This window comes from Dreissena polymorpha, chromosome 12 (assembly GCF_020536995.1).
Source record: "Dreissena polymorpha isolate Duluth1 chromosome 12, UMN_Dpol_1.0, whole genome shotgun sequence".
Taxonomy (NCBI): domain Eukaryota; kingdom Metazoa; phylum Mollusca; class Bivalvia; order Myida; family Dreissenidae; genus Dreissena; species Dreissena polymorpha.
Window position 1 is genome coordinate 62658437 of NC_068366.1, and position 72089 is coordinate 62730525.

General features: G+C 33.5%; 3 protein-coding genes across 5 annotated transcripts; all 3 read right to left on the reverse strand.

Moving 5' to 3' along the window:
* Positions 1-10120: 10120 nt before the first annotated feature.
* Positions 10121-24824, reverse strand: LOC127852665 (protocadherin Fat 3-like). Its single transcript, XM_052386615.1, has 20 exons — positions 24707-24824; positions 24108-24146; positions 22887-23002; positions 22207-22383; positions 21503-21646; positions 21162-21323; positions 20578-20789; positions 20216-20336; positions 19613-19683; positions 17972-18056; positions 16741-16872; positions 15924-16101; positions 15599-15690; positions 15252-15322; positions 14451-14507; positions 13773-13952; positions 13103-13183; positions 12415-12924; positions 11488-11552; positions 10121-11053 (listed from the first exon to the last, which is right to left on the reverse strand). The coding sequence occupies exons 1-12, from the start codon at positions 24822-24824 to the stop codon at positions 16012-16014; spliced, it is 1467 nt and encodes a 488-aa protein (XP_052242575.1). The 3' UTR covers positions 10121-11053; positions 11488-11552; positions 12415-12924; positions 13103-13183; positions 13773-13952; positions 14451-14507; positions 15252-15322; positions 15599-15690; positions 15924-16011.
* Positions 24647-33655, reverse strand: LOC127853083 (uncharacterized). 2 transcript variants are annotated; one of them, XM_052387277.1, is made up of 10 exons: positions 33627-33655; positions 32849-32915; positions 32244-32306; positions 31671-31783; positions 31297-31347; positions 30682-30768; positions 30311-30433; positions 28816-28905; positions 25092-25209; positions 24647-24791 (listed from the first exon to the last, which is right to left on the reverse strand). In XM_052387277.1, exons 1-8 carry the CDS (start codon positions 33639-33641, stop codon positions 28888-28890), a joined length of 537 nt encoding a protein of 178 aa, XP_052243237.1. In that variant the 5' UTR covers positions 33642-33655; the 3' UTR covers positions 24647-24791; positions 25092-25209; positions 28816-28887. The 2 variants fall into 2 exon arrangements, with proteins under 2 accessions (XP_052243237.1, XP_052243238.1); XM_052387278.1 differs by lacking the exon at positions 28816-28905.
* A 21656-nt stretch (positions 33656-55311) lies between these two features.
* Positions 55312-60052, reverse strand: LOC127853082 (uncharacterized). 2 transcript variants are annotated; one of them, XM_052387276.1, is made up of 4 exons: positions 59917-60052; positions 58402-58489; positions 58104-58190; positions 55312-57690 (listed from the first exon to the last, which is right to left on the reverse strand). In XM_052387276.1, exons 2-4 carry the CDS (start codon positions 58421-58423, stop codon positions 57308-57310), a joined length of 492 nt encoding a protein of 163 aa, XP_052243236.1. In that variant the 5' UTR covers positions 58424-58489; positions 59917-60052; the 3' UTR covers positions 55312-57307. The 2 variants fall into 2 exon arrangements, with proteins under 2 accessions (XP_052243236.1, XP_052243235.1); XM_052387275.1 differs by lacking the exon at positions 59917-60052 and having other exon boundaries at positions 58402-58558.
* Positions 60053-72089: the final 12037 nt, after the last annotated feature.

Genomic DNA, 72089 nt, shown 5'->3' on the forward strand with positions numbered 1-72089 from the left:
TCAAACAAGGAATAAGAGGAAAAGTATTTGAAGTTATAAGAAATATGTATGCAAATATAAAATCATGCGTCTCATCAAATGGCGATAAATCCCCTATGTTCTACAGCCCGTGTGGTGTTCGCCATGGTGAAAAATTATCCCCCATACTGTTCTCAATGTACTTAAACGATCTGGAAGACTACCTAAAACTACACAGTTCAGGAATTAAAATGGAAGTTCTTTCTAGAGATACCACATACTTTTTGCAGTTGCTCGTCCTGCTATATGCAGATGACACAATAATATTTGGCCAGACCGAATCGGATTTTAATAATAGCCTTAGACTTTTTTTATGACTATTGCCAATAATGGAAATTGAATATAAACTACTCTAAGACTAAAGTTATAGTCTTTGGAACAAATAAACCAAACAAATACAGGTTCTTAATTAACAACCAAATCATTGAAACTGTAAAAGAATATCAATATTTAGGAGTCGTTCTTACTTCCTCTGGAAGTTTCCTGAATTGTAAAAGACATTTAATAGCACAAGCCAATAAAGCGATGTTTAGTTTATTGTCACAAATTAACATTTTAGACCTTCCCATTGATTTACAAATAAAATTATTTGACCATACAATCCTGCGAATCTTAACATACGGATGTGAAATTTGGGGGTACGAAAACCTAGATATTATTGAAAAATTTCACTGTAACTTTCTTCGAAGGATAACCAAAACAAAAGTGTCTACCCCAAAATACTGTCTTTATGCTGAATTGGGTCGATATCCGCTAGATATCGTAATAAAAACGAGAATGATAAAATATTGGAATAAAATTGTCTTGGAAAAAAGTGATACACTATCCCATCTTATATACAAATATACACTTAACTCTTAATTAAATTTTAAATGGACAGAAAGTATCAACAATATTTTGAATTCCACTGGTCTCTCGTATGTTTGGTTGCAGCAAGAAAATATTATTTCTAAAACCATCCATAATAATGTTAGGAAAGTCTTAATTGATCAATTCATTCAAAACTGGCGGTCACAATAAGAAGTATCCTCCAAAGGTCAAATGTATGCGCGTTTTAAAGAAAACACACAGATAGAAAAATATATGTTAATTTTACCTGAGTCCTTCAGACTAAGCATGCTGCACTTCCGAACGGGAAATCATCGACTCCCAGTAGAGACCGGTCGTTTCGCTAAACCGTTTATTCCTCACGAAAACCGTAAATGTACTCTCTGCAACAAAAATGATATCGGTGACGAGATGCATTACCTTCTAAAATGCCCGTTTTTTAACGCGAAAAGAGCTAAATACATCCCCCGTAAATATCGGGTACATCCAAATGTTATCAAATTCAAAAATCTTATGTGTGTAACCAGTCCTTGTATATTACGAAATTTGGCACAATTTATGAAATCCATAATACAATTTTTCAAGCGCTAAAAATAAAATACTGCTTAATGTTATATATACCAACAACGTATTACTCTTAACGAGTATAAATAGTTTTTAAGTTATAATTTTCTGATTCTTAGAAAAAATATTTTGTCTCCGTACTAAACCTAATATATGCATGAACAAAGCCATGCAAGTCATATCCATACATCAACATGTTAACTCAATTAATGAGCAAATTATAACAAGAAATATATTTAAAAAAGATAAACGGCGTTGATAGTTCAATGAATGAGGTCAATGATAGCGAATGTCTTTTTCTGTGCAGTTCTTAGCTGCATCACACGCAGTAAGGGATGTTACGCGGAGTTTTCGCGGCTTATTTTACATTATTACATATTGCTGGTCATAAACCTTTAGATACAAAACAGAAAACCAAAGAAGAATGGAAGTTAAACTAAAACATATGAGTCAACCGGCATCATGCGAAGTATCCGTATTTATAGGCGCGTCCTTCGAACAAACCTGTTTTAGTGGTTTGTCGGTCATTACTATTTGATTCGATTATTAACAGTTTCGAGAATCATCGCGCTGATGCTTAATACAATAGTCAATATGGTGGAATAATTATTGTTAAATTAATCTAAAATAATATTTATCATTGTATTGTTGAAAACACATTAATAATCTATTATTGTAATATCTTAATTATATTGCTGAATATCTTCATTTAACATATTTATATTCTAAAGAAAATTCCAGGTCACCTAGTTCACGGATAGAGTCTTTATTATATAACGATTATTTTACTGGCTGCGAACTCCGGTGATGAACTGTATATAAACTCTGACTTTCAAACACTGGCCGCGAATTGACCCGAAACCTCGCGGGTTGAAATGCAATGCATTAAAGTGAGGCCTCGCTTCCACTGCTCTTTATACTTTTACATGTTAACATGTTGACATGAATATGGAAGTAAGTTCTAAATATGAGAACATAGCCTTTATTATAAACGCTTTTGCGCTGGTAATGCTCTGAAAATAAAAGGTGCACGCACAAACTATATTTATGTCGAGAATTGATTGTAAAACTGTTCTTTCTATTGAGCCTTTTCATTAGAGATAAAATTGTTTCATGCAGTATCACAGTGTTACAAAGACGCGGATATGTTTCCAATGTTTTGGTGTTATACTCAAATCAGCCAATGGAATAAATGAAGTGTATTCATTCGTACCTAGCCGCGGGAAATTTTATTTGAATATTATTGGACACTTACAAAGGTCAGGTCAGGTGAAAAGCTGGCTTAATACAGCACGCCGAAAAATGTACTTACTTTTGCACGGCCCATTATGGCACACGTTGCCGGTTTTTAATCCTTCACTAAATTGCAAACACAGTGCGTGTATCAAAATGCTGTACACGATACGTATAGTCGAACACTCAAAATACTCCTGTCACCTTATCAATGGAATTCCTCACTTACTATCGACCAATTAAAAGCTTACATCCCTCATTGCATGTGGGCCCACTGAAGGGTATATACTTCTTAAAACACGATCCTTGTATTGCGCAATACTTAACCATGATGCACATCGGTGTTTTAAATACATTATAGTATACTTTAATATGAAATATTACTTCCCGCATTAAATGAAACCAAAACCTACATAATGTAACCCCTTGGCTACCATCCTATAACTTTCTTTCGATGGAAGAGTGCCAGAATGGGGTGAGCTATATTTAAAATTACTCCCATGCAGTATAGTGCATAAAATAGTAAAGGACCCGCGTTTCCCTGATCGTAAAATGATATATATCTAGTACCTCATCGTTGGTCTCTTACCGATCGTGCGCGCTTGGTTTAAATGAATATATTATTCTACAATAAAAAAATGTCATACCATATGATTCGTGTAATAACCTGAAATTAAAGTTTTGCTTATAATACATTTCTGTGTAGGCAATAAATAATATGCTATCATGTAGGCAACAACTAAATATAATCGATATGTAAGTGACTTCTTATACATAGTGCTTGGATGGCTCACCTACGGATCTTCTTTTTTGTAGTTCCTTAACATATTAAGTTCTTTAGTTATTGATGTTGCATTTCTAAATTATTACTTTGTTGTTGTTGTTGTTCTGTCTTTATTTTGTGATGCTATTTACCATTTTCTTTTTTCTCTAACCATTACGAAATATTGCTGATGAATAACTGACGTTAATGCAATTTTATTAACCTTTATGCATAATGTCTTCGTTGTCTTAGATTCTTAACTTTGTCCCCTTTTTGTAACCACAAAGTCTTGTAGTATTTTCACTAGGCTATTGCTTATTTGTGACGTCTAGTTTTGTCCAGTTTTTTTTGTATACTACCTTCACATTCGTTAACTGTAAAATGATATCCTTCTATAATCGCTTTTAACAGCTGAGTAGCTGATTAAACACCAAAGATCACCTTCCCCACAACACCATTTCTTATAGTTTTTTCTCTGACGGATTTCCCAATGTTTCATGAAACTGTAATTACACAATATATGTATATGCTCACCTGTTGTCACGATACATGTATGTTCATTGTATTATGTGACCTGTGAAACATAATAAAGATTTGTTCTGTTCTGTTCTGTTCTATAAGCATCACAATCAATGGCACTATTATTAATACCTTATGCAATATAATCATAATGATTACCAATACTAGCATTCCAATCGCCTGCAACAAGTGCTTTACCATACTGTTCATAATAAAACACACGTTGTACTAAACATCAAAAAGGTCGCTATCGACAATATTAGCAATAGGTGAATCGTCAGACCATAAATAAAGCCCACATTAACAAATATCGGACTTTTAAGAGAAAAGTGTTTTGTCAATTTTAAGCTAACCAATAGTATTAATTTTTTTTTTTACAAAATACCTTCGAACAATTTTTCATAGATGTAAATAACAATGCCTCCACTATTTCGGTTAGCGTTTCTGTGTCTGATCCAGGAATTCGCTCGAGTTTAGAAAAAACACCAATCCCTCGATACAAACATCGCTGGTTCATTATATCAACCTATGAGCTTGATTTATATGTTAATAAAAGGGTCAGTTTTATTTGTAGATAAGTGGGTTTTTCCCAAAAGATTTCTTTTCCAGGATACATAACTATATATATATGCGTTTCAAGGCTCATTGTGTGGCTTAAGTGACTTAAACATCTACAGTCATAAGTAACGCTGCCATTAATACATAATTGCTATCACACATTGAGTGATATTCATGTGAAATTAAATTATCCAATTACCATGAACGACTACGATTACCGATTTATTTACAACTCTCAGTGCATACTAGGTATTCCAGCATGCTATACATTGCTATCTGTAAGTTGTACACAAATGAATACAAACTCATGAAATTATTCTCGTGCATGAAAAAGGACGAGTATAAAAACAGTATAATATGTGCTTCATTCACTTTATGTACATTTTTATAAGCATGACGCAAGTTATTTATTGCGCGATGTTTACAAAAATGACGGAATCTTATCGGAAGTGCATACAAATTAAACTTCAAAATATGAAAAGGCTGTATCGCTAAAAATGTAAGGTGAAGGCGACATTATTTTGATGCTTGTGTTAAAATTTAGATCTGATGTCAAAAAGATACAATTATGTTGGTCTGGTTACCACTCGACCATTGAGCAAATAAATGTTTATCACATTAAGCAGTGCTGTTGTGTAGTGCGTTGGATTTCAATAACAGTCTCTTGTTTTGTTGATAAATCATGGGCCAGTGTGATATTTGAGCGCCTGAAAACAGTTTAAGTCTCCGAATTAACAAGACGGAGATTACAATTTGTTTGTTGGTGTTTGTTTTCGTCAGATTTTGTTCTTCTGTGTCTTTGTGTTTATCTAAAATGGTCGAATGTCTTCAAAAACCAACCTCGAAGTGATGATAAAACTGATATCCTTTTGTTAAATTGTAGTTTAACTTGTAAAATATGTGAATAAAATAAAAGGGAGATATAGCCAATTAAGCGCCTACTAAGATCTGTTTGTTTTCCCATAGAGTAAATAAAAACCGCACATATGTATAAGTCTCATATTACGCCAAATAGTTTAACGAAGGGTTTCACAGTAGTGACTTTTCGCGTAAGTCTATAATGTATACTAAGTATTGTGTACACACGCAGTAGTTATAAAGGCAATGAGTTGCCATGTTGTATTAAAAAATAGACCGAACGCGAAGGAGGACCTGATACGTTAAATTATATTTCAATAAATCTTTTTATATATTTTCAAATATTAAAAAATCAAAATTCGTATCATCAAACTTAACTAGTTTTAAACACAGGCTTAGTTATTTGCTTCCCTTTGTTAGGCGTTCTTGATTATAATTAAAAACTTGTGTCGAGCGGTACGATTATTTTAAAACGTATATACTTTATTTGTTTGACAAACAACATTTCAAAGCTTCAACGTCGTTTTCAATGGCAAAAAATCCTTTCGTTGTAAATCCATGTGATGCGCTATATTTGATAATTAGCTTAACTGTAAGTTATAAATACGAATATGTTTTCAAGAGTACTTCCATTTCACTAATTTCGTAAATATTGCGTATTGTCGCTGATAAGACAAAATTTTGGAGCAACATTTTGGCGGTTAAACATACAATAACAAATGATGGTCATAATCACGTATGCACCATTGCAAATAACAACAACAGTTGCTTCTTAGAAAGCAAATGCAAAGAAATTATTTGAGATAAAATCAATGTTACAATATGTGGATACAAGGTATTTGCTTACACATATTTACGTTAGCACATTCGTTCGTTGGACATTGTCTGGTTGCAGCAAATGGTGGTATTTTGGTGGGATTTTCTTAACATTCCGATCTACAAAATATAGCTTAGCTTTTCTGAGATAGAATGAGCAGTTACAATTGCCATTTTCTATCGGTGTGTCCGCTAAGCTGACACGCTTAATTCCGAGGTACACATTATTGTTTAATGCGTTGTGTTATTTTTCTTCGCCAAATAGTCCGATGGTGTCAATGGGGATGTGTGTAACTAGGACAATCGGTAGCAAGAAAGATTAGTTGGAGGCATGAGTTTATGTAATATCCAAAGCCGAAACGTGATCCCGACACGCACCTTTTTGTAAGTATAATTACCGATATTTAACGTCCAACAACTTCAGAATATGGTCAAACTTATTGTGTTTGTCAAACTTTCCATTCTAAAGAAAAATAAACGTATTATAAGCAAAGGTATATACAATTATTATCATCTCAGTAAATAAAAAAATTGAGCCGTATTTATCTTTCCGAAAAACCAGTTTTGAATCAATATTTTTGGGGTAGATTTCGATACCCGCTCAATTCAGTGACTTTGTTGAAATGCCCTTTATAGATGGCTTATATCATATTATTGCGTTTTCATTTTATATAAATGATAAATACCTTTTTTATCAGTGTCACTGTGAATAAATAACAACTAAAAATGATCACCGAAATAAGCAGTTATCATGGAGCAAATGTTTTGTCAGAGATAAAACATGTGAATCCGTTTTACCAAAAAGTCCAGTTTGTTAGATGTGAACCCCTTTCTTGCAAAAAATAAACAATTTACAGTAAGTCCGCTGGTTTCTAGAGTCTTTTCTTCAACAACCCATTATTGTTTTGGAAGTCTATTTCGTGCACCGTTTTATTAGAGAGACAAGTACATGTATGCTGAGTTTTTTTACTTTACATTATATTATGTTATCATCAATATGTATCCACCATTCATAGTGTCAAAACAACGAAATCTGATGCAGAAGAAATATTCCGAATTTGTATAATAAAATATTAATAATAAAATGTATCGTTCAAACCTTCAAAACGATATTTAATTAAATGAGTATACAGAAGTGTGATGCGCCCAATCGAATATGGCGCGGATACAGCGACTTTATGGTACATGAAGTTAATATTACACTTTAATGAGTATAAATAGGGTATACTATTAAAATAAATCAATCAGTTGATAATATATTAAAAGCCATACAATGAGATACACAATCGATGTTTTACAGTACACAATAAATTTCAATGAGTTGATGAGTGGAGTATATTAATGTATGACAATAATGTCGAATAATTGTTACTTTGTCTCATTCAACTGAAATGATGCATTTGTTGAACTAACTCTATATCACATAATTATAATAAATCACATACTCTTGTTTGCGTTTCACCTATGCTTTACAAATCCTTGTCGGTTATTTTTAAGAAATTAAAATAACTAATTACATCTAAAAAAAAATAATAAAATATAGATGCATCAATTTGGAAAGCGTGGTCAGGGTAACCACTTTTACTGTGAACGGTCAGTCATGCTTACTCGTTATGACGTCATATGGAAAACGCGAACTTGTACAGATCATAAAAACAATTTAAAAAGTAATCTTCTGCGTCAGTGTAAGATACTTGATTTTGTTTTCGAAAACATCAATATAAATTGAACTATAATTATTAATAATGTCATCAAAAACTATATTTGAAATAAAAATAAGCACATATTACCTTTAATATGAAAATGTTTTAACAGACGTCATAAATGTAATTCGTTGGATCGAAATGTCGCTCAGATTGTAATGTTAGTGTCTTTGGGCGAATGGACAATCGGGACACTGCTGGACATGCATCCTCCATAAGCTAACCTCGTCATCACGGACGATATCTTTATAGCCACAGTGGAAACATCGCACGCGGTCCGGAGGTCCTTCAACATACACATAAAGAGGACATATATTTTTACTTGTATATCCGCGCTTAAAATGTCAATGTTCGTACGACCCTTCCTTGCGACCGTAAGTTCTGAGTTCGATTCCCATTCGAGCCTTATCGAGATATTGCAAAAGACACATTGAGCTGGTTCCTTAATAGGCAAATAAAAGCGTTTTTACATTAACACATAGGGCTTTCGATATGAACCACGAACGAAGTCATCGACTCGTGCATTCTTATCAAGACCGACAGTGTAATAATTCGGATTGACTTACACAGTGAAAAGTGAACATTAAGTACATAAGTAAACATTATTTGTTCTGCATTTTCAAAAATGATCATGTAAACAAGATATAAACTCTATCTATAAGATTATTATGTTTCATTTAATTTCTTGCTGGATCAAAAATATTTAAATATAAGTATCATGGTGCATAAGTATTATAACTTATCTGGTCTCTACCGCGATGTTTGAATGACAATAGCTTAATAACCCCTACCAACCAAGTTATGAAAAAAGAAAAAGAACTTTAAATGTAAACAAGTATGCTTTCAACAGTTAAGATTGGTAACATACTTCATTTAAACCATAGTAGTAGTAGTAGTTGTAGTAGTAAAAGAAGTTGTAGTAGTTGTTCTTGTTTTTGTAGAAGTAGGAAGAGTAGGCGGAGGAGGAGGAGAAAGAGGAGTACTAGTAGTAGTAGTAGTAGTAGTAGTAGTAGTAGTACTAGTAGTAGAAGAAGTAGTATTAGTAGTGGTTATATTAGAAGTAGTGGTAAAAGTAGAAGTACTAGTAGTAGTAGAAGTAGTAGTAGTAGTAGTAGTAGTAGTAGTAGTAGTAGTAGTAGTAGTAGTAGTAGTAGTAGTAGTAATAGTAGTAGTAGTAGTAGTAGTAGTAGTAGTAGTAGTAGTAGTAGAATAAGTAGTAGTTGTAGTAGAAGTAGTAGTAGTAGTAGTAGTAGTAGCTGTTGTTGTTGTAGTAGTAGTAGTTGCAGTAGCAGTAGTAGCAGTAGTAATATAAGTAGTAGTAATACATGTATGTACTTTTGACTAAATTTTTAATCATTACATGGCAATGACGGGACGTAATTCAATAAAGGGCGGAAGTGTGTAACCAGGTTGAATTTCCAATAATTCTATCAGAGTAGTAGATTATCTACCTTTGATCACTGTGACCAAATGTCATAGTTTTATCAAAAAATCATTTATACCAGAACAAACTTATGCGGCTAAAAGTTTGTTTCGAGGTCGGCGGTTGAGCACTTTAACGTAAGGAAGTTGTTCACCATAATATAAAAAACAGACAGCGATTTGATCTAAAAAAATCCCGACTTCATGGTGCTACTTTCTGGACTCTCTAGTTCTGTTGTGTCTCTAGCGTCTGTAATGTCTGTATATCAAGAAAATAGTGAATACAAAAATGTTCCTGTACACATTTTGCTAACCAAATATCTTCGTATATGGTATTCGCACGGAGACACAATGAGCTTCTGCCGACAAATTACCTGCGTCATCTGCGAATGTGTCTACTACCGTCGTTGTTATTAAAAGATGCGATTTTTTTACCGTTTGTTTTAGTTATTCAACACATGAAAAAGAATTGACCAACCAAAAACACTTCGTATCAGATCAATGCTCTTTTTGTAAAGACGATTCGTAAATATGTTCTTTTAATATATATATACTGACATGTGTGTTATCTATTTAAAGCATTATTTTCACCAGATAAAAGACAACAAAAATAATTATTATTCTAAGAATGAATCTTCCAAATTGTGATAGAGGGTACTAATTGTTCATATACTGGTAAAAAAAGTAATTTAAACCAGGTTTAAAACGAAAGCGAGAGCATTGTTTATTAAACACGAAAACACATAAAAGTTGTATTCTTATCTCTTAAGCTCCTATATTCGTTTTCATGTTCTCATAATATTGCTGCTCAGAACACTACGTAAATGTAGTTTTAAAATACCATCATGTGAATGTTTATTTAGAAAACGAGACAATACTATTAATAACAATAATTTAAGATGTAAAACTGATGCGCATGAATTAACAAGGTCAATGAAATGGAAATTCGTATAACCGTTATCACGATAATTTTTATACAAAACTAACGATATATATCTAGCTGATGTGACGAGTACTTTTCATCTGTGTTTGTGTTTATTTAACAAACATGTGCAATTTGAACACTACATGTTAATTTATAAAATAACAGCACACCACACACTAAATTGTGAAGAGTAGACATATCATGGACTGTTGCTATATTATATAAAGACTTTTGTGAGAAAATTTATATTATCATGATAAACACTCGATATGAAACATGTAGATACAAATATATTGACTGCTAAAGACTCGTTGTAAACAAAACAATGCCTTAATGCCTCCAATCCAAATAGGTAAATCTAAATAACTAAATATTTCATTAAATAGTAACAACTGTTTAAATATGGTCGGTGAATTAAATGCTATGATAACACGAAATCATGATACTGCTGAACATGTATCTGTCAACAAACTGTTCCGTAAAAAACTGCATCAACATCGCATATACTTATCTACACATGTGATTATATCTAAAAGTGTGTTGATACTTCTGAAGCAAAGTACTCTTGGCTGTTGTTGTCATATGTAATGTCCTGCGAAGGGAACCCAATTTCATCTACTTCTGTGTCAGGACTTGGTAATCGTCAAATCATTACGTGTTCATATGCTCCTTCATAAACGTCTGTCAAAAGCTTTGTGCGATGGGAGTGGAGTCTGTGGAGTGGTTTTGCTCGTACCTAACTGATAGGACGCAGTCTGTGCATGTTAATGCCGCTAAATCGGATTTCGAATCGGTTGTGTGTGGTGTCCCCCAATGGAGTATACTGGGTCCACTCTTGTTTTTGACCTACATTAATGATATGAAAACAAGCATATCATCCAATTGTAAACTAATACTCTATGCTGATGATAGTGCAATTTTGTATTCACATAAAGATCCTAGTATCATTAGTCAAGTTTTATGCAGAGAGTTCGAGTCCTGTAGTAAGTGGTTAATAGACAATAAGCTATCCCTCCATCTAGGCAAAACAGAGTGTATTCTTTTTGGTTCGAAACGTAAACTCACTAAGGTGGACAATTTTATTATACAATGTAATGATCATGTTATAAAATCTCAGTCGCATGTAAAATAGCTTGGTTCGATTTTGGATGCTGATTTGTCTGGTATTTCTATTGTAAATCATATCGTCAAGAAGGTTAACTCTAGACTTAAAATTTTATAAAGACAAAGTGCTTTCTTAAATTAAAGTCTTAGAATAAGTTTATGTAATTCTTTAATACAATGCCATTTAGATTATGCATCCTCTTCGTGGTATTGTGGGCTCACGAAACAGCTCAAGCACAAGCTACAAATAGTCCAAAATAAAATGGTTCGTTTTATTAGCAATTCCCATAAGAGAACATCACTTGGTGTATCGAATTTTGAAGATCTTGGTTTATTGAACATTGAGCAAAGATACAAGCAACTTCGACTTAACCATATCCATAAGATTTTGTACAATAAATGTCCGAGCTATATGAAAGACAATTTTGTCAAATGTATAGATGTCCATCAATATGGGAATAGATCAAGATTAAATTTTTATGTACCTCAAGTTGATGGCTTTACTAGTTCCTAATTTTACTACAACGGTATTAAGGATTGGAATTCATTACCTGATAATATAAAGTCCATCAAATCGAAATTTACAATTAAGAAACTTGTTAAGAAACATCTATTAAATGAAATGAAAGAAGACGAGAATTCCATGTATTTTTACTTTTAGATTTGTTTTATTTTATGAAATTGCTTGTTTTTTATGCTAATTTGTATGTGTCTGTGTATTATCATGTCAACGTTTGAAAGTCTTACTTTTTAATATGTAAAAGAAATAATTAAAAGATCATGTCGTTTTTATCTTAAGAACTGATACAAACTATATATTTATAGTCACTTATAAGACCTGTTTAACAAAATCCAGGGACCCCGTTGGAAATAAGCGTATTCATGTTTACATGTCTAGGCTTTACGGGTTATCCTGTGTATACATCATGTTGTTATATAGGTTAGATCTGTGATAAAAGGCACCATTTACACTTGAAGTTACACTGTTAACTATATCGTAGTATTTGTATTTGTACTTAACATGTTACGATATTGTAATGCATTGATTATATTGAACTGTAAAATGCTTGACATGTATACACAAATAAAACTAACTAACTAACTAAGTCTTTCGTCGGGTTGTATTTATTATGCATTTCGTTGTTTTCTAACTCATCTCCTTTGATAGATAGTTGGCCCTTTTCATCGTAACCATTCTCATTCGATTCCATATTTGACGTATCGTCACCCTCTCGAATGTATTTCGCTTCATCCGTTACCTTCAGTGGCTCGCTAAAACACACATTTTTTTTGGTATCGTAGTCAGGGTTAGGTTCTTCAAGCAAAGGCTCAGCAATGCAATCAGATTGCGTTTCAGTATTTCCAAGGACGTTGCTGCCATAACTTTTCGTTTTGTTCATTTCTGCGTAAGAAACGTGATCACTACAAACAGGTGTTTCACGATTGCGTTCGATTGCTTCATCAGGCATATCTTCAGAATTAAAACACGTTTGACGCTCATTGTCCTCGGTACATAAACGCTGATCAAGACTTTTCATAACCTCCGTTTCCGACTTGATGTCTTCAACTTTTGCTTCCACATCACCGTTACTGGTCTCAAAGTTTGTTTTGTCCTGCATAAGTATTTTTAGTTCAATGATGTTCATAGAAACAACTTATAAATATAAACGAGTATATTGTTATTACGCAACAACCTTAAACCAATTTATCGGATAACACCATGTATATGGAACAATATATTTTAATTTCATTGTAAAACATGGTCGGAACTAAAATGACTAAAGTTTGTACGTTTGTGTTCGCTGATCAAGACTCGCTTTCAGGCGAATTGTCCTTAGTCAGCGTTTCATATCGTTTTTGTATCTTTTGTGGCTGCCAAGAAATAAATATTTCACAATTTACGCATGACATTCAGAAGAATTCCAAGAGTCACAACGTTTTGCAAAGTTTAAGCAAAGTGAACGAAGCAAAGTCGTCACGTAAAAATAGGACGAAATGTGAATTTGTCTTTCTTAACAAAGCACTTTCAGTTAGTTTTGTGCAAATAAATAGTTATATTTAATAATCATAATAACACACGTATTCCTGTCTCATTTCAGGCATAACATTTGTAATTGATATGTCGTACTGGGTTATCTCTTTATAATGCCTGATTTTTTCAAAGGTAATTATATCCTCATGTCACGACCGAAAAAAACACATGTCTACGCAACCGGCAAAGAAACATTCGAATTACAACGCAATATTTCAATATTTGATTATTGTCTTCGTACAGCTCAAGTGTAGACACGTTTAAGTTATTAATATAATATTCTGTATACCTTTAAACAGTAACCCATTCAAGATTCGACTACCACCAGAAGGATGTTTTCAAACAGTTTTGCAAATGGTCAGTTTCAAATTAGTATCGGTTTGAATCTAACTCTTCTTTCAACGACCGATCAGAATAACAATCTCATACCTGTTATACTGCCTGCTAATCAAGACCATCGCGATACTCGTTCCAACCAGAATAGCAACCGCCATAACGATGAGACCTATCTCTCGTGCCCCCAGGTCCGAATCGGAATTTTTGGTGTCCGCACACTCGAGTGCAGAATAGAATAATGTCCGTATCTCTTCGTAGTTATTATACACCTGTCTGAAAAATATATCAAATCACATTCTAGCACCCATCTCTGTTTTATAACGTTATTAACAAAACGATATTATTCGTTTAAAACTAGATATAGGAGTAAAATAATGTCATTGCTTCAGGATAAACTCCATGCAAATCGTTTGTAATATTTTTTTCTTTTTCTTCTGTAACATTTAAGATACGGCTCCTATGGAGCATCGACGCGCTTTGACTATACAAGGAGTCTTGGACCCTAGGTAGAACCAGTATTTGGTGTCTTTGAGGTAGATCGAAAGTATAATACCACAATCGGGATCTAACCCGTGACCTCCCGATTGATATTCGAACACCATATCCATTACGCCACGGCGAGTTTTTCCCAATATGACCCACACGTTTAATAAGTGAAACCACACCGCCTTATGACGCAAATACGATAGCCAATCGCATATGATATTAACAATCTGACATCATTTGTTAGTTTAACACGCACACAATGACATAAACGACATGTCTGCTTACCTGACAAGTGTGCTGGTTTCAACGGACTTCTCTGTAGGAGTGATGAAGATTCTGGATCTAGAAAACACAAGAGACAATCGTGACAAATCGTAAAATAATTATCCAATACAGTGGAAGAACAAAATGATGATACAACCAATTTAAAGGCACAACATCCGCTATGCATTAACGCTTCTTCAATATAAATAAAAAGTCATTCTGAACTGAACTTGTTTTCAAAAATGAATTGGATTTCATGCTTTAACATTCTTTACGACTGAATAGATATTGTTAGTTTAAAGGTTTAATACATAATTTAATACATAATTCACAGACAGCAAATATTATTAAAGCAAATGGGAGTAAACTTGTTGTTTCAGTACTCGTTAGCATTGCGATCTTAAAGGTTCTATTATTTTTAACACAATATTTATTTGAGTCAATTCACGGACAGCAAGTATTATTTAAGAAAACGGAAGTCCAGTTGTTGTTTCAGCACTCATTGATATTGCAATCCTAAAGATTCTTATAGGTTTAACACAATATTTGTCAATTCACTGACTACAAATTATTTACGCAAACGGAAGTCCAGTTGCTGCTTCATGACTTATAAATGTTGCGATCTTAAAGGTTCTTGCTTATGAAATATGACTGATTCAGATTCAGAATAGTAGAATAAGTCGGATCTTAACCATTTCGACTGAAAAGAAAAGGTTTCACAATTTAAAGGTCTTTTTCGCTGGTACAAAAAATAATCAGATGGGTAAGAAAGTGGATAAAACAAGTACATAATTGATTTGATAACAGAGAAGGTTACTCAACTGTGCGTAGACTTTTCGTAGGCATCCACATGTAAAATGACAACGCTCTGGTTTAAAATCTCTGAAATTCCCCTGAAAAACAAAAATGAAATACTTTGGTATAAACAATACCAACTTTTATTTATGGCGTCGGCTTTCATACTATTCCTTATCAGTTTATCGTGCTACTAAACGAGTATTATGATTTACTGCATTTAACCATATTTCTAACCTTACATTGTTTGTGTATAATCTTACTTAATCGTCAACGCAAATATGTTACCATTACTTTTCCCAACAATATCATTATCCACATTATGTCAAGTACATTGATAAAATGATGCTTATTTTTATACAGGTCCTTTTTACCTTTCAAATATTTCTTGCTTGTTTGTTATCTGACCTTTTTGCAGCGGCGTGTTCAGTGGAACTGAGCTAATAGCACCATCTCCGCTAATGACCTTGAAATTGTTTTGTGATACATTATGAATATAACTACCTTACCGAACTGTTTGTCAACCTATTTTTAATAAAATTTTACGTCTGTGAGAATGTACTAGTAATCGGAAAATGTCAATATGAGGTTACCAGTATTTATATAGAGGTCATTTAATAGAACAGTTTATGACTAGAGGACCATTGAATTTGATCTTAAACGAATAAGGCAAGTGATCGTGAACTGAAGATTGCTTACATAAACAACAGCCGAAGCCTTGTATCGTGGAATTCCTTGGTCTGCCGCGATGACATCAAGTTGCTCAATATCTCTGACATGGTCTTGATTAACAAGACTGATTTCCCCGGATGAACCGTTGATAAAGTACGAATGACCGCTCAATAACAGCAAAACACGAACATAGAGAAAGCAAATCCTGTTTCGACAATTCTCACAATAAAATCACATTTTTAACATGATGGCACAAAAAAATGAAAATACTTTTAAAATGATCTATCTAATCTACAGAAAACATCATTTGTAAAAATAAATAATTCATGTATTAATAAACAGGCCAGGCGCATACAAACATCTTGTATTGCATGATTATTGTCTTATGTAGCTTAACGCTGCCAACGAGTGCTTATGAGTAATATTACCTTTCCTTAATGTATATCAATAAATCAGTGGCTTAACGCTTACGATCAATACTTTTACGACAAACCGATTGTGTTAAAAAATATGTGTATGAAAGAAAATTGCGATATTATTTATACTTTATTTCTATGACTGTGTTAAGAATAATCAACTTAAATGTACGTTAATCAATATTTGGTTTTGTCTAGATTTTCGCTCTACCGCCTTTTGCAAAAGTACGTTTTAAGAGCAACAAACGATGTTTTTGTGAAAAGGTGGATTGTTCTCATTTAAATGCAATGACAACATTATGCATGAAACATTATTTCATACTCGCAATAGTAAATGAAGATTAAAACACAAATTGAAATCCTCACATAATGGAAACAAGTATTATTAAAACAATGAGCTTTAAAACAAAATGTTCCACCATACTTACAAGAACTGTTCCGACGATTAGTCCCTTTTCTGTGGGGTTTCCAAAGTACAGTATGTAAATATCAGGGTGAAATTCAGGAGCATTGTCGTTCACATCAAGGATGTTTATACTAATGTTGAAGTTGCATTTGACCTACACCAGAGTTAAAATATTGTTGTATTCCTCTATAATTAACACTAGAAAACGGACAAAACGTTTTGGAAAAATGTCGTTACAATAATGACAGTGTATGTTAAAAAAGTACCCCAGGAAGTTATCATATCTCACCTCAGATTAATAATTTGTAAATGAATAATGCATAATACACATAAAATAGATTATCGTCTATGGTTCTATTTATTGAATAGACAAACGAAAAAAAAAACGCGATTTTATAGACTTACGTGCACTAAAGTTGTCAAAACCATAACTGTATCGCATTAACCAAATTATAAAGATTATGTTTCACAATATGCAAAAAGAGGATCGTGCTAATGTTCTGACACCCACTGTCATTGCAATCCTTTTGTTAAAAGATTTCATGAATTAAAGGGGCCTTTTCACGTTTTGGGAAATTAATAAAATTAAAAAAAGTTGTTTCAGAATCGAAATTTTTTGTTTTAGTTATGGAATTTGTGAGGAAACAGTAATACTGAACATTTACCATGCTATAAAATAGCCAATATATGCATCTTTTGACGATTTAAAAACCTGAAAGTTGAAACGCGAAACGATTGAATAATTTGGAGAGTTCTGCTGTTGTCGTTATATTTTGTGAAACTACGAGGATTGCTTATATAAAGTATACAATACTGTCTACGTTTGTGAGCGCGGATGGCCGAGTGGTCTAAATGGTACACACTTTAACTCTAGGACTCCAGGGGTCAGTGGTTCGAGCCCAGTTGAGGGTTACTTTTTTTATTTTTGAAAATTTTATGATCGATTCTTTCTGGAGCTTTTTATTTCCAATGTTTACAATTATCAATATAAAGCATTTAATGAAAAACTTCAAAACATGCAAAATCTGTGAAAAGGCCTCTTTAAGTTTGTAGGCGAGCCTTTGTTATTTTTTGTATAAATCAATAACGTCACGTCATTTAACCCAATTACGTCATGTGGTTTGTCGCTCAGAGAGTAGGAAGCAAATGAAATTGATCACAAAGTGCTGATACACAAGGGATAGATATTCGTATCCGGTATGTATGTGCTACAAGCAGAACACGATAACAGCATGTGATCAGTGATTACCAACCTGCCCATACTGGTAGGCTTGCACCAGAAATTCATACGTCGAAATGTTTTCCCTGTCTAAAACTCCAGTCGTCTTCAAAATTCCGCTAAAACACACAAAAGTCAATACAACGTCATATACGTAATAATGTTAGTAATGACAGTGCATGCTCTTCTTTGAAAGACCTAACTAAAAATAATAGGCCAGTGTTAGTAGTTAAAGTTAAATAATTCGTGTATTAGTATCGTTATCGTTGTTTATCTTACAAACAAGCACAATTTTAGCTATGCTGCACAGGAGCTAGTCTCAAGGGGGCTTTAGCTAGGGTGATTGCATAGCAAAGCATCAGAATGATGCATTGATTTTTTATCAATAATAATGCAGACGTTCTTTTTATTTTTTATTCGTTTGCGATCTTATAATTCAGTTTTTGTTTATTGTACAGGCAAGCCGAGTCGTTAATGTGTTTTCGTAAGTGAAGTTTATTAACGACTTTGTTCTGTCTCTGCATTTTTTTATACTATAATCAAATGAAATTTAGTAATAAATAAGCTCACAAAAATGAACAGACGATACTTAAATGATTCAAATTAACAAGCAAATTAAGCTTACATATACTGGATATTTAAAAGCGACGGTATTTTATTAATTAAACAAATCTTAATACTTGATACATTTTAGATATATGTATATATCTAAAATGTATCAAGTATTAAGATTTGTGTAATTAATAAAATACCGTCGCTTTTATATACATATATATATATATATATATATATATATATATATATATATATATATATATATATATATATATATATATATATATATATATATATATAGTACACTCATATACATACTGCAAAATGCAAATGTGCGAGGTTTGATAATTAATAGTAACATTGTTTATTCTATTTCATTTCACATTATGTTATCTCGCTACATTAACATTTCATATCTCGATAATGTTCAAATAAATCTCAAATGCACTCGTATGAGTCTAATTTGTATACAGATTTGAAACAATACTCAAATATTTAATGCTTGAAACATGTTATCTTAGCCGTACGTTTCAAAGGCACAATTTATTAATCTTATGAAGCACATTATATGTAATTTGCCAGATGATTTAAAGTGATTCATTAAGTATAGAAATAATATGGATTGAGGTTACAGCTTCATTTTCACAACTTAGCACCCAATAGTTGACTATATGTCTGAATAACGTTTAAGAATCATTCACGTGTTTCTTATTATTAAGTACATAATAATTCAGAATGACTTCTCGAAGTGGCCGAACCAGAATAAGAAACCCTTCAAACGTTGTCCTATGAATCAGCCGATTTCAACTTTTGTATATACCAAGCACACATCGTAACCGTTTTTTTAAATTATTGGTGTTAAAGATGAACAGAACAGAGCACAAATAAAGCTACTATAATTGTTGAGAAGTATGTATCACCAGTTTGTGCTGTTGTCATTGTCTAAACGTATGGCGATCGGTCACTTGCCTCAGATACAAGAACTTGTAGTTATGATAAAAACAATATCATGTTGTCAAATTGTAAGAATGTTCATACTATAAAAGCGCTGGTGTAATGCTATAGTACTCATCTTTACCAAAATCACAACACAATTAATCATACGTAATACAAGACCTACCTGGGAGATACACCAAACGGCACTGCAGCTATATTGGGTATTACTTTATACGTCAAACCTGTGCCACCACACTGTAACATAATTCATATATATTTTTATTAATTTATTTATAAAGTCCAAAATGTTGTAATTATAACAATAAAATATATCATTGTATTGATTATTGTTTGTATTTCGTTTTCCAAATTTGCTGTTTATCGATCAAGTGTAAAATACAAGTTTAAAGCGTTTAAACATTCTTGACCAATAGTAAGTTTTAACTGAACATTTAAACATTAAGTAATTACGTTATATGAAACTTTCAGACAGGCAAACGTACATTTAATGTATCAGTCAATATACATCAGTAAACATATTCTGCAAATGGTATTGCTATAAAACTGTGAGATAAAAATAAATGCACAAATATTAACAACACGAAGCGAACCATGTAACTTGTGTAAATTGGCAACGGTATTATTCTTATAAAAGAAATTAGTGAAAAACTGAGCTCTTATGTATTATAGTTGCTCATCATGCAGCAATATTGATGAATCAAACTGTGAAATTTAACACTTAAAGATACTTAGAACAATTCAATGGACAACGCTTTTCTAGATTTACCGTCAGTTGAGCGACGTAAGTATCGATGGTAACTGATTCCGTGACGTTTATGTCCAGACGAGGGTTATCCACAGTCTCATTGGCTTTCCTAGCAAACGCAACCGTAGTAATTGAGCATCGCCTGAAGCGATACGTTCTTACATTAAATAATAAGTAGAATAAACAAAAAAATTCTGTTTTAACATAAATGTGAATATTTGTTTATTATGAAAACTATAAATCATCTAAGTATATGCGTTTTGCAGTTTATCTTGTATTTAAAACATTTCTCATCATGAAATTGAATACTGTTCTGATGAATACTTTTTTTTGAAAATGACATGTTTATCTTTAATGAAAAGAAACCAATTGATTATACTGACCTCGCAATAGGATTATAAGGATTGTCACAAGTCTGAACAACAAATCGGTAACCATCAAATGGGAGATTACTTCTGCTCATAACAATAAACCCGGTTGTTTTGTTGAGAATAAATGGACTATCGTTATTACAATTCCCTGCGTTCATGGTCCCGTTAACTATCTCATAGTCGAAAAGAGCGTTATCGCCAGTATCCTTATCAGTTGCCTCAACCTGTTTCATTAAAGCAATCGTCACTATACGATCAACAACTCTTGAGGATTAAATTAGTTCAACAAAAATTAATTCTGCAGGATGCCGATTTGAAATAAAACCACAAAAAACAGCAGGACGCAAACCGAAACATTAGTAAGCTGTCCAAATTTCATATTGATCAACAGGGAAACACAAACAAGACGTAGACGACGGAACCTTGTAAGAATATTGGAACGCAATATACTGAGAACTTCAAAGCTTTGGTGAAGAATGAGAGTTCCAAATAGTCGAGCATTATGATAAGGAATTTTTAGAATTCCAACTCATTGACAGAATGTTTAATTAGCATAGAATGGACATTTGTGAGATTGTCTTTAGTGCATGTATTACCTTTCCTATAGACGTTCCAGCAGATTGATTCACATACGTTAAACTGAACTCAGACAGATCAGGGAAACCGAAAACTGGATTGTTGTCGTTGATATCCTCTAGACGAATGTTCACTGTTAGGTTGTTTTGACCTGCTTCACCATGTTGTGTTAACGGTTCAATCTAGAAAAATATACAAAGTAGTAATTAATAAGTACATGAATGTCATGTTAAATGAAGAAACGCAATTATGCCGTAATGCATGCATATAAAAGTGATCTTCATGTTGCTTTTAGTTTCCAAGTCTATAAATATTTAACTTGCATCCTTTACATGGAAAAATTAACCCAGTTGATACTAACAATAACGGTGATGTTTTCCTGGTTTTCTCTATCAATTTTCGCCGGATCCTTTACATTCAATTCTGCCGAAATGTTTTCAATTTTAAGAAGCTCAAACGCCTCTGTATTGACAATGATCCGATAGGTAATGAACCCGTTTTCGCCCTGAAATAAATGGTGTAATGTAAATCGCCGACAAAGAATTGTTGATATTACATGGTAGGAACACGAGCTGTATAAAAGCCTAAAATAAGACGTCGATACATTTGAAGAGAACACTTTGAAACACAAGTTTGAATCAAATAAACATGTATTTGTAAATTAATAAGAGAAACAACACATAACAAAACATTAGTCCAGAGGAAAAAGATGCCAATCATCCCCCACCAAACACATTTGATTTGTGTCTCAAATCTCCGCTTATGACAAAAAGACCAATTTTGATCATTGACCTGCAGGTACCTTGAACATAGAGTTAGGTAGACAGGTGTGACACACAACACGAGATCTCATGATTGTAAAATTTTGGCCAAGGTTGAAACAGCATGCAAAATAATCAAATTATGGCTTTGAAAAAAAAGCAGTTTTATTGCCAAATTTTCTTTTGTTTCTTGAAATCCATCAATTTGTGTCAATAGAGAGTCTATGGACATTCAAAACGCGATACAAAAGTGCGACTACTATGTGCCGCCTTCTTTAAGGTTGCGTAAACACAATAAACATACTGCATCGGTATCCAAGGCCTTCACGTTATACACGTGTGTACCAACGGCTGAATGTTTTAATAACACCACCTCGTCAACATCCGGTCGGAAAAATGGTTTGTGATCATCTATGTCTATGACGTTTACGTGTATAGTTGCTTGAGCGGTGCGCGACTGTGGGTTGTCAACTTGATAAGCCTTAACAATAAAATGCAACTTTTATATTCACTAACACAAGAACGTCCACCTCTGGGAATCTAACAGGCAAACAGGCAACATGAATTTACAAAGTATAAATAAAATATAGTTTGGAATTATCAAAACATGAATTCAAAGAATTTTGCGATACAATAAAAATATGTACTTTCAGAGAAAATTACTCAAAAAAAGTAAACAATATTTTTATTGTGTTACTATTTCGTATTGTATTGATATGCAATCTCAATAATTTTTGATAAAACTGAGCATTGGTGTGTTTTTATGCCATGCTCAATACAACATGACGGAGTCTTAAAATATGAAAGAAACTCAGTACATATTCTCAAAATTCATAAAACATACACAGCATGTTATTTGTTTAATGATTTACAGCAGGTTTGTTTTTACAAAACAAAATGATAGAACGGATACCATAATTATGTTGTCTGAAAAATAACTGTATTGAATGCATCAATACCACCTTGTTGAACAACGACGATTACCTCGATGATGAGTCGGTAATTCGATTGTTTTTCATAGTCCAATACTTCCGCAACATTGACTGTCCCTTTGTCAGGGTCGATAGTAAAAAGGCGCGCACCAGCAGATGGGGTAATAGCTGTAACAAAAGACTTCTAGCTGCACCACGAGATTATTAACAACAACATAATCTTTATAATACAACCTTTTTTCTGTTCCAAATTTTATTTTCCACGACAAGTATAACATACATACGTAGCAAATTACATGCTTACATACACATTTTTCTTATAGTATACAAAAGTCCATAAACGTTGTTTTTTATGTACAGCTACTTGATGGATACATACATGTACCGGTACTTGTTGTACTTTTAACATGCATTCATATACAAATATATTTGTGTTTTATTCCACTTATTTTACAACAAAAAAACACAAGTTTTTACCATGCAAATTATACTAATGTTGAATGTATAAATTATATGTATTGCCTTTGATGGAATATCGATTTTAATTCACGAGCGATCATAGAAAATGATCATTTCACGAGTGGCGCAGCCATGAGTGAAATTATATTTTTTATATGATCACGAGTGAAATAAAACCTATATTCCACCAAATTCAACACATTTTCTTTTTATTTTATGCTTACAAATGATTATGATTGTACTTTCGCCATTCCAGACAATATAATTTACCGTTGGTTGTCCCGAAATTTTATTGAATGTATGTTTAATGGAAGCTTATCCGTATGTTTTTATAAACAATCAATGCCGAGTAGTCGCCCTTGGTAACATTGTGGGCGATAATGGGGAAATCAAAGATATTTAAAAAAGTTTTGGTCAAACAATGAAAACTATCGATAATTTTCACTTTTATTTTTCACTGTTAGAAACAGTGAAATATCAGTTGTGTATTCACTGATATCTCTATATAAAAGAATGTTCCAGGTTTATAACCTGAAACTAATAAAGTTCAGGTTTATAACCTGGAATTAATAAAGTTGTTCTACGGAAAAACTATGATGACCGTAATGGAGTTTACGTGAATTAATACGTCACGCCCTACCACGTCGTCTTTACATGAGGCGTGCGAAGTTTAATGTAAATAGAATATAAATTGAAGAACTTATTTGAAACACAAATAAGCCACGAGACCAACTAAGAAACGAACAAACATGGTAACAATTCATACCCCATAACAAAGGCGTTCTTTAGAAGAGAAAAAAAACGTGTCACTCACTTCTTAGTTTGTATTTAATGGTTGCGTTAATGCCGAAATCTTATCTGATCATATGCGGATATAACCGGCGTTGTAGTGTATGGTCTATTCAATGTCGCGTTGTCATGAAAAAGACAAATTTATCGAACAATATCTAATTATGTAAACTGGTAACCAATAAATGTTGAAAACTATTCGTCAATAGGAAGTGGTCAATAAACATCCGGAACGACCACATATTTACGAATTGATATTGGTACTTCAATGTTATTACATCAATCATAAATAATATTATTAAGTCAACAGTAAACAATTTTATGTTGTGTAACAACAATGTGTGCACCATGACGATATATTTGAAATCATTTAAATTATAAACACGGTTTTCATAGACATAAGCAAACCAGGTGCGAAAATACATGATTACAGTAAATGTAACGGTCTGTTGTTTGCGGTAGACAAAATGCTCAAGATGTGTAACGTTATAAGCGGTTATTGACAATTGTAAATTGATCGGCAAATTTCCATCAGCATTACGTCTTTTGTTTTTAATCTAAGTTCTCCACACAAATCTATAAGTAACATCACCCCTTCAGCGATATCCAGTCTGTAGTCAATACCGTTTTTGATGTTGAATGTTGGATTTTGGTCATCTTCGTCAATGATTTCCACAAAGATTGTCGTTGTTGCTGAACCATTTATACCCTGTAATGAGAAATTAGCGTACCAAGATTGCATGTGTCTGCCATAAAGATCTTGATCAACCAACAGTGAAAATAGGTTGAATTGTTAACTAAATTATGATCAATAATTTAATCAACTTAGATAACCAATGACATTCTTCCAATCGTGAGATGGTCAAATTATACATACAGTTTGTTAAATCAAAATATCACTAGATCATTTATATACTCTTAATTTGTGTATTTGTAATAATCATACGCGCCATTTACGCAGCCTATTCATTTCAGAACAAAATAATTCCGATCTTAAAATAAAACTTACCACATAAGTTCCTTCGATTGTCAGGGCATATTCAGTGCGTTTCTCATAATCGATATTGCCATATGCATATAAGGAATTTCTGTTTCTTGAGGCCCTCCAGAAAAACGGCACAGATTCACTATGACGAAAGGTTAGCGTAAATAAAAAATAAAACGTCAAAAGCAACTGAGCACGTTTTAATTAAAGGGATCTTTTCACGTTTTGGTAAATTGACAAAATTGAAAACAGTTGTTACAGATTCGCAAATTTTCGTTTTAGTTATGATATTTGTGAGGAAACAGTAATACTGAACATTTACCATGGTCTAATATAGCCATTATATGCATCTTTTGACGATTTAAAAACCTAAAAATTATAAAGCGTTGCAACGCGAAACGATTGAACAATTCGGAGAGTTGTGTTGTTGTCGTTTAATTTTGTGAAACTACAAAGATTGCTTATATAAAGTATAAAACAACGCGACCGGAAATGAGCCACCGGAAGTGTCGGAACGGAAGCTGAGAGATCATATGAAGTCAGCCCTAAAGCTCTCCAAGGATATGGTGGACGGAATACGGTTTGAGCGAGTACATTGATCACCTAGCCATCCGATTCCCGGTAAAACGAGGAAAATTGTGGCAAAGTTCACATATTTTCAGGACCGCGAACGTATGCGAAAGGAGTGGAAGCAAATGAAGGGCACAAACTACTCAATGTTTTAGCAATTCCCGAAGGCGGTCTCTGACAAGCGCCGGAAACTGGTCAAACATATGAAGGAAACCAGGGATCAGGGCAAATGTGCTTTGTTGGTGTATGACACCCAGTACGTGGACGGTCAACCGTTCAGAAACTATGGGGACGTTGTGGGTGAGCTTTCCATTCTCTCGTGGAACGTGCATGGACTCTCGAAGGAGAAACAGCAATCTGCTCATTTTGTTAATAGTATTGCTAATTCTGATATTTGCTTTTTATATGAATCGTGGACTAATTCTAATAGAAATATTTCTTTAAATGGGTACACATCACATAACGTTTATAGGAAATTATGAAACCGTAAAGCTAGGAGAAATAGTGGAGGTGTTATCTTGTTATATAAAGATCATTTGAAGGATGGCATTAAAATAGTTAAAAATCATCATGACACCATTATTTGGATTAAATTGCATCACATATTTTTTCAATATTGTAGAAGATGTATATCTGTGTGGTGCGTATATTTGGGGTGAAGAATTCCCTGCCAATAATTTGGTTAATATTGATTTGTTTGATACTATTGAACAAGATATTTCTGATTTTAATTGTGTTGGATGTGTAGTTCTTTGTGGTGATTTTAACAGTAGAGTTGGTAATAAATGCGATTTTATCCCTTATGATTGTATAAATAACGCAATTGATGACTCTGACTATGACCCTGATTGTACACCCGTACAGGCCTCTGTCGATAATGTTCAGAATAGCCACGGCACTAAATTAATAGATCTACCTCTCTACGTATTGCGAATGGGCGTTTATTTAATACTAGTTACTACACGTTTTGTTCGAATAACGGTTGTTCTGTTATTGATTATCTTTTAATGAATGAACGTCATTTTGCACTAGTCAATGATTTTACTATTGAACCATTTAATGAATGGAGTGACCACGCACCATTACGTTTTTCACTTTTATGCCCAAAGCCTGATCAGAACGAGTATCCTAAGTGCGAAATTAAACATAAATGGAACGAAAAAAAAGCGGAGCGTTTCCGTTCGGGTATTATAGGGTGCTTACCGCGTTTCAACATTATTACCCAAAGTATTGATATATGTTGTAGGTAATCTTTTAATAAAACGGACGATGATTTTTCTGAAATTATTAGATCCGTGGCTATTCCATTGTTTTCAAGGTGCTATTTTGTTAATGACAAGCCTTTTTTCTCAACAAAAACTGTGTTAAAACAATACAGATTTGTTTAATGATGACTGTAACTCTGCGCGGGTATTGTATTTGCAAGCACTACGCCTATTTAATTCTGATCATCATACCGCAAATAGGGTACTTTTAGTGCAACGTAGAGCCTCTTATAAGAAAATCGTAAGGAAATGTAAAAAAAAAGTTTTAGACAAAAATGAAAGATATTGAACGTCTTAAAAGATGTAAACCCAAAGAATTTTGGAAATATTTTAAAAGTAAACAAAAATCCGATTATGCCGATATTTCAATTGATGCGTTTCAAGAATACTTTGCTAATATAAGTAATGATTTATCTAACTGCTACAATGACGAAGCAGAATATTTGTGTGTACATCATGATTTTAATAATGTATCTGTTTGTAATACTGAACTTGACCAGCCTATCACCGTGAGTGAAATTCTAAGTGCAGTTAAATCGCTCAAGCGTAATAAAGCTCCAGGCAGCGACCACTTATTAAACGAGTATTTCATTGAATGTATTTATATTCTTGCTAGTCATTTGTGTGATATTTTTTACGGGATTCTAAATTCGGGTTACTACCCAGAAAACTGGATGGAAGGCCTGATAATACCACTTCATAAAAAATGCGACAAAAACGATGTTAATAATTGTCGCGGTATTACACTTTTAAACTGCTTGTTCAAGCTATTTGGACATGATGAAATGTTTTGATTCTATATACAGAAATGCACTTTGGTTAAAAATGCTTAAAACAGGTATTGATGGAAAACTGCTAAGAGTTGTTAAAGACATGTATCAAAAAGTTAAATCTTGTGTCAAGGCATGTTCTACTTATTCTGAATAATTTAACTACGCTGTTGGTTTGAGACAAGGGGAGGTTATGTCACCACTTTTGTTTTCATTATTTGTTGAAGATTTAGAGCTTTATTTGCAGTGTAATATTGATTCAGGCTTAAGTTTTAATGATTTTACTTTGATTTTGTTATTGTTCGCTGATGATATGGCTATTATAGGTAAAACTCCTAATGAAACTCAGAGGCACTTAGATCTTTTATTTTAATACTGTTGTTCATGGGGTTTAACTGTAAATACCACAAAAACAAAAATAATGTTTTTTTTTCGAAAACGCTGGGCATTATTAGCAAATGAAAAATGGACCTATAATAGCCAACCAATCAAAACATTTGATGATTTTAACTATTTAGGTACTGTTTTTAACTACACTGGGAACTATTGTAAAAACATTGAACATCTTAATGGAAAGGCCTTGAAATCCTTAAAAGTTCTATTTTGTAAATGCAACGACTTTGGTCTTTCGCCAAAAACGTTGTGTCAACTATTCGATGCATTCGTATCGCCAATTTTAAATTATTCATGTGAAGTTTGGGTTTTACCAAATCCAAAGAATTAGAAAGAATACACGATTATTAAGCGTAAGAAGTAATGCGTGTTCTCCTGCATTGACCGGCGATCTGGGCAGATACCCACTGTTTATTCACAGATACATATGAATAATCAAATATTGGTTAAAAATCAAAGACAGTGATAACATTAGATTGAGAGTTGTGTATTACGAGGCCCTTAAAGATTGTATTAGTGGGAAGAAAAATTGGGTCACGAGTGTTAAAACTCTCCTGAACGAATATGGATTTGCGTACATTTATGAAAATTACCAGTACCTTAATAATAATGCTTTTCTCTCTGAGTTTAAATGCAGAGTCATAGACTGTTTTAAACAACATTGGCTTCACACACTTGAAAGTCCAGTTTTATTTTTGTACACAGAATTTAAAATATCATTTGAATATGAAATATATCTAGATATCTTACCCAAAAGTCTCAGATTCTACTTCTGTAGATTAAGAACGTCATGTCATCCATTAAGAATTCAAACGGGTAGGTTTAGTAATAACCGCATAGCTAGGGAAGAAAGATATTGTATTTGTTGTAACTCACGTGATATTGAAGATGAATATCATTTTATTTTAATCAGCCCATGTTATACAGATAATTATTAGGAAAAAAATACATAAAATCTTATTATCTCAAACGGCCATCAGTATTTAAATTCTTAAGCCTTATGAGTACATGTAATAAAGATGTTCTCATTAAGTTGTCTTTTTGTGTGAAAGAAGCTCTGATAATTAGGAAAGCAATATTGAATGTTGTTTAAATATCAGCTGAAATGTTATGTTCCAAGGGTTTTGTGGTGTGTTTGTTTATCTGATTTCTTGTTTGTTGTATGTATATAATCCTCATAATGCAGTACCAGTACCTGCAACAACATGAGGTGAAATATACATGCATGCTTGTGTTTCCGCATTTAATGCATATATATTATGTGTTTTTTATTATAATAATGATCCGTATCGTCTCTACTTTATTAAACATCTTTCACATTTCTCTAGCCGACTTAAGAAATAATTAATATCTACTCGTATACAGATGTGAAATATACGTGCCTGATTGTTTAATTTGTTGCCATAGTTTAATTTGTGTATTTTTGTAATTGTTGTTGAAGACATTAACAATAAATGTGCACTGTCTATCAATATTATTAGCATATGCATCCACATGATATGCGTAAGATAATCCACTCTCAAGTTGGTTTATTTAACATAAATATAAACAGCATGATAATCGATTGCCACCTGTCACAATATGTTTTAACATTGCGATTGTTTCCAACCACTGTCATGTATTATATAATACGTTATGTACACTTATTATTATTGAACACCCACTTTCTTTTTCACGTGCCCTTTTGAAATGTATAATATAACATGGCTAAGACAGACGATGTACTATGTACAAGTTGAGATAAAGTTCTGTTCTGTTCTATAAAATACGTTTTTCACACATATTTGGCATGATGGCCGAGCGGTCTAATTGTTTTTTACTCCAGGACTCTGGGGGTCACTGGTTCGATCCCTGAGGCGGTCTACTTTTTTTCCTTTTTTTAATTATTTTCTTGATTTTTTACTTGAGCTTTTTAGATCCATTTTTTACATTTATAAATATAAAGCATTTAATGACAAACTTTAAAACATGCCAAAATCTGTGAAAAGGCCCCTTTAAAGCACTTAGAAGTTATATAAAAGTTTATGTTATACTCATGACCTGGGTATAAATAATACATGAATGCACTCTAAGTAATACTAAATTGTTATTTCAACACAACGTTTCCTTTTGTTTTAACGACATACATGCATCAATCAATATTATGTTTTTCATTTGTTGTTTTTATACAAATATATTCATTAAATAATTATTTTGATTGGAAAATGTCTATACTAGTACATTTAATTGATTGGAATAAACTTACCTTTAGTGCGAATGATTTTTGAAGCTCCCACGAGGTTTCATCTCCATTATAACAGTTACCCATCGCGATATTTACTCCCAGTCTATCGGAACCGATTTGCAGCAATGTTGCATTTTTCGTATTCTTCAAATAAACCGAGCATAAAAATAAGAAAGGATAAAAGTTATGCCCTTGATATAGACTTGTATTTATTAAATGTAATAACAACTACTGCGATAATGTGCTGATGTATTCTAAATTACAAATTTAGCTGGGTACTTAAATTCGAATGAATATAAGTTAGATACCATTTTTCATAGGGTTTAAAGTTTGATTATGGATGATTAATGCATAGTTGTTAAAGTTGCAAAGGTGTTCGCAATGTGTTTTACCTCTGTTATAGATACTGTATAATTTTCTTCTTTGTAAGAAATGTTGTAATATGCGGTTTGCACAATGGTCAGTAGAAGTAGAATATTCTAAAGAAAAACGAACACACAAATGAATACATATACATAAATATACATAATGTTAAGATCATACTATCAACATGTACTATCAACATGAACTGGTTTTTTGCTATTATATATAATTTAATGCAAAATTTCTGACAGTCAACTCGCTGAGGCTGTCTTTAAAAGACGACTTTTCGTGCATATAGATAATGCACTCGCATACCTACGAATTAACGAGTTTAATGGAAATTAGTACAAGTAATCGATGGTACAGCCTTAGATAAAAAATATGCGCGGTGCTTCGTCAGAAATAGTACGTTGAAAAACCATATTTGAATTAATATTCAGTATAAAGCCGTATTATCATCTTAATTATGCGTGTTGGTAATAGTTCTTTGTCATATTACCAACAGCCGTTTAGATGCGTGAACTCAAATCAGCCGTGCTTCGCACTCTTCTTCCTTTACACCCTGCCAATCTACACTTCCGACCGTTTATTATTTTACAACAGACTATGATCTACAAATATTATTTCTAAATTGTATACACTACCGTCTTCGAACAGTCGCTTGTATCGAATCGGCATACAGGCAATTCGTCTGCCTGCAACATGGAAATACAACAAAGAGATCAAGTGAACAAGTGTTGCGAGCAGTGTTTAGTTGTGTGCTTCCCCACAAGTAGCGTTAATAATTTTATTATAATTTACATGATGAAATCATCAGTTTAATATTTATCCATTCATGTTAGAATCAAAATAGTATATGTAAGCGGTTTTTAATTAAACTATATTTTACAATTCAATAGCAATGCGCGCTTATGGCCTTGGTTGAAATCACTTTTCTAGGGATGTACTATTTGCTTTTTCTCCCATACTATTACACAAGTTATATATGATTAGTTTAATTGTGTAATTGTATGCTTACACAAAGCGTCGTTAGCTTTGATTTCAATACAAGTTCCCCGTTCGAAAGTTCAAAAAAGTTTCCGCATCCATTATACTGTGTAATTTTTCCAGTGGCAGTAACCACTACATGCCCTAAAAAGTACGGCATTATATTGTGCATAGTTACAACTGTATACTGTATGTCTATTGCGATGGAATGTTCATGTCTTGAGTAAATATAACCAAAAGAACGTTCATGTAAACATATCAAGAATCGGTTTCAAGAAAATGAATGCTAAGATAGTCAAAAGTAGACAGTTATTTGGTAAGCAAGTATGCTTATTTGAAAAAGCCTGTATGCAAATACAAATAATGTTTGAGTATATTAAATAATACGGGCTACTGAACTTAAAATCGATCGTTTTCTAATGACAGATAATGACAGATAAAAAATGATAAATCGAAAAGAATTTCGCTATTGTATGACAAACTATTTATTAAAATGTTCACAAAATACAAGTTTTGCAAATTATACGCACAATGTTTACACGCCATAACATTATAAGCTTAAATAAAAAGACATTTCCTAGTTGACGCATGCGAAGTCACTCACCAATGGGTGTTGTGTCATTGACCTCAACCTTGTGAAAAATGTCTGAACAATGATAAATTGCTCCTGAAAAAGATGTCATATTCTTATTTAATGTTTAGGCGAGTTAATGTGTAACAAATAATAGAGAATATTAATTAATCAATATTCAGTTTTTGTTTTTATAAAGAATGCCAGCATACGATGAACGAGTCCATAATCGGTATTCGATTTGCACATTATGTTCTGGATGATCAAGGTTTTGCAGATAGTTTATACAATAAAGAGACACGATAAGACTCAAACAAAAGTTTTAAGCTGTAACGCGGCGTATCTGCTGCGAATATCAGTATTCATTTATCACATACGTGTAGCATGGTTTAACCAGATATATATACGCAATATTATAATAATATATATTTACGCAATAGAAGTTATGTTACTCTAGATCAGTATCCACTTTAATTTTATACTTTAAAGTTTATCACAGCATTTCAATTGATCATAAAGATTTGACTACTACTGCCAAATTCGCGTGTGTTTTTTTGTTTATCGGAAATATTTAATTGTCAATAAAGCACCAAATCATATTGGAGTACTCAAGGAGTTTGTATAGTTCGTTAACTTACCTTCGGGCATGTGTACGAACAGACTTGACATGGCAACCACGATTGCATTAAAACTAACCATGGTTTGCTGAAAAAGAAGTATCATATACATGAAAATTGTATACTGTAATTGAGATGATAGTCTTTGAAAAATTATTTATATAAAACGCATCAACGACAAGTCATCGCTAGAGAAGGTACCAGTATATAGACGTACTCTAAGAAAGTAAATATATTCATGCTTTAATAATTTCAACTGTCGCTGTTAATCTGACAAACCTTTTAAGTATATTATGTTTACAAGTATGATAGTCCTGCAAAAGAAGTTAAAAAAGTGATGTTATAAAAGCTAACAACTTGATTTATTAAATAAAATTGAACCCGTATTAACCCATGTGGTGGTCTTGAAAAGCATGTTTAAATAAATTGCGTTCAATGTATATATTTTTAAAAGTATTATTGTTCATTGATTTTATAAAAGCACGTATGACTAGATGATAATTTAGGGAAGGCGATGTTGCAACTAAAACTTTATCAAACTTTATAATCAAAACCGCAGTTACCACATACTTTTCAAACTATGTTCGTTTACATGTGTATTTTAATATCGATATTCACAAGAAATACCAACGACACAAATTATGTTTAACTTTTGTTCACATGCGATTCAAGTCCAGGTACAAAAATCAACACAATTCAAGGTATTAAGGTAAGAACATGGAGATCCAAACAATATTCTTATGAAACATTAACGACCAAACACACAAAACTGTCAATGTATAAATGTTGGTTTCCATACTGAACGAAACGTCATTCAAGTTCTTCAACAGTGACTCAACTGATCTAAGATAAGCAGAAGCACGTGTATATTGTGTCTGCATTTTTTATATTTGTTGCGTATTGTGTGCTACGGAATACCGTTAATGCCATCGTGGTTACAGATTAAAATTCTTTAGGGCGACAACGAGATAGTGCGATAGTACGATGGCGACAATGCGATAGTACGATGGCGACAATGCGATAGTACGATGGCGACAATGCGATAACGCGATAGCACGATGGCGACAATGCGATAGAACGATGACGACAATGCAACAACGCGATAGTACGATGGCGACAATGCGCTAGTTATAACGTACTGTCGCAATCGTATCATCGCATTGTCGCCATCGTACGATCGCATTGTCGCCATCGTGCTATCGCGTTGTCGTACTGTCGCCATCGTATTATCGTAATGTCGTCATCGTACTATCGCGCTGTCGTCATCGTATTATCGCCATATCGAATTGTCGCCATCATACTATCGCAATGTCGCCATCGTTATATCGCGTTGTCGCCTTGTCGCCATCTTACATTCGGATTATCGTCATCGTACTATCGCGTTGTTGCCATCGTACTATCGAATTATCGCCATAGTACTATCGCACTATCGCATTGTCGCCCTATTGATTTTAATGTGTAATCACGATGGCCTTACGGTATTCCGTAGTGTGCCTTATCTGATGATGTGTTCTGATCGGTTTTATTACCTGTTGAAGCTCGGTAAACTCCCTTAATTGCTGACGGTATCAGTGTTTTATTTGTGATGAAGTAATCCATTATAAATATGTTCTTAAGAACAAGTCAACGACATGTTGTCCGACTGTAAACATACTCTATTGCTTACGTGATCAGTGTGTAATTTGCGCTGATATAATCAATAATAAATCTTGTCGAAAGAAAAATTCAGAAACATGTTGTCCGATATTAGCGGAAATGTAACGAATGTAAGCGACCCCGATTTAAATTCTTTATTAGTTTCGTTCAACAGTATATGTATCATGGTCACGTTCAGTTCATACAAGTGCTGTACTCATTAATGAAATACTCATTTATGTTAACACTTCTTCTTGTATTGATTGATTACACATCAGCAGTGTGTTTGGATAAATGTGTTTGGTTGTTATGTTAAACTGAATATTTTTTATTAATAACGTGTTAATACAATGCCCATGCTGCTTTATATAAATTATATTTAACATTAACTTCTTAGTGATAAATGGACATGGATTAATGGGGACAAAATCTGAGAAATTATCTTTATTTATTTTTTAGAGAAATTTAGCACCACGTGCCTACATTTTAACCTTTGGTTAAATGTCCGTGTAGCATATTGAATGAGATTTTGAAAAGGTCGGACCGTCGAAATTCGATGTCATTGGCCACTTACCAAACTAACAAGACATCTTGACCACAGGTGGTTAGCGTGTGGTTATGATATTAATAGTAAAAATATCAAATTATAATGTACAAATTGTTGATTTTTCGTTATAATGATTATTTTTATTCAAAATTATGTTTTTACTTGTAAATATCAAAGTCACACGGTAACCACCTGTCATCTTGACAGCCAACTGCATTGTATTTGTGTTGGCTTGTATTTCACATTCACATGCAAATATCACATAAAATTATATATCATATCGATGAGGATCTCGATGAGCAATTTATGTAAAGAAACAAGAATCGTTATCTACCATTGTCAAGTGAAGTGCTCTCATTTGTGTTATATGGCCAGAATAGGCGATGATAAATAGCTCTGAGCAATTTAAATTTACCCTTAACCATGTTTGAATGACATAAACTGGCATTCATTAACTGTGCTATTTCTGAAATGTAAATTTGCCATGTAGTTAAATTATACTGTTTATTTTTTTTTATTGGCCTACTAACATTTTTGTAAATTCTGATATTCAGCACGGACCTAATATCACGAACATCTATAATAGTCAATTAAACAAAAATAGAAATGAAATATATAGAGGATATTTGTTCATGTCAGTGTAAGATCGTTTGCTATTTCTCGAGTGATCATAGAAAATATATTTTCACGAGTGGCGCAGCCACGAGTGAAATTATTATTTTTCTATGATCACGAATGAAATAACACACGATCTTACACTGATATGAACACATTTTCTGTTTCTTTTATGTCCCTTTTTCAAGAAAATAATTAACAGCTGTTTACCTTTTGCTGAAAAGTTACCCTTTCTCGGAGTTTCTCCCGTGGCGTGCCTCAAAACATTTCAAAACACAAAATGACGTCATTAGTGTGACGAAATTACGTCATTATACCAGCGAAATTCTCCAGTAAAACTCTTTTACAATGTAAATAAACGGTGAAAAAGCATATAATAAATAAAAAAAACTGTATTGGATTCGGTGGAATGTCGATTTTAATTCACTCGTGATCATAGAAAATATATATACAATTATGTATGATTATCTAAAAATAGAAAAAGGAGTTCCGAAAATTTGTTCTTTTCATCGGTGAAAATAACAATTTGTTCTTGTCGATGCTGTTATTTCACTGCACTCAAATTTTATCATTAGGTATAAAAGAAAGACAGTTCATAACTAGAAATGGCGAGGCAGAGGCCGACGCGTATCCCCACCCCGAATGCTTGACCTAGGTGTGCCCCAGGGTTGGTAATGGGGCCATGCATAGCTGAGATTGACTGTATTGTCATAAGAGAATTTCATCATCAATTAGAAGTGAATTCGTGTAGAAATGAAGAAGTTATAGTAAAAGGCAATTTTGGGTGGGTGTGACATATGTGGGCAGGGCGCCCCAGGGTTGGTAATTGTGCCATGCATAGTTGAGATTGACCGTATTGTCATAAGAGAAGTTCAGTATCAATTTGAAGTGAATCGGTGTAGAAATGAAGAAATTATAGTAAAAGGCAATTTTGGGCGGGTGTGGTCTATGTGGGCGGGGCCCCAGGGTTGGTAATGGGGCCATGCATAGTTGAGATTGACCGTATTGTCATAAGAGAGGTTCAGTATCAATTTGAAGTGAATCGGTGTAGAAATGAAGAAATTATAGTAAAAGGCAATTTTGGGTGGGTGTGGTCTATGTGGGCGGGGCGCCCCAGGGTTGGTAATGGGGCCATGCATAGTTGAGATTGACTGTATTGTCATAAGAGAAGTTCAATATCAATTTGAAGTGAATCGGTGTAGAAATGAAGAAATTATAGTAAAGGCAATTTTGGGTGGGTGTGGTCTATGTGGGCGGGGCCCCAGGGTTGGTTATGGGGCCATGCATAGTTGAGATTGACCCTAATGTCATAAGAGAAGTTCAGTATCAATTTGAAGTGAATCCGTGTAGAAATGAAAAAATTATAGTAAATGGAATTTTTTGGTGGGTGTGGCCTATGTGGGCGGGCGCCCCAGGGTTGGGATTGGGGCCATGCATAGTTGAGATTGACCCTAATGTCATAACAAAAGTTCAGTATCAATTTGAAGTGAATCCGTGTAGAAATGAAAAAATTATAGTAAATGGAAATTTTTGGTGGGTGTGGCCTATGTGGGCGGGGCGCCCCAGGTTTGGGAATGGGGCCATGCATGGTTGAGATTGACCGTATTGTCATAAGAGAGGTCCAGTATCAATTTGAAGTGAATCGGTGTAGAAATAAAGAAGTAAATGTAAAATAACCTAAAAAAATGAGTGATAATTTCTGACGCAGCCCCACCCCAACCGCTATAACTTTTGACCCAGGGGTCAGATCAAAATTCCAAATAGTGCAGGGTCGCACATATGCTCATAGCTACCATGTGTGTAAGTTTCAAGGTTCTAGTGCTTTTAGTGTAGGAGGAGATAGTGGCCAGGACGGACGGACAGACGGACGGACGGACGGACGGACGGCGGAGATAACCACAATATCCCCACCTTTTTTTCAAAAAGCGTGGGGATAATAAAACAGATTTGTAATTGCAAACGCAAACACAAGACATCGGTACTTTTATTGGTTGATATATTATTTTAACCATTATTAAATTTTTTGCATAATTTTTGACGCACCGTTAACATGGTTTGCAATTTATTACACCTTTATTAAAGCCCCTTTAAATACATCCGCTTTGGTTGTACAAAAATAGCACAAATACATTCAAATGCTGCTAAAACTTAATCTTTGTTTTAACTTGTACAGTGTGTTGTCTTTGTTAGGTGCTTTCGACGTACATGTACTGTGTTGTTTTTTAACGTTTTAAAAAAATTCGCTTATCATAAATGAAAGTCGGTTTTACCAAGAGTTTTCGCCAGCGGTGGCAACTGGAGTTTTATCGTATTCATACTTATTTATGAGAATTCATTCTTTGCTCATGATTTCGGATTTTTTTATTTGGCTCATCTATTGTTTGAGAAGCGTCATGCGAACATGGGTCTTATGCCATGTGTCCGCTGTTAAGTCACACAAGGTTTCGTTGTCTAATTAGCGGGCAGGGTCGTTCCTGACCAGATAGCGCGGATAAAAATGGCATAAGAACAGGATGATCATAAACGATGCATCAGTAAAGCTAGGACCCTGAAGTAAGACAAACTGTGACTTTATTTTCGACACGAATTTATTCAAGTGATTGTTTTATTATTGAATACATGAAACTTTGATATGCTTTTTGCCTCACTATTTCGGGGCATGCATACACTTTTTTGTAACAGAACAACACAATTATAAAAAGTTATTCGAGCATAAGATGGCGGCTTGGGGTTCATATTGACTTTTACACAACGAAAACAGTGTATTTACTGTCCATAAATGCATTCAATAGCATGAACTGGACCCGATTGGCCATGTATTTATTTCGTATGTTGCAAACAAGGAAATATGGTATATAAGAGATGTACAGATTATTCATAGAACTACTGAATTTCAAGCTAATTAAATCAATGTATTTGTTTTAAAAGATTTTCGTCAAATTTAATGCCTACGTAAGTAAAGTCCATAAAGGTTACTACTGGTATCAATTATAAATAATAAAAGTAATAGTAATCTTACGCGACAGTTGACATACAGGAACAAGAAATATTTTTTAAAAAGATATACGGAGTCGATGGTGGTCCATGTTGATGAACGATCACAAGTTATATTTAATCGCAAGTGTTATATATGTCGGAAACGTGTCTGCATGTTTATCTCTATGCGCACTCCCACTGACCGCTACCAGGCACTAGCACATGCTATCTGCGTCTAAATAAACGTCTTAGAAACAGCACGCTTGTGTTCTTGACTTGATTGTCTATAATTGCCTTATCATATGTGTGATACTACTAAGACTAAGTACATTTGTACGAACATACATATAATCTATAACTAGTTAACATAACATAATATAACATAACATGTTGACAGAGTAAAACATTAATAACTTTGAAATCAACTTTCTTCGATGTTGTTACATTTTCAACCTTCAGAGGCTGGAAACGGTATTGTTATTTTTATTATTTTCGTCATTTGTGACAAGCTATTTTTGTATATAGTATAAAATAAGGTGTCATAAATCACTTTATCCATCAAATACATCAAATTGGTCCTTTGTTATTAATGACATCCGAATTCAATATAAATTTCATAAAAGATTGATTTTTAAAAGATATATCTTGTTTACCTTAGACAAAACATTAAGTACATTAAAATAATGTACGTAGTGTGCCAATATAAAATACATAGATGCGCACGACTTTCACTCGCTGAACTATAGTAAAGCCATAACGTGAATAAAACTAATGCTTTGCGAAGCATCACCATTACGCCCCGAGACGCCCAAGACGTTGTTTCTCTTCTTGACCCAAGCAAAAGGCAAGTAGTCCAGACATGGTCAGTCCTAGGCTTCTAAAAGAAGGCTTACACGAACTTTCTATACACCTCTCTACATTCTTCAATAAGCTTATGCACAATTAGTACTTCCCTGATTATTGGAAGCTTGCTAACGTTTCGCCCATCTTCAAATAATCAGATCCTTCTACACCCTCAACTACTAACCCATTATCTTACTTAGTTGCCTCGGCAAACTAATTGGGCGCTGAATACACAAAAACATATATAATTACCTAACGATAAATAATATTCTCACCCCTTTCCAATCTGGCTTCATGAAAGGTGATTCGACCTTTATCAACTTAATGTCTTTACAACAACATGTCAGGCGATGAACTCGGGCAAAGAAGTGCAGGTTGCATTCTGCGATATTTCAAAAGCTTTCGACCGAGTCTGGCATCGTGGTCTCATCACGAAACTTTCGTCCTTTGGAATCCGTGACTCTCTACTAAACTGGATTATGTCGTACCTGTCAAATCGACAACAACTCGTTGTATATACAAATTCTACATCATCCTGGCGCCATATAAAAACAGGCGTTCCTCAAGGCTCCATTCTTGCCCCTTATTCTTCCTCGCCAACATTAACGATATCGTTTCTGCTGTCAACTCAAGCATCCGGCTCTTTGTCGAAGACGACACCAGTCCTTTCATCATTGTACAAGAACCAATTACTGCATCAATCAAGTTAAACAACGACCTTGCATCCATACATTCTTGGTCCCAGTCTTGGCTGTTATCGTTGAACCTTGAAGAAACTGAAACTATTCTTTCAGCAGGAAAGGCGTAAACAAAAACACCCACCTATATATATGAATTCTTTACATATCATTGAAACTGACAACCACAAGCATCTGGGTCTTACCCTATCATCCGACTCAAAATAGAATGCTCATGTCTCAAATACTCTGAGAAAAGCTCGCGTCTCTTAAATTCTTCCTAAATTGCTCCTGTCTCGAAAAAAACATGTTTTTTTTTTCACTTATTCGCCCAACAGTTGATTACTCTGACGTTGTTTGTGATAATTGTAACGAATACCTAAAGCAAGAACTCGAATCAGTTCAAGTGGAAGCTATCCGTATATGTACAGAAGCAACAAAATATTGCAGCATCCAAAAGGTACTAAACGACCTTAAATGGGATACACTCTTTGAAAGAAGGAAACAACATAGTCTACATTGCACTTCTATCTTTAAAATGACACATGGATTTTCACCACCCTACATGTCGGATCTTATTGCAAATATAAACCAAACCCAATCGGACGGATACAACTTAAGGCACATTCGACATGCCAGAGCACGCACGCAAGCATATAGTTTGTCTTTCTTACCGTAAACAATACGTGGAATAAACTACCCTTAACAAAAAAAATTCATATGACGTACAATCATTCAAAAATGCCCTAAATAAAGATAAAACATATCCTCATATCTTTTGTATCGCGGTTCAAATCATACACAAACGTCTTCAATCGATTGTACTAGATAGAACTACGGTCTATACAGAAGGTCTCTAGTAAAGGCCCCCTTGTGTTTCTGTGGATCTCAAGAAACAATCGAACACTTCCTTTTAAGATGTCCACATTATACATTCCTTATATCCCACTGCTATGCGGTGCTTTATTACTACAAATAATCTGTTCAATGGCTTCGAACAATTCTCTTGTGCAGAAAATGAATTTCTGTTCCGCGCTGTACATCGTTATTTAATAGCAACGAAACGTTTGCAACATTTTGTATTATAAATATTGCTGAAATTGGCTCTCTACTGCTCTACAACGAATCCGTGTACCAGATTTACGTACAAAATAACGTTATTTTCTTTTTTCCCCTTTTTATACTTCTCTTAAATACTGTCTACTCCTACCCGTTTAACATGTAAATCAAACACTAACAGTTCGACTTCTGACCACACTGTTTACAGTCGCACATCCAGACACAATGAGAGGAATCAATATAGTATCACATCGACTTTGTTTTCCAATCCAAAGCACATTCAATTTTATTATCTATATTTTCAAATAATGTTCATAAGTTTACATAAAATATTTGCTTGAAATAAAGTTTAAACTTAACAAATTTATATTTCAAATAATTTAATTTTGTGTTACCTGAATTTCTACTTCAAAATCGGTCAAATCGTAACCGTCATAAATAAGTATAGTCGGTAAAATCTCATACTCTTTGCATCTTTGCAGCTAAATGATAGTTTTGTTCATTTTTTAATGAATTTTTATGAACAACAACATTGTGAATATTCTACACTTTTCTTTGATTGTTGCAAAGTAACTGAAACTGGTAACCGGTGTGATTGGTCGAAGCATGTTTTGCAATTTGCTGATATTTTCACTCAGTGAATAATCTGAAATCGAATTTTCTTTCACTAATATATTAACGCATCTCCAGACCAATAATCGCAAAATAGAAGTTTGTCGTAACAAATGTTTCCTGTTATATATGGTGAGGATCATGTGTTTTATGTTCTGGGTTAAAACCATTATCATCAGAGCAACATTTACCATAATTTTTTTTACTGAATTATATAGAAATGTAAAATTTTGATAGCGATTCAACAATAACGAATGCCGTTTATGTTTGTTACACATATTTTTTAAATGGTTTTATGTCCGCGTAATTACGGAGGCAAGATGTGACGACACCTTAATGTGTGATTATCAATCGTTAAGATTTAAGACTTTAAGATTTCCCTAATGGTTTACAGCGGACGTAGTCCTTTCATAATTTAAGAATCATCAATTCATTTTAATAATTTAATCATGGCTCAGTTAGCTATAAATATGCTGACATATTACGAATGATTTGGTTTGTTCGGGTGTAGGTTCATTCATTCGGTTCAAACAGGCAACGCCACGGAGGATATCAGCTTCGCAACCCAGATGCAAATAATTTTGGAAGTGTTTACCTACCTCGAAATGACGATGGTAGCGTCGTCGATTTTCGGCAATGTGCTAATAATACTAGTGGTTGCGAGCGATAAAGTAACTACAACTAGTATTTTGTTCGGAATACTTGCTGGAGAAGATTTGCTGGCGACATTTATGGTTCCGCTGATGCATATCGTTTATTTATTTAGTTCAACGGTGAAAAATTATATGCAATCCGTGGTTGTCGCCCAATATCATAGTTTTCTATATGATACGATTACGGCACTGTCGACGTGGACGCTGGTTGTCATAACTACAGAGAGATTTTTGAGTATAACGATGCCGTTTAATGTTAAACAGATGACGACGGTAAAAAGGGTTATACTTGCGGAAATTGCGACATCTTTCACTGTTGTGGTAGTACAATACTTGCGAAATTGCATCGCAAATACATTCGAAATAATTCAAAATAGTGTGTATAGAGTGTCAACAAGTCGTACATGGGCGTTGTTTAATGATATTTTTGACTGGGTAGGCTTTACAGGTATTCCCTTCCTGGTCATAATAACAGCGAGTTTAGTCATATGGAATAAGCTTCGCACATCGTTTGGACAGAGCAACGCAAAATCCACCAGGTTCCGTTCAGTGACGACAAATCTTTTAATGGCCAATGTTTTATTTCTTTTAACAAATATACCTATGCGATTAGTCAATGTGACACTAATATCTGTTTCTATAGAGGATTACGTTAAATATTTTGCGACAAACGTTAAATGGTGGGCCAGCGTATACGCAGCCATGTACTTTTTGTATCTTAGTCACGCTGTTATACGTGTATATGTTGAGCGGTCAGAAATTCCGAGAGGACGTACAAAAGTTATTCTCGAGATTGAAAATGCGTAAAAAATAAAGTTATTTTAATTGCTGTTATTGTATTCGTTTCCTGTTTTGTAAAAGGCGTAACAATATGTTTGTTGCAGGTTGAGTTGCTTACAGTAGGGTGGGTAGAGTAAGTAGAGTACAATGCCTGGTCATAAATAACGATTCTAAAACAGGGCACAATTTTTTAACTTCGGAATAATCTTAAAACCTTTAATTATTATTAATACGTTATTTAATTAATAAAATACGTGTGTATGTATTTGATATAAAAATCTTTACAGTCCTCAAATAAAATGAAGCCGTGCTCTATGAAAAGAGGGTTTAATGCATGTGCGTAAAGTGTTGTCCCAGATTAGCATGTGCAGTCCGAACAGGCTAATCAGGGACGACACTTTCCGCCTAAACTGGATTTTTGCTAAGAAGAGACTTTCTTTAAACAGAAAATATCAGAAAAGCGAAAAGTGTCGTCCCTGATTAGCCTGTGCGGACTGCACAGGTTAATCTGGAACGACACTTTACGCACATGCATTAAACCCCATTTTCACAGAGCACGGCTCATATATTACGATTCATATCCAAAATAACAGTTTAGAAGTTGGGGTATTTTTTAGAGGTAGTCTTGTTGTCTGAAATATACCTTTGGTTTACGACCTTTGTGTTGTTTCCGTAAATCTATTGTCATGGAGTATTTTTACCATACTTGCTTAGGCCTGCTTATAAAAATAAAGGCAATATTATATATTTGACCTGAAAAATATTAATATCATCAATAGAGATTACCGTTAATTATTTTGGTGTTTTTTTTTCAAAACGGTTGTAATTCTTGAGTAAAAAGCTATAGCTAAAGTATAGCTAACAAACGCCATAGATACAAAGCAGAGTTATGAAGCCCGACTGGACGAGTGGTTGAGCTGTAGATTTTCCACTCAAAGGACACGTGTTCTGATCATGGCGATGGTAATTATTAAGTTTGGACCTTTTACTTGATTTTATAACTATATAAGAGTGTTCCAAAAATTATAGTGTTTTGTAGCAAATACATTTAATGATCAACACACGAACACACGCATGCACACATACACACGCGCGCAAGTATTAGAAAATAATAGTTTGCGTAGCAGTTTAACAAAATACGTTAACTGCATTGTTGTTGTTTTTGTTGAGTCAATTTTCAGAAGATTATTATTTTTTATTAATTCATTAAAACGACGTGATATGTTCGGAGTTAAAAAAAAATCAAATATAAAGTCTTAGCCTGCTCATTAGGCATCGTGTAACTGTGTTTGTCAATTTGTACATTTATTTTTTGCTGTGTCTATCTTTAAAGCTAAGTAGGACTTAATACAAATGTATAGAGAGTAAAATACATGTATTGTTTTTCAAAATATTTTTTTCAAAGAAGATGGTTATTTAAGGAAGAATTTAAAGGTTCATGAGAGAACCTAATTGTGTTATCATAAGTTGTTGTTTTGTTTCATTATTAACTTATATCATCAATACCAGCTTTTGAAATGAATACCTTACAAAATATCTTAACATTTAAATGCATGTAGAATTATGTTAAATTATGATAATGATTACCCGAAATATTGTAAATTTTAAACAATGCTTCCTTTTAGTTTTCGCGGAAAGCTTTACAATTTTTAAACCATGCAGAGGATACTATTTACTAATGACTCGAAATAAAAAGTTCATAGTAGAAACTTGATAAAATGTAGGAGCCTGTTTAAGTATATGAATATTTACGTGTCAACAATTATTGTCACTTTTCACACTTGTTTTCGGTTTTTGCCTCTTCTATGTACATATTTTTGACTGTTGGCGTACGATTTTGAAGTGCGCACTGTTTTGTGTATCTATAGGGTACCTGTTGTCTTTTCCCCCCTTTAATTGTATTTTTTTTTCACATGTTTTGTTTTATAGTTGCACTGCTTGTTTGCGTGTTTGTTCATATAAACTAAGGAAAAATGAAGTGCGTTGTCTTTGGTATGGACAATTTAAAGACTGCATCAATCAACTGATGTGGACTGTATAATGTTTTAAATAGAACTGATGTTTTTAAATACTTAAAAAGTCCAAATGCCCATATATTTTGAATTCAAGATTGTCATTTATCTCCTCAACATCAAGCTTATTTTCTCAAAAAAGGATTGCGAATGCTAATTTAGTAATGAAACTGCTTATTCAAGAAGATTATTTAATTTAATAATGTTTGACAATTATATTTGTTAAAGTGCACAATCTAGATAAAATATACAGAAGGATATGTATTTATTGTATACTTAACAAGATAGATAACCATAAATTCACGCTGTGCACTTTATATGGACCAGACAAGTATTTGTTTTATAGTAGTGGCCATTGGAAATATACATTATTTGGAGAATGTAATTTTGTACTTGATGTGAAAATTGATGATGGCAACTGTGAAACATTCAATTATATTATGAAGTCGATGGAATTTATATCTTTTGTATTCAATGACAGAAAACCTAACTAATTAACTGGGCGGTTGTAAAACTATTGTAATTTATGTTGTTTGCTTAAATAAGTTAATACTATTGTTATTTTGTTTGTGTATACTTGTTTTAAAGTTAATATTCCTCGAAAGTTAAAACTTTTGTTCTATTTAACATGTCATTTATGTATGTGTCTTTGCGGGTGAAATGTGTGTTTGTGACTGTACAATTATATGCATCGAATTTATCTTTTTCAATAATAACACATATATGTTTTTATCACATGCTATACCCTGTTTCCCATGTAATACAACCATTACATGTTTTTTTATTACACATGTGTAATACAACATTTTTAAGCGTTTTCATTGGCTTAGTTTTCTTTTATTGACCAATCGCATTTTATTATTTTGCTGAAATAACGTTGCAACGTCAAATGACGTCACGGAATGTAAACAACATTCAGGATTTATCATTATGTTTGCGTAAATATTTATTTGAGTTGCTCATTTAAAAGCATGTGATAAAAAAGATCTGACACTCGTTGTCATATCATACCATATTTTATTAAACTCGTCCAGGAAATTCGTTTGTAAGCTCGCCAAAGGCTCGCTTACTAACAAAATTCCTGAACTCGTTTAATAAAATATGGTATGATATGACAACTCGTGCCAGATCCTATATATCTACCTTTATGGTATCATTACATATAATGTATCAAGCACCTCTGAACAATTTGTTAAAGGAACGCTAATTATATGCTGATAAATCAATACATTTATATGTAAACTAAGAATATAATTTGTAATGTATGGAGGTATATAAAAGCTATATAACAAACAAAACTATTCGATATTAACTATGTGCTATAGTTTGATCTTGTATTAAATATATTTCTTGTGTGTTGTTCACGAGTGAACAGATTTGAATTCAAACATAACCTTTTTGTAATTGCTGTACCGCTTTTGTATTTTTGTTTCTTATGAATAAACTAGAACTATAAGCTTGAACCTGTTTATTTTTTACTAGACGCCGAGCTCTCAGTAACAAAATATCCTTCTACAGTTACATTAAAGATTTGTTCAGTTATACAGAAAATCCGTGTCGGATAAATGTGCATATAAGGCTCAAAAATAAATGTATCAATTATATACAAGCTCGATATTTTAATATGCCGATTTCTTGTGAACGGTCAAAGAAGAAGTATGATATTTTCGCTAAGATGAGATATATAGATTATTGGTAAAGTTTAACTATATCAGCTTTAGGATGAAAGCGTATTGATTTCAGCCTTCTAATTTTCCATTGTACTTATGATACAAATACATATAATTATGTTTCCCATTTCATGTTCTGCAACGGTATTGATACCATCTGCGTCAGGAGTTGTTCATAGTGACATTCAAAAGTTGCTTTCATTTTGATGATCATTGCCTGTTTTGTATTTAAACTTTACAATTAATAAACTTTACAATTATTAAACTTTACAATTATTAAACTTTACAATTATTAAACTTTACAATTATTAAACTTTACAATTATTAAACTTTACAATTATTAAACTTTACAATTATTAAATACTACAACTTGAACAAAGCTATTTTAAAGAAATAAAATACTGTTAATATGTCGACATGATAACATGAACGTTCCACAAATTAATAGTACGATCCTAGGTTTCGCTAGCTTTTTACGCCCTATACCACACACTGTCATATTTAAATATTATACGTACCTATGAACGAACACACATACTTGACTTGGAAACAAATAATTATAAGAAACGTTGTTACATCGAATTTTAGTTGTTGCATAAGCACCAGTATTATGACAGGCTCTTGCCATTTGCCCTTGACTTAAAAAAACTTAAAATGATAAGCATACTTATCCAATTAAAGCTGAAAAAGGAAAATAATGCTTGGATACATAAATAACATGCAACGATGATTTAGTTATTTGCAGTTCTTTATCATAATACAAGACCCATTATTCAACAACATGTATTTATGTAAATATTTACTCACTGAAACATGTCACTCAACAAAAATAAAAGAAGATTATTAACAATTATAATATGTCATATCGATGAGAAACTACAAAGCTCAATTTCGAAATTGTTTCGACAAACTGTCATGACGAGGGGCCGGAAATGTGGAGGCAAGTCTTTTATTTTCCATAAAAAGAAGGAATTGCGTCTCCCATACCGTAAAAGTGGGTCGCTCTTTCGCTGGCCAATTTGTTGACATGCCGTTATGCTGGTCCTTGAGACGAATCGGACATACAAAATAAACGGCCCTGTGCGGACTGCACAGGCAAATCTGGGATGACACTTAACGCACATGTAACTAACCCTTTTTCACAGAGCATGGCCAAATTGTATACCGTCGTCCTACTACTTAATGCGCGATGTATATTAACAATGTTAGAACGATTAGCAAATAATTCAATTGAAATTATTGTTATATTTAATTAAAAGACGTTTTATTTGAAATTGTGATCGAGTTATACATATAATTCTCAAAAGGCTCTCATAATTACACACCTAGTAATAAATTTGACCCTAGTGAACAACAAAAGTTAGGCCATAATTATTAACAAAGCTATCGCTTCGATGAATTTTAGATTACTTATGTTCAAATCAGCGTTAAAAGTACTCGCATTTTAACACGCATACCAATTGACAAATTAATCTTACCTTAGTGAACACTAAACGCTTCTCCATAATTATGAAAAATAGTTATCTCTTACGTTTCATCACATAAAGAGGTGATTGTAAATTAATTAGGCATATTCAATTTTGCTGTCTTTGATTCATTTAATTATTCCGCTATCTCAGTAATTGAATATCCCTTCTACCGTCATACGTCTAATAATTGCTCAAAAATGAAATTATTCTCGGTTTGATAAATACGGTATAGTATGGTTTAATACGTGTTATTAAGAAGAGAGATTATGGTAATGGTTTAGCGCGAATAATGCACGGGTTTTGTGTGCAAGTTTTAGCGCGAAAGCGCACGAGTTTTTCGTTTTGGGGTATATATGATTTGCACATCTATTGAGTCGCCATTCGAGGGAGTATTTGACAGACAAACGTTATGGAACAAGAAAACGAAATGGTGATAACCCCGCCCGCCCGCCCTTAATGAACATATGTATGTTTAAATAATTGGTTACATTGCTTTTATGTTTATAAATTTGCAATTATAAAGTCTATATTAAGTATATTTTCAGTACGGTTTTTAGTCCATGTGAGATGGGATCTTAACACGAACGATTCCTTTACTGAGAAAGACGATGGGTGTATTTTCATTTAAGTCTAAATTTTCTTGATTATTTTGACTCATTTTTTACTTCATATTGTGTTTGAATGAGGTTTTTTAAGTTATGGGTGTCATGTTTTTCAAGACTCTCAATTCCTGGAGATAGTACATCCAGCATATTTATTGAAATATTGGTATGTTTAAATGTCAGTGTTATTATTTTTTGTTGTCTTTCGTAATGAACGTTTAATTTAAAGACATTCTTATTTTACGATTACTTAATATTTTCATTTTGGTGTGACTGGTCAGATGTTGAAGTCGGTTTAATATAGCTGTTGAAAAAATTCGTCATATGCATTTATATATTTCTCGGAATACTTATGATTTATCAACATTCTTTTTAAGTGCTTTATGGATTTTATGGTTTGAGTGATTTGTTTGTTTCTTGTTGATGTCCGGGGTGTGTGCGCGATGCTTTTGATGTTTGTTTGTTATGTTAATTTGCGCAATGAAATTGATACTGTTTTAATTACATTTTTTACTAAAGAATAGATCAGTATAATAATAGCTGCTTATTTGTAGATTTCTCTAAATTAGAGGTTTCGGGAGGTGATGAAGGCACCTAGACACCGGTCTTGAGCCATGGAACCTAATACGTCCCCCTGCCATTAAAAGAAAAAATAAGAAAACAAAAATGGCAGTAGGGTTGCGTATCCCGCTCGCGGTTTTACCTGAATCGTTTATTACTACTGATTATTGTATGGGGTGTACGTGAAGTCATGTACACTTCTCTTGATTGGTTGTAGTGGATGAATCTTGCAGATATTAGCAGCTTCTTTGAACAAATTAATGTTTCAAATTTGTAAATTTATAGTATTTAAGCAACTTAACGTGATTGATGGGCATTGGGGGCGTCCTGTGTGTACTTTGGGCATCGGTGGGGATTAGTCTATTCAAAAAGTAACTCTTGATTTGAGATTTATACTTGACGTCTAATTGTTATGAATAAATTTGCATTTTTTCACATGCAACACATGTGCATGTGAAGCATTCATAATTACACGCCCTACAGCATTTAAATAGTATCGTTTCAGTTCTTTAGACATCTGAACAAAGATGTTACACCGTTTACAGTCGTCTCGAGACTCATCAACTGAGCGGTGCCATTGAGGTCTATATCCGTTGCACATGGAACACATACTGGCGTCAGAAGAATTGTTTTTTGCATTTATATGTTGAAAGTCCTGTCAAACACAAGCACTCACTCCTATTTTGTCTTTGGTTCATTATTTGTATGATAATGATAATGATGATGATATGGGTTATAACGATGATGAGAATTTAATAATATTTTGAGAATAGAGAATAAGAAATTTACTCATAACTATGAGTAAATTATATTTTATTGTGCTTTCATACTGAGCCATACCAAATACCGAAGCTCGGTGGACCGACACGTTACAGTTATACAACATTGTTAACACCAATTAAGTTTTGAATTTGCTGCAATAAAATATAGTCTTCATGCGCATTCATCCCCAAAGCTGATGCATAATTCAATGTCCATTTTGGATCATATTCGGAACTTATACACTTGATCAATATCGGCTAGTCATATTTTGGATGTATTACGGAACTTGCCTATACACACTCGAACAGCTGATATTGAAAATGGCGACGCAGACGACACACGGAGAAATCTCTCCGGATCACAAATACCCCGGGTACACGGAGGAAGCACGCCCGGAGCTGTTTGACACCCGGGCCATGCTGCCAGGACCCTCGGCACTGAAACCAGTCCAGCTGTCGGCATCTCAGATCAAAGAATACTTCGAAAACGTGAGTATCGGACGTTGTCTGTAAACAAGCGAGTACGCTTATTTCATTCGTGTATGGACACAATCATTACTTCTGTTCTACTGTGCTGTTATGGTTACATATTAGATCAATAATCATGTCATGTAGGCTGAACTCTCTAAAAAATATCATAGACATGGTTTACACTGTTAACTATTGTTCTGGTTTTATCTTTTGGAGATAGTGGTAGGGCATGAATAGGTGTTCACAACTCAAACCCTGCAATGTGATAAGATAGAGACTATAGTAAAAAATTGCACTGGAAAAGGTTTCATTCCAGTAAAAAACGGCCGGAAAAAAAAGTTGCAAAAATGGTCAATTTTGATTTGTGTCAATTTCTTTCATAGTTTGTACATGACATGTCTTTTTTATTGCATAAATCGATTCCGCTTAGAATGGCCTTAAAGAAAAGGTATGGTTATGGGGGTCTCTATGTGCAAAATGTTATTTTCGCTTAAAGATGTTGCTTTTATATTGAATTTTATAGGGAAAATATTTAGTACATTATGACCTTATAACGAACAAATGAAATGGAAATGCACGTGTGTTCTCATGTAGTTGCAATTATATAGCTACCAACTCGTTTCGTGTAATTAAACGCTTAGTATAAATAAATGTTAATCAACAATGACCCAATAAACAGGCGCGTAGGGACATTTTGGCCGAGGTTGGGGTGGTAGCGAGGGTTACGCATTCCCGACGGAAGATTTTTAACACGACTTTTAAGCCTTTTCTATGGTGCTTCAAGATACATATTTTGACATTTAATGCCATTATTTCACGGCCTGATATGTTCTTAAATGGAATTAAAGACACGTGTTTTTGATGCAAAATGATCGTTTCGGAAATTTACGATTTGGATGTTGGTTGGGAGTATCCATTTTATGAGCGTTTGACCCTAGAGTGACAAGAATCGTCTTCTAGTCACCCCAGGGTGACTTGTGGGCCATTTCGGGTCGACAATGACCCAATGAGCGTTGGTGTAGGTGTAGAATAAAGATATTTTTTTTTCATATTTGGTACAGATTTATTTATTTTCATCTATTTACAAGAATTATAATCGGATTAAGACACTTTCGACAAACGCACAGAAAGGGGGCGCAATAATAAATCGACATTCTGATTTTGTAGCTCGCAAAAGAAAGTGCATCTACGAGTCAGAATATGAATGACACTAAAGGCGGCAAGTGTCTACAAAAGATAATTAATTTATTGATTTAGGTACAAACTTGATGTACAACGACATGTATTGTCAAGACAATTTTTTCTTTCGTTTAAAGAAAAATAATTACTGTATTGTCCTGGATTTAGAAGCCTAAATAAGCAACGTGTTACTATAATTAATCTGGTCATAATCAATTATTTTTTTAAATGACTGCTAATGAACGTATTCGTGGTAAGTCCACAATTTTAAGGTTTTTATTTATATAAAGATGAGAATTGAAATCCGCCGATATATGTGAGCATAAGTGTCACAATAAATTAACTATCTGTTAACATTGTATTACATTAAATGAAATATCTGTTACAAGTAGTGCAATTAATGAAATAGTTGTTACAAGTTGTACAATTAATGAACTATCAGTTACAAGTAGTGCAATAAATGACATATTTGTAACAAGTAGTACAATTTATGAAATATAAGTTACATGTAGTGCAATTAATAAATTATCCGGAACAAATAATGAAACATATTTGTAACAGGAAGCTTTCTATGACTATTTAAGAGCTAAAGGAGCCTTTGTTTAAACAGAAATAAGAACAATAACAACGCCTCAAAAACTCTGGTGCGTGACACAAAAGAATTTCTTTATTACGGAATTAAAGTAGTGATGTTAACGTGTATAATATGACTACCATATTAATTTGTGTTAATTATAATGCATGTGATAATTTCGATGTAAAAACTCTTAAAATATTGATGACGTTTTTTAATGTTTTAAGAACTACGATCATAAAAAGAAAAAAAGGAGGTGTTGATTACATAAACGTACATTAGGGTCAAACATAGAATTGAATGATTCCGGTATATTCGGATGTTTTTATCTCTACATTAGCTCAACCGTCAAGGGCTCGACGATTGTCGTTTATGAACATACGAGAGAGCCTTATGGAACTCCTGCGTTGATTGTAAACTATGAAAAGCAGAGTTAGCATAAAGGACAAGTTGTTTGCGGTGTGAAAGAAAGGATCTGAACTAGCTTAAAGTATGTTCTACAGTAGAAATTACAAAAAAAAAACAACAAAAATATAAGTACAAAACAAACCAATCTGACGTATAATTAATGTATTTGTCCGAAACATACCAATACAAGATTCCGAATTTTGATTGATCATCAACGTTTTATAAGAGATAAACACCACAAACACTGCACAAGACAACGCTTATTTAATAATAATGTGTGATTAAATCTGCGTGTCTACCTGTTTTGTATAATAGGCAATTACCATAATATTGTAAAATAAAACATATTGTATGTGTATTAAATGCTGATTCACAGCGAAAGTGACTTATACATATGGACTTTGGAGATGGTGATGCTTTTAACAAAACTCACTAGACATAAATTTTAAGCGCTTTGTTGACTTTATGTAAATGTAGAGGCTTATGGCGAGAACTAACGCAACTATTAATACGATATACATATCATTTTCGTACTGATATGGCTGGAAAGTGAGAGGCATGAAGATTTTGAATAAAAGTATTAAAGGGTATACAAAGGCGTACAAACCTGTTTCTGCACGGACGTCGCCACCTTGACTTTATTTTGATTATCACTCGATTACCACCTCTGGTTTTCTTTGAGAAATAGTATTTGACATTTCAAATTAATCCATGTGTTGTTAAACAGATATGTTTCATTTATTGCAAATAGTGTACACAAATGGTATTTTCCTACTGAGTATTTTGTAAACGGTGTAAGTAAATTGGTTTTGTTCATTGATAACGTTTTAAAAAGACACTTTACCCTTGTGCACGTATGTATGTATTTCTTTTGACCTTGCAGTCAAGGATAACCCATGAAAGTGCAAGCACTTATTTCCAATGGGGTACATTTGTTGTTTATGCTGAAGAGAAAGCAAGCAGAAGAGACAGTATTGGGATACAAGGAAACCCGGTGCGATACCCTTGCTCTTGCGAATAGATCCATTGGTTCTTAAAAGTGTTCATTGTATAGCACTGATGCACGCGAGAATTACTTGGGTTTCATACCAGTACGTCTCCAGCACTTCATATAGATATAATTTAATTATATACCATTTAAAAAAGGAACAGTTTTTTTTGACAACCTTATTAATATTATTCACGTGTGCATTAAGGCAATACGTTTAAAGTAACTTAACATGTTACCTTTTGTCTCTTCATTGTGTAATTATAGTAAAGCCCATTGAACATGGAAGACTACTCTTATTAATAGAATATGGTACTGGCGCAGTTACCCCTCTTTGACACCATATGTTATTCATAATAAGCAGTTAACTTGTGTGTATCCTAGTGCGTTTCTTGTTAATCGAGGTTCGATAGTTTTTCATTCAGGTCTATACTATTGTTCGTTTACTATTTTCGTTCCTTCTATTAAATTGTATTTGTTGTAATTACAAAATATTATATTTTCTGTGAATTATTTATTTGAATGTCAATGATAATCTGTAAATATCTGTAGACATTTTGAAAAAGGGTGAGACTGTGCAGGATATGTATTTTACTCGATGTATTATATCTATGTGTCTAGGTATCATATTCAAGAGTTAATGTCCATTGATATGTATGTATCTATTTGCTTCAATTTGAGATTCAGTCCCTTGTATTGCACTTTGATTGTCTAGTCACAAGGAGAGATATGTGACATTCACGATCTTTCGGCGATACGTGGTAGATATGGTGTCATCCTAGCGATCGGGAGGTCACGGGTTCGATCCGCACTGTGGCAGCGTTCTTTAAATCTTACCGATTGACACCAAGTACCAGGAAACGATCTCGAGAGCATTTCAAATAAGCCTTAGGCGTTCTATGCAATGGAGCGACAATAAATAGCTTTAAACGAAACACAATTTGTATGGTCAGCACTTAAATACATGTGAAATATATTGCAATTGACTGACCATGCAAATAAAACCTTTGCCATTTAACTGTCAGCAAGAACAATTTCGTCATATAAATAGTTATAACGTGTTTGGCTACTTACTTTTTTATTGTTCACACCTGATATGTTTGACATGTGAATGCGCTATTTTTAATTTCAAGTGAATTTACTTCTTGGAGTAATACATGATTGATTTGTAAACAATATCATATTTACAATTACTAAAACACAGTCTATATGAAAACGAGCATCGAGAAGTCGTTGGGATTCATTTCATACCAAAGCGCCACTACATCTCTTTCATAAATAGTATTATGCAATTATTTATATTTTCTAAGTTAGATGAAAACATTGAGCGTAGTGATGATGAATAGCTTGGAGTGTTTTTAATAAGAACAATAAAACAAACAACAACATAAATGGCTTGACCCAGAAATATATTTATCCGTTTAAACCTTTTTTTAACTTGCAAGTAAAAAGCAATGCATGAACTTTATTGAATTATCTACCTAATAACATTTAATAACATACGTGTGCTTACGAGGTGAATTCACTTAGCAAAACATTTAGATAAGTAGTTTTCTGGAACAACGATATTTATGTACTTCTAACAAACAGCGCCATAATGTCTATCCTTCGAGTCAAAAAATGAATCTTTCGGAATAACTTTTCCCCACATTTACCCTTGTGCTAATAGATATTAAGATCAGTATAGTTGCTAATGCAAATGTAATACAAAAGTAGTGTTAAAACTGTACATCAAAAACATATTTGACAAATTGTGATGATGTAGCAAAAATTGGCTATTGGAATTGTTACCAAGCTTTCGCATGTAAATATCACAGACATCTGCATATCTAAGTCAAATGATTCTGTTGTTTCTAAACATTGTCATTTTAAACAACGTGATTTAATGTTACAGACGACAAAGATTAGCGCTATTTATATTTGAGGAAGTCGTAGCTGGTTAATCATTGTCGATTACAATAGAGGACGACACATGCACACTTAAAGGACTTGTCAAGTCAATGCGAAATGCATACTACGAAGAAAACGAGAAAATCTGCAAACATTGTGTCAGCAAATCTGAAAGGTTCATAACAAATTAGAATATCAATTTAAACAATGGCATTCAATTCTGTTATTTCAGCACTGTTCAACTTAGCATTATTAATGAAGATGCGCTAGATTACAGCTTCGTATGTTGCGACATTAAATAGATGCAAACGGACATAATAATGGACACTCATTAACTTAATTTGTAGAACAACAGTCTGATTACCAAACCATAGTTTTAATCTATGATACATACCAACGTTTGATTGTATTCTAACTTGATTATTTAAATAACTGTTTTATTTCCAATTCAACTCAAATCTCTTTAAAATGTTCTTCCTAAACGATCGGGGCGTGTTGGGGTGGGGTAAATGGCTTATATTTAACCCAATTCACACACTATGTTCTATTTGCGTTATTATACCTGTGTCCTATGTACAACTTAAAGAAGATTGCAATAAAAGAAGGCAAATATGAAGGTTGTTTAATCAATGCAATTGTATTATTTTGCATTATTATTTACTGCTGAGTTAGAGAAACATTCAAGAAAATGAAATATCGATATACTAGTGTCAATTTTTCCAACCCTTCACTATAGCAGATGTTTAACATCTGCAACAATTAATCGTGGTCATCATAACTATATCCTACTAAAAGATGAAAAGATGACTTTTTTAACATAATAAACATATGTTTATACATTAGACAATTGTCCATGAGTATACAGCACATACATGTTATGTATAAAACAAACGAGTGGTCAAGTGACTTGTAAGTTGTATAAAAATACAGTACATTTTCATATACAAACAAACAAAGAGAGAGGTCTATTCTTATTTTCATGATAAATCTACATAAAATGGTTATGTACGAATGTTCTGATTGTCTAAGGATAACCATAATAGAGATTACACAAGTTTCTTAGTTTAAAGGCTTTCTTCATATATATTTCAAGATTATTTTTGGTTCGAACATTTTCGGATTTCATTGATTCTCAGATCTGGAAGCATGTTGGTATCGGGGGACTTTGTCTTGCAATCTTGATACAAAACTCCCATCCATTGCCGAAATAGAACCCATACAGGAATCTGTAGTTGCCGTCATCCAAACTGTAATAATATATTTTCTGACCGTAGTCGTACCTTGCAGCTGTTATGGCAGGCTCCCAATAATCAACTGCCCATCTTCGGTCAATATGATATCTACAGCTCGGATTGGCGCTTTGGACTTCTTCGAGCACGGCCATTGCTTGTAGGTGGTTAACGTCCGTCCCGGTAGCCGTTGTATCATTGCAACGGAAGTTAGTATGGATCACAACAAGATTACAGCCCAGATTATTTGATTTAGTGACGAAGAAGCTTCATCCTGACAACATGGCGGTGACAAAAAGAATATTGTGCCGCGACACCATTGGTAGGAACGTGTAAGAAGCTGTCTCGTGTTCGTCTAGAGGAAGGGGTACCGTACGGGATCGGACAGGCATCCTGTTCAAAGAAGTGGTGGGAATTAGTTGAAAGAACTCTCCATCCTCTACCATAGTGCACTCGGACGGCTCCCAGCAATCTAGAGTCAACATTCTGTTGTGATAAAGACGCCTATGTTTTTTATCGCCAATTTCGCGCCTACAACCACCGGTAGTATGCTGCGTATCCCCTCTGACCGCAAAGAACCCCTTGTCGTTGATGGCGCGCAGGAAGTTTCGCACTGCATTTTGACTGTCTCCGTTTATCAACGGGTCTGCATCTGGAAAAAATTAAATATGCATACATGTATATGGTCATGTGTATATGTATTTGAAGAAGGCATATATCTCTCCCTCTGAGCCCCTAAATTCTACTTATGATAATTAGATATTTACCGCATACTTGTTACTTTGACTTAGCATACCACTACCGATATTTTGACTAAGCATAAGGCTAACATCCGCGCAGAATCATCTGGATTTCTTTCGCCTCTGGGTTATAGTGCAAGAGTAATATTACCACTGTTTTCTAAATCTGTGCATAAACTGGTCGCACACGTGAGTTAAAGTAACTTTAGTTTGCACGTGCTGCGGCTCAGTTGTTACTATAAACTAGAAAAGTGGCTCCTTTGGAAACACAAACTGCATCCAAGAAATATAATAGTAGACCCGGTTTGGTTTGGTCTTTTCTTACCTTGATTGGTCCGGCAAATTGGTGATGGATCCTCCAACAGAAAAGCGTTCACATCCACAAAGCTCCAAACGCAGAAAATTGAACAAACTAAGAAAAAGAAACAAGAGAAAAACATGACTTTAGCCCCTGTTCTTGTGCTGAACTTGAAATACAACTTTCTTATTGATTGTTTGATATTTTTTAGTTTTTTTTTGCCACTACAGATGATCATTTATTATCATAACCAAGTTAAAGTGCTAAATAAATGATGTTTTATATACTTGATATGTATAGATAATGAAATATTAAACTTTATTACCTATTATACGTAATCTCGTCATTTCGGTTCGATTTTGTCCAAACGTAGTGTCAATGTGTCGCCGAGTGTCAGCATATGATGGCAATATCTGTATACATGAACAATAGAATGAAATAATATGATTACTCATTAATTTAAGTAATTTAAGGTTTAGAATGGTTTTCAACTTTTCATAATAGCTGAAAATGAAATAACAAAAACAAAATGTGAATTAAAACACCAGAACGAGCATACGGCTTTGTCTTTGCACAACACAATTATAGATATTAACTGTGCAAAAAGCTTGAGAAAAATTTCTGTTCAGTGTTTTGCCTATGTTAACTTAAAAGTCCACGCAAAGGCAACGTATTAACAGTGTGTTTATGCAATAGACTGGATTTACACACGCATCAGCATACCACAAGAACATAGTTTTTAGTCCATGCATTTTCAAATAAAGTTGTTCAAAGCCAATTTAGAGTCAGGGGACAGAAAGGTATCAGAAATAAAAGACAACATGTTAAGTTATAAATAATTACTGAAAACAATACACACAACGGATTATCTAACACTAACCCATTCATTTTTGGTACAAGGAGCATTAAACACATAGATGAGGTTGAAAAGAAACGTGATGTAATGCATGCTGTAAGACATTTCTGCAAATTTCAACATACTGATTTGTTTTGAAAAATAATTAAGACTGTAAAAACCTTTGATGCTAGTAATACCACCACTTTGGCTATTGAAACTTTAATTTGAAAAAAGTTAATCGATGTACAGTTTTTAATATTTTTTTTATAAATTTTCAAATTGTCGATGCCTTAACCATTTAACTATATTTCTGCATTAAGACCTGTTTAAAGTGAACATATTGAGTGGCAAAGAAGTTAGATAGACACATAATTGAAGGATAAATTACTGCAAAATCTCAACAAAAGATGTCCAGTGATTTCTACCTGCCCTTTAAATCACATAAGAATCATTTTATTTTCTAAGGGCTGCTTTCAAACACACAAATTTAATAAAATGCATTTTACTTTAAGCATGAATATTCACTGTAAACAGTGTAAGGGCGATGATGCCATTTTACCATCTTAGTTTGACAACAATGTCGTTTAGAAACATAAACACAGATAAAGTCATTTTGCTCCATTTCGAATTACAAATGAACACAACTTCTTAATGGAGATAATCGATCGCTTTAAGTTCGTTTTGGAAAATACATTTTGTATAAATTACATATCGTTTAAACTACGATGTTTAAGTCCTTATAGCTGTAACTTCTATTAAACTTTTAAATACCATAATTATTCTAGAGTAGTTCAACTAGTATAGCTTAGTTTGGAATGAAGTCAATAACGATATTCAACAATAGCAATATATGTTCAACCGACATAAATTATACCCTAAGATAATGCCGCTGGTAAAAAGTTTCCTGTCGACAAAATTATATAGTAAGGTTTGTTCGAAAACGGAAAGTAGCAGAATATGTGTCTTGTAAAAGTATAGAGTTTATGTAAGATATGTGAATACCTGAATATCCGACACTGTCCAATCGCCCTTCTATCGTTCTTTGTCCTGACTGAGTTCGTAAGGGTGTGTCGCTGATATTAATGATACGTAATCCAATCACGTGATCCACGCGAATAGCAGCATGGTGGTTGATTGGTTAGAAATGCGATCATATATTCTTTCTGTATACATTTCTGACTTACTTTGGTTCCCGATCTTTATTTTACTTTACATGACATCAACCAAAATCTTCTACGGTAACACCGGTTTAACTCTGTGTGGCGATATAATGTTATGTTAAATTAGGATAATTTAATCGAGTAAGCAAATACGTACGGAAGCCCTGGAGGGACATTTTTTGTTACTTGTTACGAGTTATTTGTTATTACTTATAGGTAATTACTTATTTGTTATGAGCTACTGTCTTACGCGACAAGTGGCAATTTTGATCATCGACACTCAAGACGTAGGACTTGAGTTTTCATTTATATTGTGAAGGTGGTTGTAAGTTAGCCGAGGTTAATTAAAATATAGTTTTCAGTTATGCATTTGAAAAAAGTGAGGAAAATGAAATTGGAAAAATGTCCGAAAGATAGCGAACAAATAATAAATTTGCTAGATCGAGCTTTGTAATCAGCTTGCTTCTGAAGTAGCCACCGTTTTCATCTTTTCATTTAAGTGTGACTCTGGTCCTTCTGTTTGTAGTTTATTTATCATCGGCTGGTAAAATTCTTGAAAATGGGCCTTGATCAGTGGCTGAACGAAATCATTAAAATATACTGTATAATTACCTTACTCAAGTGTTGCATCATGGTTAATTGTATGCAGTTTCTAGGTACGATCAAGATGTTTAAAATGTACACATGTTTAAATGTGATGCATGTTTATTTTCAGAGATTATCACATAGTTGAGTGCACGCGTATCCAAGAGCCTGAGAAACTGTTCAGTGCTGCTGCTTAAAACTGAAAGCATGGCAAATGCTATATTCATCAAGCTGTTGCTATATACATCCACATTTTTATGCGTAGAGGGCGTCAAATATTCCACATTCTGGAAATGGTCTGACCAGAAATGAACTAATTAAAATATACTTTATGGAAGGACTAAAATACATGGAAATAGTCCTGTTTTTGATCTGTCACCACAACATTAAAATAATTGTCCGTCATTTAAAGCGTATCTTTCGAAGTTTAAATCTTCAGAAACGCCCTTCTAATTTCTCGTCGGTGCAAGATGCAATAAATATAGTAAAACAGGAGATAAAGGTTAGTGAGGGGTGTATATGTTTTAGGACCATGTGGAAAAGATTCACAAAGGATCACGGGCTGTCCGTAAAAAGAACTGAAATCACGCAAATAATGAAGCATCTAAGCCCACATGCCACGGAAGAACAAAAAGCACATAGGTTACAACGACGGATATAAACGGTCAAGGGGCCTACTTATTTGTGGCATGTTGACGGGTATGAAAAGCTAAAGCCGTTTGGCTTTTGTATCCATGGATGCATCGACGGTTACAGCCACAGGATAATGTGGCTTGAAGAAGCATCTAGCAATAACAATCCAGCCATTGTCGCAAAATACTACCTAGACTGTTTAAAGCATTTGTGAGGGAGAGACAAACAGACGATGGGGAAGTGATCCTTATTTGTCGCAGCTACTTTGTAGCAGGCGACAAATACAAATAGGTGAGGAGTAACATCTTTTGTGTACTGCACTTTCTCTCAATGATATATATCTAAATTTCTAGTTTCAAGTCTCTAGTTTTTATAGTATATAGGAGAAAAACCTGATAGAAATCAAGTATTAACATAAAAAAGGGCAATAACTAAAATAATAACAGATGCAGAGTAACATTTTATGCACACTGCACTTCATCTAAATTGTTTCTTCATATATGAAGTTTCAAGTCTCTTGCTTTTCTAGTATAGGAGAAATAACCCGGACAAAAATAAAGTATGAAAATTACAAAGGGCAATAACACAAACAATGAGCTGTCAGTAGGACTTTTCTCAGTACTTGAGAATATAAAAAGACCATCATTAAATCAAAATACCTTGCAGATGTCAGTATTATGGGCATTTGACAGTAACCTCCAATGATTTTGCAGGCATGAATTAACTTTCAAATGAATACCTTCTAACAGAGTTTTAAAGATTAATGTCAATTGCACCTAAAACTTTAGGAAGCAATTGTTCAAGTACAGAAAAGGGTCATGATTCAGTCTAAATCCTTACTCTAGTTATGGGCCTTGAATAGTGATAATTTATTATGATCCCCAAGACATGTATTAAGTTTCAAAAGGATACCTTCAATAATTTAGAAGATTGACGTTGCACGAAAAACTTTACCCAAACACTTTCAAAGTAAAAAAGGCAATACTTATTTTAAAATCCATGCTAGAATTATCGGCCTTGGATAGTGTCCTAACAGAAAAGTACAGACATGTATGAAGTTACAAACAAAAATATTCAGTGGTTTCTGAGATATCATGTTATATACATGTTGCATGCAAAACGTTAACCTTGAAAGTGCTACGCAGAAGCCCACGCAAGGGCAAGTAGGATAGCCCAACTATTCTTCGAACAGTCAAGCTAACAAGAAGTGCACAGTTACAATTATTGCGAATTGCAGTCACGGAAATTAACATAAAGATGTATACCAGATTTGGAGTCAATCCAAGTTATAAAATGTTGACTCAGTTATGCTCTGTACAAGCTCTAGGGGACACCAACACCGACGCCACCGACAAAAGTAATACATATATGTCTCATTTTCCAAAGCGACACAAAAATCTTAAGAAAAACGGCAAATTCTCTGCAAATTTCACATTTTTGATGCATAAATTTTAAACTTCACTTCATGGTTAAGCAGTGTAAATTTTTGTCAATACATTACGTATGTCTTATCAAGGGTAGTCAGGTAGTTTCACAGTTTGTATAATATATGAATATTTGTATGAAGCAAATCCAAAATCCTGGTTTATTCTTTACGTCTACATTGAAATTATGCATATTGAAGTGAAGTTGAGTTTGTACATAAAAAAAAATCAAGAAATGTTGCCTATTTTTGAATGGAAATTGCTTGATCTCGCATCTAGCGGCGCCTGCATTCAGATTATGACGAACAGCACTGAATAGGTCAATAAATGATATGTGGTAGCAATTAGACTTTCAAATGTTGAAGTTCAACTAATAGGAGGTAATAACTGACTAGTACCTTTCGAAATCGGTTGTCATCATGAAAGCGTTCTAAGTTTTCCTATATTTTAAAGAATTTGAACACATTTTAAACAGATTGAGTAAGTAAAGAGTTCAAGAAAAGTTGCTAATTCATATCAGCTATAAGGCATTTAGGCCAAATTCTTAGAATTTACTTAATGCATATGATTATTAACAGGTTGCAACAAAGTTGCTAAATCATGATAACATATGAAATACTAGCGTATTTGGTGTTAATAAGGAAGCCAATCAAAGGAAAAGCAGTCAGAAAATTATGAGACTTTACAGACCTTGTTTAGTGGAACACAGTGGTGAAAAAATGAAAATTAAAGCATTACTATTGAAGGTTAAAATATTTCAAAAGGACGCATCAATTGGAAAAGCCATTTTCATTGTCCCCTACCGGTGAAACCGGAGGGGAGTTATAGTTTGCGCTCTGTGTGTCTGTCTGTCTGTGAGTCTGTCTGTCACACTTTTCTGGATCCTGCAGTAACTTTAAACGTTCTTCATATTTTTTCATGAAACTTGAAACACGGACAGATGTCAATAATATAATGGAGATTATGCACGTCATTTCATTTTGTTCTTAGTCAAGAATTCTGGTTGCTATGACATCAAATAGACTAGAAATATTGCTGAAAATGGTGGATCCTGTGATAACTTCAAAAGTTCTCAATATTTGTTCATGAAGCTTGAAACACGGATAGATGGCAATATGGAGATTATGCACGTATTTCATTTTGTTCATACGTTAAGAATTCTGGTTGCTATGGCAACAAATAAAACTAGAAATATTGCTGAAAATGGTGGAGTTTCACCGGAAGGGGACAATATTGCTTGACAATAGTCTTGTTTATTGTGACATCAAATTGCAGAAATTAAAAATTGATAAAGCGTTTACTACTACGGTTAAATCATTAGTTTGAAAAGTAAAAATATGGTGACCTACTTTATACTAAATCAGTGTTATAACTTCAGATGTAAAGCAACCATTTAAATATGATTAACCTGTGTTTAAATCTAAGTTTTAAAAAGTAGGCGTGTCAAATGGTATGCACTCTTATCCTCGAACTTTGCAATGTATGCACATCCGATCCAGTTGAGATATTTGTGGAACTATTGTTACATCATGGATTATGTATGATTATAAATATGCATACATGTCTTGAAAAAAAGAATCAAGATAAACAAATGTGCGTTCTTCAAATATTACAGTTTATTTAACTGAATAAAACCCCAAAATAATATTCAATAGCAAAAAGTAATTGTATTTTGATGGTAAGATTTACAATATAAGTTTTTATCTAGAACAATACAAACAAATAGACTAATAACAAAATGTGGACTAAAAACATGTAGATTGTGTGAGTTTTGCCAATCAAATATTGAAACAATTGATGTCGGCAACTTATCGCTGACGAATTTGTCGTCATTTAAATCACGGAACGTGATGGCAGTCGCATTAACAAATCCACATTTTGTTTCAGACATTGGTGTTGGCCCAGCAATTTGCCGTTCCAGTAAATCCGATGATCGAAGGCATAGTTCACTTCCTTGCGGCCACCATTTATTTTTGTAATGCACCTTATTTAAGAATTATGGACAATACTGCATCACTTTCTGAAAGACGTGAACATTTAAATAAAATTAAGCAAAGAAATGGCCTTCCTTGGTATTATTGACAAAAAAGTATACAATCTTGTTCTGAATTTTATACTTATTATAATGATTTTTTAAATATTTAACATGAAAATAAAGAAATGCATCCAATACTACAATATTGTTCTAAATTATCTCAAGATAAAAGTACAGACAGAAGCAGAAATTGCCCTTATTAAAAACACATATGAAACAAATAATAAAAAATGAATCCACTTCTGCAATACTTTCTGAAAAACGTCAACATTGAAATAAATTAAGCAAAGAAATCACCTTTCTTGGTATTATCGACAAAAAAGTATACGATAATGTTCTGAATTTTATACTTATTATAATAATTTTTTTATATTTAACATGAAAATAAAGAAATGCATCCCACATTTCAATATTTTTCTTAATTATTGCTAGATAAAAGTACAGAAGCAAACATTGGCCTTATTAAAAACAAAAAACAAATATGAAACAAATAATAAAAATGTATCCACTTTCTACAATCGATTTTAACCAATAGAACTTCTCTTTAAGTACGTATTAAATTTTATATAAGTTCACATGCTCTCACCCATTATAACTCGTTTATGTTTATGTTTAAAATGTCAACCACAAAGTACTAACAATTACATAATCAAGAAATATTTACTATGCATTGAATATGCTTTTAAAATGCTAGATATTTTTCTTTACCCTTTTAAACAAAATTTGTATTGTTTGTATGTATGTGAGTTCGTACGTTCTTTTTGGGAGTTTTGTTTTCGTTTTGTTGTGCATTAACACTAAAAAAACGTAGTTTAGTTCTGTTGGATATAGTGTGCTATTGATTTAAGTGATTTTCTGACATAATTGCCACAATTCTATGTACTGTACTGTTCTATGATATATATCTTTCTGATTTATGTCTTATTTCGAATGTCAAGATATGTTACTATGCCGGCGAAACTAGGTCAAAATATTGGAGTAAGCGTTTTTTTATATACATTTTAATACTTAAAAAAAGACATAGTAAATAATATAAGATTCGAAGCTTGAAATAAAATTATTGAAAGTAAATACTGGGCGTTTTCCTGTTCACCAGATTCTATAAAAGAAAGATAAAGCTCGAATTGTTAGCATAAAACTTATATAAATGTAAGCTTAGTTTATACCATTAATTGACAGCATGTGGAAGATGATATACCAATTACTAAACTACGAATCAATAAAATTGTGTCGGTGCATATAAATCAAGCTTCTTCCACAAATACTATCATAAGTTATTTGTTGTGTACATCGTTTTGTATGCAATGAGCCGTTTCGCACTGTGTTGTTATTAAAACACGATTCTGTAAAAATATAAAGACGAATTATAATACACTTTTGCATCATCTAACAGAGAGTTGTCTTTTTTCCTAACCCTTAATTGCACAGTTAGACCTACAAAATATTGTTTGTTTCCACAAACACGACCGACTCTAATTCGTGTTTCCATTTCTAAATTGTTTGTGCATACCAGGTTGATATTAGATCAGTTTTGCTGCATTTCACATATTAAGGTAGATTTGCTGCAAATAGATGTGCAAAATTTCTGTCACCGAACATCCTTATTTAAGTTGAACATTACGCGAATCGAGAAATGAAAGCAATGAAGAAAAGTTTGGCCAAACTACCTACATATTTTTGGCGATGTAAGTTCAAACTGGGATGATAATAATTTCTTAAGCATATTTAAGGGACATATATTCGTCAGGACTTGAAAAGTGTGCGGCCAGTCAGGGACTCTAGACCGGCTCCCCATTCCTTCCTCGCAAACAAGGTGCGTGCTCTGCCGAGCGAGCTAACCGGACCGCTCACACAAAGAAACACTGTCCCTCTTAAGTCTGAGGGCATGTTGGAAATTTTCCTCTGAATCGAGTTCACGTCACATAGAACAGTGCATTACCCTTCGATTCCAAGGAGATTATTTAGAGAAATAAGTTTACCAAGTTCCCACAATTTGACGAAAGGTAAAAAGTGTGCATGCAGTCCATAAAAAAACACACAAGACATCCCGCTGAAGAGTGTTCTCTATTGCGTGAACTTACCGGACCGCTTGGACAGCTATTCAACAATCCGCCAAAATATGGTACCGTGACATAATGTGAGACGGACTGTAATTTGTTCACTGTATTAGATGTACATATTCGCGATAAATTTAATAATGTGGGAAATGTAAATAAGTGATACACGATAAACAATAGGCCATCCTTAAAGAGTGTTTGTTTAAAATAACCAGATCGACTCTCCAAAAGTGCGCAAACCTAACAGTTTGCTTCGATTAAATTTAATAGCAAAGATAAACAAATCACACGAAAGAAATATTTTCGCACACCTCTGTATTCACGATTCATCTTCAAATCAATACACTTTTTCATATATAGCTCCTCTTTGACATGCTGTAAATATTATCAATCTGTGGTAGGTGTCAGATTTTTATAATACATGCAAAATTACTTCAACACAATTTCTATTTTGAATTGAAATACACATGAATTTCATGTTAAACATTTGTTCTGCCAGAAAAGCGAGCGAACGGCATATTTTGAATTGAAATGCACATGAGTTTCGTGTTAAACCTTTGTTCTGCCAGAAAAGCGAGCGAACAGAATTCTGAATGAACAACGTCACGAAATCGTCGCGAAGAAAATAATATTCGGATAAATTGATTTGCAAATTGAGAGCGTACTAGCTAGGCTGACTTTGTCATTTCTTTTTTTCTAATTGTTTTCTCCAAAAGTATTGATGTTAGAGTGAAAAATCTGTACAGATATATAACAACCAGCACGTGAACCCGTGCACTTAAATCATAATTTATTCGACAAAAGTTGAATTTGGGGTTATCCTTGTCCTACGGACTCTGACCGAGATCTAGTTTACTTCATTCTTAAGTGCCCTGTACACCCCACGTATTTTCGGAAGTAAGATAAAGATAAATGTCACTTCACAAGATCACACACTCTTTTATCAATATTTATTTAAGGATTATTTCCTGAATGTATCACAACTATTAAAATCATCAGGATTTGAACTGATTTACATACATCCGCGTATGAAACCACGTACTTGTCACTTTCTTGCAATAAGATTGCACTAAAATTACACTAAAATGGCAGCTGAGATTGATCGACAAGATATATTGAATCTCGAAACTAAGCACTTCCAACTGCAAAATTAGTTATTAGATAGTATCCATATAAAACTTCAGCAGAAAAAGGCATTATTATATCATTACCCAGGCACACGACACATCTCTGAAAGGGACCGTTTCACGTTTTAATTGACCAAATTGAGAAAAAAATATTTCAGATTTGCAAATTCACGTTGTAGTTGTTTTATTATAGAATCAGTAATACTGAACATTGCCATGCTCTAAATTATCAATTAAATGCATATTGTGACGATTTAAAAACATAAATATTATCACGCCTTTAAAACGCGAAACGATTGTATAATTTGGAAAGTTCTGTTGTTATCGTTATATTTTGTGACATAACGAGGATTGTATAAATTAAGTCTGAAATGCATTTGATACTACGTTAGCATAGATGGCCTAATGGTTTAAGCGCTAGACTTTTACCCCAATGGTCAGTGGTTAGAGCATAAATGAATATTATATGTTTTTCTTTAATTATTTTTTTTTGTTTATACTGGAACTCTTTAGTTCCGATGTTTACATGTATAAATTTAAAGCATTTCAGGACAAACTTTAAAACACGCAACAAATACAAACAGATACAATTTGGGTCTCTGCCTTCGAACGGTCAATGCAAAGCATCTAAGAAAGGAAATAAAATCCACGTATAACATATATTTGTTGATCGGTCAAAACAGATAGCTGAATATTATATACGTGGTTCTTGTATAATAAAATAAGCCCCATCATACGCTCGCTAACTCTTAATCGAGGTTTATTATAAAAACTGTTATATTAAAAAAACACATATACAGATAATTATGCGTCCTGTTTATAGAAATCAGATATAAGAACTTTCACAAGTGTTTTGTTTTTAGTAAGCATGTTCTTGTTTTTAAGTATCAAACAAACAAACTCGAGGTCAAACACAGATATCGATCATCAATTCGAATCCGTTTTGCTACTTCAAATGCTTCTTGTTCACAATAAGACTGCGCATTTATTTTGCAACATCAGTACAACAATATCCTAACCACTTCAGTTTCTCGTGTTCTATACACCTTTGTTGTACTAAGGTTACATTGTTCTATCTTTGATTTTATTTTTAAAAAACAGAACACTTATGATTAAGTATGTTGTGTGCGTAAATCCGGACAAACATGCGTGTTTAAGAGATCCGTAATGTTGGTATGAAAAGAAGGTCACGGACCATGGACTGGTTGTTGCATCGCCTACTTTTCTGTTAATTTCGGTACAGATGAAATGACGCTATTTTAATATTATTTGTAAGTTTAATATAGCCCCTAAAGTTTGGTGTTCCAAGTATCTTAATTTAAGTCTTAAAACATAATGAACTTGGCAAGGAAAACGCTCTTATTTAGTTTTTTTATTATTTTTATTTTGCTTTTTTTTAGCTGTAACCAGGCGCGCTGGGCACTATTTGTATATACATGGCATTCTTACGAGCGCTGAAAAATTATATCGCGCTTACTAGTATTGCAAAACTTTATCGCACTTACTAGTATTGCAAAATTATATCGCGCTGACCAGTATTGCAAAATTATATCGTGTTTACTTGCTCTGCAAAATTAAATCGCGCTTACTGGCGCTGCAAAATTATATTACGCTTACTAGGTCTGCAAAATTATAACGCTCTTACTAGCATTGTAAAATTATATCGCATTTACTAGCACTGCAAAATAATATCGCTCTTGTAAGCGATGCACAATTGTATTGCTTTCAATAGCACTGCAAAATTATATCGCACTTACTAGCATTGCAAAATCATATCGCGCTTACTAGCGCTGCAAAATTATATTGCTATCTCTAGGGCTGCAAAATTATTTCGCTCTTACTAGCTCTGCAAAATGATATTGCGTTTTCTAGCGCTGCACAATTATATTACTTTCATCAGCTCTGCAAAAAAGTTTTCTCTAACATGCTCTGCAAAATTATATCGCGCCTACTGGAGCTGCGTAATTATGTCGCGCTTAGTAGCGTTGCAAAAATTTTTACGCGCTAACTAGTGCTGCAAATTGTATTGCGACTACTAGCCCTGCAAAATTATATCGCTTTCACTTGTTCTGCACAATTGTATTGCTCTTACTAGCTCTGCAAAATTATAACGCGCTTAACTAGCTTTGCAAAATTACATCATGCTTACTAGCTCTGACAAATCATATCGCTCTTACTAGCTCCGTAAAATTATATCGCTCTTACTAGCTCCGCAAAATTATATGGCGCTAACTAGCGCTGCAAAATTATATCGCGCTAAAAAGCGTTGCAAAATAATATCGCTTTCACAAGTGCTGCACAAGTGTATCGCTCTTACTACCTCTGCAAAATTTTATCGCGCTTACTAGTACTGCAATATTTTTTCGCGCTGACTAGCGCTGCAAAATTATATTGCTTTAACTAGCGCTGCAAAATTGTATGGCTTGAACCAGCTGTGCAAAATTTTAATGCGCTTATTAGCTCTGCAATATTCCATCGCGCTTTCTAGCATTGAACAATTATATCTCTATTCCCTAGCTCTGCAAAATTATATTTCACTTACTAGCGCTGCAAAATTATAACGCGCTTGCTAGCTCTGCAAAATAATATATCTCTTTCACTAGGTCTGCCAAATTGTATCGCTTTAATTAGCTCTGCAAAATTATAACGCGCTTACTAGCTCTGACAAATTATATCACTCTTACTTGCTCTGTAAAATTATATCGCTCTTACTAGCTCTGCAAAATTTTATGGCCCTTACTAGCTCTGCCAAATAATAACGGGCTTACTAGCTCTGCAAAATTATATCGCGATTTCACCTGCTCTGCAAATTTATATCGCGCTTACTAGTGCTGAAATATTTTATCGCGGTTATTAGCGCTGCAAAATTATATTGCTTTAACTAGCGTTGCAAAATTGTATCGATTTTACTAGCTGTGCAAAACTATAACGAGCTTGCTAGCTCTGGAAAATTACATCAGGCTTTCTAGCTCTAAAAAATTATACATGTATCTCTATTCCTAGCTTTGCAAAATTATATCGCACTTACTAGAGCTGCAAAATTATAACGCGCTGTCTAGCTCTGCAAAATTATATTGCTTTCACTAGCTCTGCAAAATTGTTTAACTTTCACTAGCGCTGCAAAATTGTTTTGCTTTTACTAGCTCTGCAAAATTATTATCGATGCCGCAACTCATTAAAAACAGTTTTTCACACCTTACTTAGGAACGTCGACTAATTAAAGAATCAAATTAGAAACCGAATTAAATTATTTGTTTAACTCAATTTCTAAGACTAACCTTTGACGGCTGCCGTCATTGAAACAGTTTTTCACACCTTACTTAGGAACGTCGACTAATTTAAGAATCAAACTAGAAACCGTATTACATGAAAGGAAGCCGAAACAGATGAAGAATTTGTGTACTTTTGTGAGCTAAAACAAACTTATTACTGATTATCAGCACTGAATGACAATTCTATACTTTATTAAGCCGTACGATTAGACAATCTCCATAGGAAAGGCTATACGAACAGAGCCGTACGACAAGCCAATACAAGCTAGTACTACGGGGCCGTACGGCAAGCCGCTGCCAAAATTATAAGGCGCTTTCTAGCTCTGACAAATTATATCACTCTTTAGTGCTCTGTAAAATTATATCGCTTTTACTAGCTCTGTAAAGTTATATCGCTCTTACTAGCTCTGCAAAATTATATGGCTCTTATTAGCTCTGCACAAAAAACACCAAGAAAAAACAGGACTATTGCCATGTATTTTAGTCCTTCCATAAATTATATTTTAATTAGTTCATTTCTGGTGAGACCATTTCCAGAATGTGGAATATTTGACGGAACAACGTCCTCTACGCATAAAACTGTAGATGTATATAGCAACAGCTTGATGAATATAGCATTTGCCATGTTTTTAGTTTTAAGCAGCAGCACTGAACAGTTTCTCAGCCTCTTGGATACGCTTGCACTCAACTATGTGATAATCTCTGAAAAATAAACATGCATCACATTTAAACATCTTCACGTTTTAAGCATCTCGAGCGTACCTAGAAACTGTATACAAGTAACCATGATGCAACACTTTAGTAAGATATTTATACAATTTTTTTTAATGATTTCGTTCCGCCACTGGCCGAGGCCCATTTTCCAGAATTTTACCATCCTAT

What these genes read in the sequence shown, in the direction of transcription:
- LOC127852665 (XM_052386615.1), bottom strand. Translation starts at nt 24,824, where the DNA reads ATGCAATCTTGGTACGCTAATTTCTCATTACAGGGTATAAATGGTTCA. An exon ending in CATTAAATACAAACTAAGAA is followed by an intron (nt 23,003 to 24,107) that starts GTGAGTGACACG and finishes CTTTTGTTACAG; the next exon opens with CTATTACCCCATCTGCTGGT. An exon ending in AAGCCTACCAGTATGGGCAG is followed by an intron (nt 16,873 to 17,971) that starts GTTGGTAATCAC and finishes ACTCTGGTGTAG; the next exon opens with GTCAAATGCAACTTCAACAT.
- LOC127853082 (XM_052387275.1), bottom strand. Translation starts at nt 58,531, where the DNA reads ATGAGTAATCATATTATTTCATTCTATTGTTCATGTATACAGATATTG. An exon ending in GACGAGATTACGTATAATAG is followed by an intron (nt 58,191 to 58,401) that starts GTAATAAAGTTT and finishes TCTTTTTCTTAG; the next exon opens with TTTGTTCAATTTTCTGCGTT. An exon ending in AATTTGCCGGACCAATCAAG is followed by an intron (nt 57,691 to 58,103) that starts GTAAGAAAAGAC and finishes AATTTTTTCCAG; the next exon opens with ATGCAGACCCGTTGATAAAC.
- LOC127853083 (XM_052387277.1), bottom strand. An exon ending in GTTCGTACACATGCCCGAAG is followed by an intron (nt 32,307 to 32,848) that starts GTAAGTTAACGA and finishes CATCTTTTTCAG; the next exon opens with GAGCAATTTATCATTGTTCA. An exon ending in CAAGCGACTGTTCGAAGACG is followed by an intron (nt 30,769 to 31,296) that starts GTAGTGTATACA and finishes GTTTTTCTTTAG; the next exon opens with AATATTCTACTTCTACTGAC.